The sequence below is a fragment of the Nomascus leucogenys genome, chromosome 16, assembly GCF_006542625.1.
Source record: "Nomascus leucogenys isolate Asia chromosome 16, Asia_NLE_v1, whole genome shotgun sequence".
Classification (NCBI taxonomy): Eukaryota; Metazoa; Chordata; class Mammalia; order Primates; family Hylobatidae; genus Nomascus; species Nomascus leucogenys.
Genome location: NC_044396.1, coordinates 43,240,635 through 43,304,033, shown reverse-complemented (window position 1 = coordinate 43,304,033; position 63,399 = coordinate 43,240,635). Strand labels below are relative to the sequence as shown.

The following is a 63,399-nucleotide window of genomic DNA, read 5'->3' as shown; positions in this document are numbered from 1 at the left end:
TCTCAGGGCAGGTCCTCTGCAAGTTGAGGAATTCAAGCCAGAAGGTAGATTGATGCCTTGCTTCCTTCGGGAAAGTTTTGCTTATTCGGCTGTACTAAACAATGTGATGAAATTTGTCATAATGTCCACTGACACTCTAACCAGAGCTCCACATCTTGTTGAGGCCAAGCAACAAGCAGTTTGCCAGCTCGCTGTCCATGAACCATACTCTGCGAAGCGCTGTGTGAGATGACATTGTAATAACCATCACAGGCACCATGATTATTGTTAGTATGGTCTGGGACAGATTCAGGTCTCCTCTTTCACCATCCAAATCTCTTTTTACTGCTCCATCAAAGACACGCCTATGCATGTGCTCCTGCTCACTTTCACCTGGTCAGTTTCATCCTGCTGAAAGTTCTTAGAATCTTTACGATATCATCCAAATGCACCAACTATCCCTTCTGGCTTTATGTTACCTGCACACCTGCTGAGCGTGTCTTCTGTGCCTTCACGGAGACGCTGATAGCAGTGTTCATTGAGAGAGAGCCAAGATCAGGTCTGCTTTCTTTAGGACAATCCTGTGGCTCCCCTCAGTGGCTGCTCACCTCGTCCTTACTGTGTTTGCCTCTCTTTCCTAAACCCTCACAAACCCAGACATTGACTTTTCACAGGAGGAAATGGAGAGGAAGCACTAGGAAATGACCCGCTTTGAAGGCTCCATCTTGTGGCACATGAGCGTCAATGCAGCTCGGGACTGCAGAGGTTAAGAGGCGAGCTTTGGGAGGACCGCACTCATGCAGAGGCGCTGAGGGGAGCATTAGCAGAGCTCCCTTGATCTGGAAGGCGAGTCTTTTTTTTTTTTTTTCCATAATGTTTCCAGGTAAAATCAGACTGGCCTTATTCACTTTGTTCATCACTGCGAATAAATAAAACACTACACCTGCCTCATTAATGGTCCAGAAAAAAACATTTTTTAAATGAGCTACATGGGTAAAGAGAATTTTTTAAAAGATTTTCTTCACCATTCATCACTCCAAATTTGAAATGAAAATTCCCTTTTCTTCCAGTAATAATCTGGAAATTATCTTTAAGAATTCCTTCCTTTTAAATGGGCAGCTAAAATGGAGGCAATGCTGGGCCGGCAAAGCAGCTTCCTCATCATCTTCAAGGACGGATACCGATGTCCTGTCACTCAGGCCTGCTTCTCCCACACCGGGATCTCACCTCCTTCAGGTGGGGCTATGTTGCCTTCTGCAGCTATGTAGATTTTTATTCCTTCTGGGATGCAAGACAGCTAGAGCCAAGGTGACATTTCTAGCACACAACCAGGCACAAGTCTTCAATGTGAGTTTAAATAGTCATGACTTAAAACTGAGTTGTGGTGCAGGAATCAGGCATGCAGATGTAGGGCTTGTTGGTGTTGAGGAAGGGAAGGGAGACAGCTGAAAGATGATGAAAATAAGGCAAGTGAGGAGCAGTAGTCACTCAGGATACTAACTTAGAACTCATGATCAGAAAGGGCAAGTGTAAGAAAAACAGTACGTTATTTATTTGGTCAACACACATGCATCAGTGACAGGTTCTAAGAATCAAGAAAACAGTGAGACCTGAATCCTGCCTGGCAGTGTGCTGTGAGGAGGGAGACAGATTTGGAAATGTGTCCTTAACACCCTTCTTGTGCAGTCTCTGAAAGAAGAGCAGGTGGAGGTGAGGTCTGGCAAGACTTCCCTGGGGTTGCTTCCTCTCAGGACAGAGGTCATTTTCTGTTCAATTCTCTTTACTATCAATTTATAAACTCCAAAATTGTAGCATCTCAATCCTCCAATGCCTCTGAAATTTTGATTTATGATTTTAATTTTTTCTTAACCTTGAAACAACCTTAGAGCTGATTTAATAGAGCACCTTAATTGTACAGACGAAAAAAACATTGGCAGATAAGATGGAGTGTCTTCATACACAGCCTTTCTACTTGTTACACCACTGGCTATGACACTCATGTCCAGGCTCATCTCAGGGTGAGACTGCTTTGAGGGCCAGAGTAATACAGAATTAAGTGTAGCAAACAACAGTTTACGGGTGAAAGACAGGCTGCTTCCTCCAGTCGGAGGTCTACTCTTTACTGGAGGAAAATAATTAAAGTAAAAAAAAAAAGTATACTCAGTATGTTATTAATTAGCGAAATACCAAGAAATTTAATCCCCTATACTTAAAAGTCACATTCAAATAAACTAAGGCTATAAAATAACCCCCCTGCATATATATATCAAAATACCTTGCCTTCTTGCTGTCATGTAGACAATAACCATTTACAACTCATAAAGTGGGAAAGAAGATAACGAAAATATCACTAAATTCTGTATTTTTAATTCAAGTAACTAAGGAGAGTGGAGTTCAAATTGGCCTTGACCTGAATCTCTCTTTTTTAAAGAAACAAAGGGAGACACTTTGCATTTTGGTCATGAACAGAATTTGAATCACATAAAACTTGTGCTCAGTCTTCTCCCAGCAACACAGCAGACTGAGCTGGCATCAGAGGGAGTGAATCAGGGAATGGGGAGGGACCCCGCCATCCAGAAACAAGCAAGTAGAATTGTAGGTCACTTTTTGTTGACATTGTACTTGACGGATGGAAATCTCTAGGTTCCAGCAATGAAAATGAGACTTAAAGCAATGTGCAGGAGCTGTTGCCATGTGGATCAACAGGGATTTCAGACTTGGCCTGATAACTGGGGTTTTAACGCACAGGGGAAGCCAGGAGATGAAGGAAGGAGGGAATTGGAATCGAGTCACTATCCGAATGTATTAAGGGCTAGCCAGACTGAAACATAAACTTCTAGTCTACAGGTGCTTTGTATTAAAAAGAAAAATAATTACTTGCAAGAAATCAAAACCTCAGAATACACCACGCAGATATGAGTTATAATGCCTATGGGTACCTGAGAATTAGACAGAAAGATTGATCCAGGGCAGTAGAATCCTGAAACCCTGGCAGAAGAAAACAAAAAACTTCCCTTAGTGCACAACCCAGGATGTATAGATCACCATAGAAGGCATAGCTCTTACTGACAATAAATCAGAATTCGAAATTATGTAATCAAAACTACACATGCAAGCACCATCAAAACTGCATGAGGAACCATCGTGACACAGAGATGGGCAAGAATTAACACAGGTAGAATTAGTGCTCAAGATGCCAGGCGCGGTGGCTCACGCCTGTAATCCCAGCATTTTGGGAGGCTGAGGCGGGTGGATTACGAGGTCAGGAGATCGGGACTATCCTCACTAACATGGTGAAACCCCGTCTCTACTAAAAATACAAAAAAAATTAGCCAGGCGTAGTGGCAGGTGCCTGTAGTCCCAGCTACTCGGGAGGCTGAGGCAGGAGAATGGCGTCAACCCGGGAGGCGGAGCTTACAGTGAGCGGAGATGGCGCCACTGCACTCCAGCCTGGGTGACAGAGCGAGACTCCGTCACAAAAAAAAAAAAAAAAAAGAATTAGTGCTCAAGAGTGAGAGGAGGCTGGGAGCGGTGGCTCACGCCTGTAATCCCAGCACTTTGGGAGGCCGAGGCGGGCGGATCACTTGAGTTCAGGAGTTCAAGACCAGCCTGGATCTCTACTAAAAATACAAAAATTAGCCAGGTGTGATGGCGGGCAGCTGTAATCCCAGCTATTTGGGAGGCTGACGCAGGAGAATCATTTGAACCTGAGAGGCAGAGGTTACAGTGAGCCCAGATCACGCCACTGCATTCCAGCCTGGGTGAGACAGGGAGACTCCATCTAAAAAAAAAAAAAAAAAAAAAGAATGAGAGGAAATAGAAAAATCTGAAAGCCACCATTAAAAAGATCGTTTAAGCTTATTTTACAGATAAAAGAAAAAATATAAACAATAATGAAAGGCAAGACAGTATTTTAAAGCTTGAGGATATTTGGGGAAGAAAAACGTGAAACACAGAAATTAAAAAAAAGATTTGGCCAGGCGCGGTGACTCACGCCTGTAATCCCAAAACTTTGGGAGGCTGAGGCAGGCGGATCACGAGGTCAGGAAATCAAGACTATCCTGGCTAACACGATGAAACCCCATCTCTACTAAAAATACAAAAATTAGCCAGGCTCAGTGACAGTTGTCTGTAATCCCAGCTACTCAGGAGGCTGAGGCAGGAGAATTTGAACCCAGGCGGCGGAGGTTGCAATGACCCAAGATCAAGCCACTGCACTCCATCCTGGGTGACAGAGCAAGACTCCATCTCAAAACAAAACAAAACAAAACCAAAACCGGATTCATTGGATTTCCAGATTCAGTGTGGAGGTATAGAGGGCTGGAAAGAGTGTCACACACACCCTTACAACAAGAAAAATGCTGGACAATAACAGATGAATAATTTATTATTTATTCTTTATTTTTAATTTTTATTTTAAGTGCAGGGGTATATGTGCAGGTTTGTTACATAGGTAAATATGTGTCATGGGGATTTGTTGTACAGATTATTTCATCACCCAGGTACTAATCCTAGTACCCATTAGTTATTTTTCCTCATCCTCTCTCTCCTCCCACCCTACACCCTCTGATAGGCTGCACTGTGTACTGTTCCCCTCCCTGTGTCCATGTGTTCTTCATTTAGCTCCCACTTATAAGTGAGAACATGTAGCATCTGGTTTTCTGTTCCTGCATTAGTTTGCTATGGATAATGGTCTCTAGCTCCATTCATGTTCCTGCAAAGGACATTATCTTGTTCCTTTTTATGGCTACATAGTATTCCATGGTGTATATGTACCACATTTTCTTTATCCAGTCTATCATCAACGGGCATTTAAGTTGATTTTATGTCTTTGCTATTGTGAATATTGCTTCAGTGAACATACACGTGCATGTGTCTTTATAATAGAATTATTTATATTCCTTTAGGTATATACCCACTAATGGGATTGTTGGGTCAAATGGTATTTCTGTCTTTATGTCTTTGAGTAATTGCTACAGTTTTCCACAGTGGTTAAACTAATTTACACTCCCACCAACCATATATAAGCATTCTTTTTTCTCCACAACCTCAACAGCATCTGTTATTTTTTGACTTTTTAATAATAGCCATATGAATGACTTTTCCATTGGAGAGCTGAGGTCACAAGAGCAAACAACTAACCAGAAAGCTTCAGAGAAGATTTGTCTGTGGGGAGAAACAGGACCCGAATTTTTGCTTACCTAGAGCAGATGTAGATGCCATCAGGTGCCATATAAGCCAATAAGAAGATTCAGCTAGAAATTTTTGGTGAATTGCTGAAGGCCCAGTGTGGAGACAAAACAAGAGTTGGAAGCCCCTGGGGCTGCAGACAGAGGAGGATTGCAGCAGTTCAACTCTACAACAAAGGCTGAGAAGATCTTCACTGAGGGAATATAATATAGGTCAGAAACTTGAATCTACACAAATAAATAAAGAGCATATACATATAAAATATAGAATTAAGATCGAATTTATTATTTTCTTACTGTAGTTACTTTTTATGTTTAAACAAAATAGTAACAATATAGTCTCTATTGATAGCTATGTAAAAGTAAAATAGATGACAGCAATAGCACAAAGAATGGTAGAGAGGAATTGAGGATACGCTATAATAAGTTCCTTATACAATATGTCAATGGTGTACTATTGAGAGGAGACTCAGATTGTTTTTCAATGCAAATGATTACTAAAATTTTTTTTAGAAAAAAATTTAAGAGGTATAAATAACATCAAATAAAGGTAAAATGAAATAATAAAAAATTTTCCAATAAACCCGGAGAAAGCATTTAAAAAGGAAAAAAATACAGAATAAATGGAACAAATAAAACAGATAGCAAGATGGTAAATAGTAAATTTTATTCTAACTCTATTAATAATCACTCTAAATGTGACTAATCTAAATAAGCCAGTTTAAAGAAAAGGATTTGTCGTACTGGGCCAGAAGAAAAAAATCAAGACCCAACCATATGTTGTCTACAAGAAACCAACTTTAAAATGAAGACATCGATAGAAGTACAAAGTATGGAGAAATATATATCACACAAACACTAACCAAAAGAAAGCTGGAGTAACTATACTAATTTCAGGCAAACCAGACTACAGCACAAGAAATATTATCAAAAATAAGCACGAAAGTATCTAATGATAAAGTTATCAATTTTCCAAGAAAGTTTTCCCAGAAGAAAAACAATCCTAAATATGTTTACAACATATTAACAACAACAGACCTTTAAAATAAAATAGACAAAACTTGATATATTTGAAGGTAGAATTAACAACAGAGCTTCAAAATAAAAGAGGCAAAACTTGATATATTTAAAAGCAGAATAAACAAATCCACAATTATACTTAGATAAGCCCAGACTTCTGTCTTAGTAATTGGTAAAACAAATATTAAGTGTATAGGTAACCTGAACAAACCTATCAACCCACCCAACCTAATGACATTTAGGAAACATGCAATCCAACAACAACATCAACAACAGAGTACATGTTCTTCACAGCAGCAGGACATGGAACAGTCACTGAGATGGACCATATTCTGAGCCATAAAAGAAACCCCGATAAATGTAAAAGAATAGAAATCATGTAAAGTATGTTCTCAGACCATAACAGAATTAAATTAAAAATCAATAACAGAAAGAAATGGGGGGAACCTCAAAATATGCGGAAATTAAACATACTTTTAAATAATACTGGGTCTAAGAGGAAGTCCCAAGCAAAATTGGAAAGCACTTTGAACTGAATGAAAATAAAAACAAAATTTGCGAGTGCAGCTAAAATAGTGCTCAAAGAGAATTTACAGCAATGAATGCTTATGTTAGGAAAGAACAAAGATCTAAAGTCAGTACCCTAAGTTTTTATCTTAAGGAATTGGAAAAAGAATAGTAAGTTAAACCCAAAGCAAGTAGAGAAATGAAATAATAAAGATGAGAACAGAAATCAGTGAAATTGAAAACAGGAAAACAATAGAGAAAACCAATGAAACCAAAAGCTGATTCTTTGAAAAACTCAATAAAATTGATAAGCCTCTAGTGAGTCTAAGAAGAAAAGAGAGCAGATATAAATAACAATACCAAGAATAAAAGAGTAGAACTTCATTTTTTGCCTCACTGACATCAAAGGAATAATAAGAGAATACAGTAAACAGCTGTATACCTTCCATAAATTCAACATCTTAGATGAAATAGGCCAAGTTTCTAAAGGACATAAACCACCAAAACTCACTGAGAAGAAATAGAGAACTTGAATAACACTATGTCTATTAAAGAAATTGAATTGTAACTGAAAACCTTCCCACACAGAAAACTCCAGGCACAGATGATTTCCTTGGTGAAATCTACCAATATTCAGGGAGGAAATAAGAACAAATCTATCAGTCTTCTCCAGCAAATAGAAGAAGAGAAAACACTCCAAGTCATTTTGTGAGGCCAGAACTAATCTAATTTGAAACAAAAGACAGTAAAAGAAAATTGCAAACCATTATTATATCAAACCATAGATACGAATTTCTTCAACAGATTGAGCCCAGCATTGTATTAATAGAAAAAGGATTACACATCCCAATCCAGCAGGATTCATCCCAGGAATGTGAGGCTGCTTCAATATTTGAAAATCAAGTAATATAATTCATGATATTAAGAAACTAAGGAAGAAAACTCTTGCAATCATCTCAATTGATTCTAAAGCCAGCATTTGACAAACTTTAGCATTACTTTATAGTAAAAAGTCTCAGCAAACTAGAATTAGAAAGGAATGTCCTTAATCTTATGAAAGACACTACATACTATATACATATATACATAAAACTATAAAACCTGCAACTAATCTCAATGGTAGAAAATGGAATGCTTTCTCCATAAGATGAGAACAAGGACAGGCTATCTTCTCTCACCACACTTGTTCGATGCCATACTGGAATTCCTGTCCTTTTCAGTAAGTAAAGGAAAAGAAATAAAAGTCACACAAAGAGAAAGGGAAGAAATAAAACTGCCCCATTCTCAATTGACATGATTGTTTAAAAAGACAATCCCAAGAATCTACAAAAACATCTCTCAGAACTAAAAAGTGAGTTTAACAAAGTCACAGGATACATGGCCAATATAGAAGAGCCAATTGTCTTCCTACCTACAGCAATGACCAACTGAAATTTAAAATGCGTAAAACAATACAACCAAATGTAATAGCACCAAAATTGAAATACTTAAATATGTACTTAAATACGGAAATACTTAAATCTAACAAAATACGTGCAGGGTCTGTATACTGAAAAGTACAAAACACTAATGAAAGAATTAAAGAAGATTTAAGTAAACAGAGAGATATGCTATATTTATGGACTGAAAGACTCAATATTGTTAAGGTATCTATTTTATCCAGTTGATGTGCAGATTTAGTACATCAAAATCAAAATTCCAGCAAGCTTCTTTGTAAATATAGACAAACTAATTCCAAAATGTATATGGAAAAGCAAAGGAACTAGAAAAGCCAAAACAATTTGGAAAAAGAACAAAGTTGGAGGACTCTACCTGATTTCAAAATTTATTATAAAGCTACAGTTATCTAACCATATGATATTGGCAAAAGGATAGATACATATAAAAATGAAACAGAATAAAAATCTTGGAAATAGACACAAATATAGTCAATTGATTTTTGGCAAAGGTACAAACTCAAGTCAATGAAGAAAGTTTTATCTTTTTGTTAAAACGGTTGGTCAGCCATGTGTAAAAAAACTCATGCCTTATACAAAAACTAACTCAAAACAGATCATTAACCTAATTCAAAATCTAAAACCTTAAAACTTCTAGAAGAGATGTAGGAGAAAAATCTGTGTTACCTTGGGTTTGGTAACAAGTTTTTAGATGTAAAACTAAAAGCATGACCCACAAAAGAAAAGTTTATAAATAGGATTTTTTAAAAACTCAAAACATTGCTCTGTCAAACACAGTGTTAAGAGAATGAAAAGATAAGCTACAGACTTGGAGAAGGATATTTATAAATCTCATATCTGATACAAGACTTGTGTTAAAATACATAAAGAAACTATCATCAGAGCCAACAGGCAACCTACAGAGTGGGAGAAAAATTTTGCAATCTCTCCATCTGACAAAGGTCTAATATCCAGAATCTACAAGGAACTTAAAGAACTTTATAAGAAAAAAACAACTCCATTAAAAAGTGGGCAAAGGACATGAACAAACATCCATGCAGACAACAAACATATGAAAAAAAGCTCAATGTTGCTGATCATTAGAAAAATGCAAACCAAAAACACAATGAGATACCTTCTTATGCCAGTTAGAATGGCAATTGTTAAAAAGTCAAGAAACAACAGATGCTGTTGAGGTTGTGAAGAAATGGGAATGCTTTTACGCTGTTGGTGGGAATGTAAATTAGTTCAACCATTGAGCAAGACGGTGTGGCAATCCTCAAAGATCTAGAACCAGAAATAATATTTCACCCAGCCATCCCATTACTGGGTATATACCCAAAAGATTACAGATCATTATGTTACAAAGATACACGAACGTGTATGTTCATTGCAGCACTATTCACAGTAGCAAAGACATGGAATCAACCAAAATGCCTATCAATGATAGACTGGATAAAGAAAATGTGGTATGTATACACAACGAAATACTATGCAGCCATAAAAAGGAACAAGATTATGTCCTTTGCAGGGACATGGGTGGAGCTGGAAGCCATGATCCTTAGCAAAGTGACTAAGGAACAAAAAACTAAATGCCATATCTTATCACTTATAAGTGGGAGCCTAACAATGAGAACACATGGGCACAGAGAAGGGAACAACACACACTGGAGCCTGTCAAGGGGGTGGGGTCAGGGGAGGAAGATCATTAGGAAAAACAGCTAATGCATGCAGGGCTTAACCCATTTATGCCAGAGGTTGCAAATTTTTTGTATGAAAAATCAGACCTCGGTGATGACCATGAGCAGTAGGATATAAACAACTCCAACAAGCTTGCATTCCAATAATGGAACACTAGGCATAAATGGCTTAATACTTAAGTGATGTGTTGATCGGTGCAGCGAACCACCATGGCACACATTTACCTATGAAACAAACCTGCCCATGTACACCGGAACTTAAAATTACAGTTAGAATATATATATACACATACACACACACACACACACACACACACATATAGATCAAAATGATAAGATCAAGATGGAAACATATTAGTAAAGTGCGGGGGATTTTTCCCATTAAGAAGCTTCATCTGATGATAATATATATACAAAGAACTCTTAAAGCTGAGCAATTAGAAATAATCCACACTTTTTAAATGAAAACATACTTCTCCAAAGATAAACAGATGATAAATTTTAGAAAAAAAAATCCAACATCAGTAGTCACTAAGAAAAGTAAAATACAACCACAAAGAGTTACCACCACATATCTAGAATGGCTAAAATTTTTTTAAAAAACTAACAATGCCAAGACTGGGGAGAATGCAGAGCGATGGGAACCCCTGCTTTTTGCGGGTGGGAATGCAGATTGTATGGCCATTTAGGAAAACAATTTAACAGTGGCTTATAAAATTAAACATACACTTGCCATATGACCCAGAAACACAATTTTTAGGTATTTACCCAAGTGAAATGCAAACATATGTTTGCCTAAAAACCTCTATGCAAAAGTTTAATAACAACTTTATTCATAATATCCCCAAACTGGAAACAACCTAGATGTGCTTCAAAAGGTGACTGGATCAACAATCTGTGGCATGTCCACACAATAGAATGCTACTCAGCAATAAAAAGGAAAACAGTATTGATTCAGGCAACAACATGGTTAAATCTTAAATGCATTTTTCTTTTTTTAGCTTTTATTTTAAGTTCAGGGGTACACGTGCAGGTTTGTTATATAGGTAAACTTGGGTCTGTTGCACAGATTATTTCATCACCCAGGTATTAATCCTAGTTATTTTTCCTTATCCTGTCCCTCCTCTCACCCTTCACCCTCCAATAGGCCCCACTGTGTGTTCCCCTCTACATGTCCATGTGTCTCATCTAAAGTGCTTTTTTCTAGGTGAAAGAAGCCAGACCCAGGAGATGTCATATTGTGTGACTCCATTTATATCGTGTTCTGGAAGAGGCAAAACTATACAGACAGATCAGTGGCCGGACACGGTGGCTCACGCTTGTAATCCCAACACTTTGGGAGGCTGAGTTGGGAGGATCACTTGAGTTCAGGAGTTTGAGACCAGACTGGGCAACCCAGTAAGACCCCTGTCTCTACAGAAAAATTTAAAAATTAGCCACATGTGGCGGTGTGCTCCTGTAGCCCCAGCTACCCAGGAGGCTGAGGCAAGAGAATCACTTGAACCCAGGAGGCAGAGATTGCAGTGAGCTGAGATCACACCATTGCACTCCAGCCTGGACAACAGAGTGAGACTTCATCTCCCTCCCCGCACTCCCCCACAAAAAAAGGAAAATTGAGTCAAAAGAAAATTCAACAAGTATTTTTAAAATTATATATTGACATTATCTGATCAAAATGCAATAAAATTAAAAATCAATGATAGAAATATTTCCAATAACTTTCCCAAACATGCACACATATACTTTAGAAACTATAAAAGATTCTTCTAAATAACTCATGGATCAAAGAAGAAATCTAAGAAAAATTATATTTAGACTTAAAGATGAAAGATACATAAACACACACAGAGATGATGGAAAATAAGAGAGAAAGGCGAAGAGATGCAGAGGATAAATTCAGGAGGTCCAACATCTCATCCTACTTTTTCCATAAACACCTAAAGGAGAAAGAAAAGCGAGAGTATTATCATAGAATTACAGAAATTTCCCTACTCTACAACAGTATGAGTTTCCAAATTGGATGGGCTTATGAAGTTCCCAGGACAATAAAGGAAAAGGACCCACACGAAAGCACATTATGACAAATCTCCAGAATAATACAGATGAGTAAAAACACCAAAATATTCCAGAAATGTTTAAGAATTACATAAAGTGATCCAAAATATTATGCACCCATTCTCAGAAAGCTACTGCAGAATGTGCTCCACCAAAATAACAGCATTAACAAGGGGGGAGGTGCAGGCTTCAAAAAATCAGTGACATGAACCCTGAAGAAAGGCAGATGGGCTGGGTGCAGTGGCTCACACCTGTAATCCCAGCACTTTGGGAGGCCAAGACGGGCGGGTCACAAGGTCAGGAGTTCGAGACCAACCTGGCCAACATGGTGAAACCCTATCTCTACTAAAAATACAAAAATTAGCAGGGCGTGGTGGCAGGCACCTGTAGTCCCAGCTACTTGGGAGGCTGAGGTGGAAGAATCGCTTGAACCCAGGAGGTGGAGGTTGCAGTGAGCTCCAGCCTGGGCAACAGAGTGAGACTCTGTCTCAAAAAAAAAAAAAAAAAAAAAAAAAAAGGCAGATGGACTCCCAAGCACGACAGTGAAGGGAAAGCCCAGGACGGGAGCTGCACAGTAGGCATAAAGCACAAGTCCAGATTGGAAGGATCAGACAGAGGATGCTAGGAGGTTTACCTCTGGGAAAGAGATACAAGCAATCAAATACCCAATGTGTATGACCATAGTGGGAGAAGATTTGAATTATAGAGGTGGCCTTAGGGATGAAAGAGTGATAAGAAAATAGAAAACTAAAAAAAAACAAACCAAAAAAAAACCCATTGTTAACCTTTAGAAGGAAAAAGGTGGCAAAACAGGAAATGTAATCACAGTATACTACATAGCTCTTCTGTGAATTATACCTATATATCTATATAATAATGCAAATTCTGAATATTGATTTACTACAAAATGGAGACAAGGCTCTATTAACAAATGGAGGAAGGGGAAAGCTGTAGGGGCAAATCTCATCTTCCATAGTAGGAAGTCAGTAGATCACATTTAAATTCCAATATCAAGAAATGAAAATAGCTCATGTGGTGGAGAAATAAATAAATAAATAAATAAATAAATAGAAATGAAACTATATCATGTTAATTAGAAATAAAGCAGTAGGCTCCAAAAGAAATAGCTAAAAATGTTTTAAAAATAGTTGTCTCTGTGGAGTAAGATTAGGGATAAGGATGTTAAGAAGGGAAGTGACTCTTTTATTTAAATCCTCGGTGACTCTTTAAACTAAACATGTAGTACTCCATGGGATGCCACAAAATCAGTATTCAAAGGGAATGTATATGCTTAAGTGTATGCATTAGGAAGAAATGGAAATTAATGAGCTAAGCATATGACTCTAGGATTTAGTAAAACAGCATGGTTAACCCAAAGAAAGTAAAAGGAAATAACGAAAAATGATGAAATTAAGAAGAAATTAGAGAAATGAAAGCAAAAGCTAAATCCTTGAAATTAACAGAGCCGGCCGCTGTGGCTCACACCTGTAATTCCAACACTTTGGGAGGCCGAGGCGGGTGGATCACAAGGTCAGGAGATCTAGACCATCCTGGCCACCATGGTGAAACCCCGGCTCTACTAAAAATACAAAAATTAGCTGGACGTGGTGGCATATGCCTGCAATCCTAGCTACTTGGGAGGCTGAGGCAGGAGAATCGCGTGAACCAGGGAGTCAGAGGTTGCAGTGAGCCAGGATCACGCCACTGCACTCCAGCCTGGTGACAGAGAGAGACTCTGTCTCAAAAATAAATAAATAAATAAATAAATAAATAAATAAAAAGAAATAAACTAACAGATTTTACTTTTTCTGTGAGATAATTTGTCATAACAGGTATAGTAAAGCTTTAAGTCATCAAAAAAGATAATATGAACAATTTTATGCCAATAAACTTGACAACTAGAAAACACGAATTACCAAAATTAACTCCAAAAGACATTTTAAAATATGAATGGACATAAAGCATTAAATAATTAAATCAGTCATCAATGTCAGAAAATTTCCAGGCTTAACCAGTTACAAATGTGAGTTTTGCAAATTTTTAAAAAACAGATTATTCCTATTTTTACATTAACACACTTTAAAGAATAGAAAGAGAATGAAAACTAAAGAACTCATTTTATGAAGCTTGCAAAATCTTAATATCAAAAGTGGATAGATGGGTACAAAAAAATAGTTAAAAAGAATGAGAAAGGCCTAGTATTTGCTAGCACAACAGGGTGACTATAGTAAAAATAATTTAATTGCACACTTTAAATAACTAAAAGAGTATAATAGATTGTTTGTAACACAAAGGATAAATGCTGGAGGGGATGGATACCCCATTTTCCATGATGTGATTACTACGCATTGCCTGCCTGTATCAAAATACTTCATGTACCCCATAAATGTATATACCTACTATGTGCTTGTTAGCCAATGTCATTTTTTTTTTTTTTTTTTTTCTGTGAGATGGAGTCTTGCTCTGTCGCCAGGCTAGAATAAAGTGGTGCGATCTCGGCTCACTGCAACCTCTGCCTTCTGGGTTCAAGTGATTCCCCTGCCTCAGCCTCCCATGTAGCTGGGATTACAGGCGTGTGCCACCACACCCAACTAATTTTTTGTATTTCAGTAGAGACGGGGTTTCACCATGTTGGCCAGGATGGTCTCGATCTCCTGACCTTGTGATCCACCCGCCTCGGCCTCCCAAAGCCACTGCCATTCTTATGTAGCAGTACTAGCAGTAGTAGTAGTGATTGATAAGATCTGTTGAGCCCTTTATATATGTCAGACACAGTTTTAAGGGTTTTGTAAATATTAACTTACTTAGTCATCAAAACAGCCTGATCAAGAAGGTTCTATTATTATCTCTATTTTATAAATTAGGATACTAAGTCATAATTAGTTAAATAATGTGCCCAGGACCTAGGCCATCTTCCAGAGTTCTGTAATAGTCAGGCTACTGCAGACTATAAACAGAGAAAACACCTGGTTCCTACTGGTCATTTGAAAACACAGAGCTGATTTGTTGCAAGTACACAGCTGCATCAAGATAAAAACACTGGCCAACACAATTGAACAAGAAAAAGAAATAACACTTTGAAGAGCAGACAAAATTATATGTTTTCATAGATGATATAATTACCTACATTAAAAATCCAAGAGTATCTATAGACAAATCATTAAAACTAATAAGTTCTTTAGCAAGATTGCTAGATAAAAGTTAGTGGTTTACTATATACCTGCAAAAATCTGTTAGGAATGATGCCTTTTTAAAATCTCATTCAAAGTGCAACCAAACTACAAGGTACCTAGGAATAAATAGAACAAGGGATATACAAGATCTGCATTGAGAAAAATTATAACTGCTTTTTAAAAGGATAAAGGAGAAAAATACTATGATTTATAGATGGAAAAACCCAATGTCATATAACAATGATAATTTTCCCCCAGAAGACATGTAAATCCAGTGCTATTCTAATAGTGAAACTAACCACATTTTTCAAAGAAGTTGACAAGTCTTATAACTCATTTGGGGAAAGTAAGATACAATTCTGAAGAAGAATAAGGTGGGAGAAGGGAGAAGGAGCATTCCTTTCCAAATAGACTTAGCATCAAGCTATAATAGTTTGTTAAAGTATGGACTTTCTTAAAGAATACACAGACTTGGAAAAGAATAGCCTAGAAACAGACCATTATCTATGAGAACTTGATATATAACAGAAGCTATACTATGAATCAAAGCAAAAGTTCTATTTAATAAGTTTGGAGAATTTTTATTCAATTCCTATCACATCTTTTACTCAAAAAATAATTGTAATAGATTAAAAATCTACATGGGAGGCTAGGCATGCTGGCTCATACCTGTAATCCCAGCACTTCGAGAGGCCAAGGCGGGTGGATTGCTTGAGCCCAGGAGTTTGAGACCAGCCTGGGCAACATGGGAAAACCCTGTCTCTACTGAAAACACAAAAAAAATTAGCTGGGTGTGGTAGCGCATGCCTGTAGTGCCCCCTACTCGGGAGGCTGAGGTGGGAGGATCACCTGAGCCTGGGAAGTTGAGGCTACAACGAGCCATGATCACGCCACTGCACTCCAGCATGGGTGATGGAAGTAAGAACCTGTCTCAAAAAAACAAACAAACAAAAAATCTGCATGGGAAAGGCAAAACTATAAAACGTTTAAAAGATAACATGTAAGAATATTTATCTGATATCAGGATAGGGAAAGATGCCTAAAAGAAAATGGAACCCATAAACCATATAAGGAAAGCTTAGTAAAACTGAAAAAGTTTAAATAAAATGTTCTGTATGACAAAAGACACATAAACATTGTTTAAAAACAGAGTGGAGAAAAATATTTGAATTGTGTACAATGAACAAATTAAAGTCAGTCCTCACTATTTGTAGATTCCTTACTTGTGAATTCAGCTACTCGCTAAAATTTATTTGTAACTTCCAAATCAATACTGATGGTACTTTCACAGTCATTCACAGCCATGCACAGAGCAGTGAAAAATTTGAGCTACCTGAAACGCACATTCCCAGCTAAGGCCAAACAAGGCAGCATTCTGCCTTCTTGTTTCAGCTCTTATACTGTAAACAAACGTCCTATTCAAGGTGTATTTAGTGCCACATTTTTGTGTTTTTGTGCTTGTTGGTAGTGACTTCCCTGTTTAAAATGGCCCCAAAGCATATCATTGAAGTGCTGTCTAATGTTCCTAAGCACAAGAGGTTGTGATTGCCTTGTAGAGAAAATACATATGTCGCTTACCTATGGAACAAACCTGCACATCCTGCACATGTACCCAGAACTTAAAATTAAAATTAAAAAAAGAAAATACTTGTGTTACAGAAGCTTTATTCAGGTAGGAGTTACAATGCTGTTGGCCATGAACTCAATGCTAATGAATCAACAATATATATTAAACATGTGACTTTAAGTAGAAACATACATAAAACAAGTTTATGTATGGATCAGGTGATGAAAATGTAGTGAAGGAAGGCTCCCTGGAACCTAGCCCTGTATTTCCCCTGGGAGCAACGGTTCAGTATTCACTAATTCAGTGTTCTTTGTGACTTTATAGAATGTAACTACTGAGAATGAGAATCAACTGTACATTCATGAGTCTATGAAGATCTACAAATAAAAAGGAAAAGGCAAACAACCTGATAGAAAAATAGCAAAGTACACAAACAGACAAGACTCAGGAGAAGAAATCTGAAGAGCCAATAAATATAAAAAGTTGCTCACCTTATTTGTTCATCAGGAAAATGCAAACTAAAACTATAGTATGTCTTTTCACACCTGTCAAATTGGCAAAGACTCAATTGTAAATGTTGACAAGGAGACAGAGAAGACAGAACACTTATACATGCACTGTTGTTGAAACTGTAACTTTGACTACTTTGGATAGCAATATGGCAATCCCTATTATGGTTGAAAATGCTCAGTTTGTATGACCCAGCAAATCCACTTCTAGGTAACACCTTACGGAGCCCAGTAAAATATGTATAGGATAAACATTGGTATTGAAAAAAATAATAAAATGGCCAGGTGCAGTGTAATCCCAGCACTTTGGGAGGTGGAGGCGGGTGGATCACGAGGTCAGGAGCTCAAGACCAGCCTGGCCAATGTAGTGAAACACCGTGTCTACTAAAAATACAAAAACTAGCCAGGCATGGTGGTGTGTGCCTGTTGTCCCACCCACTCGGGAGGCTGAGGCAGGAGAATCGCTTGAACCCAGGAGGCAGAGGTTGCAGTGAGCTGAGATTGCACCATTGCACTCCAGCTTGGGCAATAGAGTGAGACTTTGTCTCTGTTTTTAAAAAATGAAGTGTCTAAATGTCATTAATATTGCAATGAGTAAGTAAACTCCAAGTTATATATCAGTAAAAATCAGTAAGCTAGATAAACATATATCAAACAAATATCAAAAACATTTTGCAGACTGAAAACACATTATAGAAGAATATGTGTAATCGCAACTATAGAGATGATGATGGCTCATGCCTGTAATCCCAGCTGTTTGGGAGGCTGAGGCAGGCAGATTGCGAGGTCAAGAGATCAAGACCATCCTGGCCAACATGGTGAAACCCCGTCCCTACTAAAAATACAAAAATTAGCTGGGTGTGGTGGTGCACGCCTGTAGTCCCAGCTACTCGGGAGGCTGAGGCAGGAGAATCGCTTGAACCCAGGAGGCAGAGATTGCAGTGAGCCGAGATGGTGCCACTGCACTCCAGCCTGGTGACAGAACAAGACTTCGTCTCAAAAAAAAAAAAAAATGAATTAGCAACTATATAAATTTTTAAAGCATGTACATAATTTTGTTATGGTAGCACAAAAACCCATACAAGAATGGTGCAATGATGCATATAACTTTAAAGAGGAAGGAAATAGTATTGGAGATGGGACAACAATAACAAATTATATTAATACTAAAAAACCTTTACCTATTGTATAAAATTATTCACTTAATCCTCAAAATAGCCCTATGAAGTAGGTACCATTATTCTTACTTTTCAGGTGAGAAAACTGGGGCACAATTAAGTAATATACTAGGAAATCCTTTTAATAGTAATATTGAGAAGGGGAAATATAATCATCAGTGTCTTCCTCAGGTTTTGGAGTTGGTAAAATTTACATTCTGAACAGTCTGGGGAGAGCTGGGCCTTTGAGTCCTTGACTTCTCTCTAAGAACAACTATAGGATGCCACGTTTGGGCTCATAGGCTGTCAGAAAATTGGCTCTATGTTTATTCTGATTAATTCAAAATAGTGTAAGGAGGTATTAATGAGACATTATTTTATACTCTTTCATACCCTCAAACATTGGAACAGTGGGGCTACCCTAGTAAAACTGGTCAAGGCATCCTTTCCTTTCATTCCAGGTATCACTTTCCAAATTTCAAATATTTTATTCACTCAACACATTTTGGGTTTTAATATATTAGTGTGACTTTTTAAAAGTCAGATTGGCAAATGCAGAATCATGTTGCAAGTTACTTCTTACAGTTCAGTGTTGTGTGAAATTTAATTTATATGGAATCAGAAACACAGAACTGGAAGAGACACTGGAGACTACTTCTGTCCCCTCATTTTACCAAGTAGCTTATGCAACATCCCATACAGATCAAAACTAGGATGCTATCCCATTGCCCAAGAAATATTAACTCCAGGAAAAGCAAAACAAGTCTTAGAATATTTACAGCTTCTAGCAGTAAAAACTGTTCAGAACTTGTGTCCAATCTGATTTCCTCAAACCTCCTCCATGTGGATATTCCTGAATGAAGAAAAACAACAACAGGATGCCACTGGGACCAGGCTCTAGGCTCAGACAGAGCCCCAGCCCTCCTTTGGGTTGATTATTTGGTGACCATCCTGTGTCATTACAAACAGAAAAGTCTCCCTTGCTATAAATTAACTCATTGAAATCTAAGATACATTTGTTCTATTTTTTCTTTTTCTAAGATAAAGCATGTTAAATTCCTTATCACTAACAACAGGCTTATCTGTAGCAAAAAAAAAAAAAAAAAGTTGTGAGGATGAGTGCACTGTTTCATGAACATTTCCTTACTTACCGTGACACTTTTATTCTCTGACTAACCCTTACAAACAATCAAACAAAGCTCTAAAACTCAAACCCCCCAAAAGGGAAAAAACAACTCTAAGACATATTTAATTACCTTTAGCATATTTTAGCTGACTTAGTGGTGGCACTCCAATATTGTGCATTAGAGAGTTTGACAGCACATATGACTTTTTAAAATCCTGATAATCCATGGGTATTTACTTTAAGCACTTCAAATATGTCATAAACAAGCATGGACATTGCATTGGCTCTCATGAAAATCTCATTCTAAAACCTATCAAGATGGTTTTCACTTTTCTTCCTAGAAGAGAGTGGTAAAGACAGATTCTAAATACTAAACATAAATGATAAGTATTTCCATTTAATAATTTCTTAGTAAATTACATTTACATATTTATATTGAACATAAAGTTTGAAGATCAATGGGTCTTATGAACAGAGAAGTAAACTTCAAAACCTAGTTTAGTGAAATTATAAGAAAAAATTGAATTCTGACTTAAATTCTAATATTTTGTGCTTAAGATAAAAATAGTCACTAATAGTCACTAATAGTTTATGAACTAATAGTTTATAAACTAATAGTTTATGAACTAATAGTTTATAAACTAATAGTTTATGAACTAATAGTTTATAAACTAATAGTTTATGAACTAATAGTTTATAAACTAATAGTTTATGAACTAATAGTTTATAAACTAATAGTTTATGAACCTGGGCAGCTCATATAATGAAAACAAAATAGGAGGGGCAGAGGGTTTTTTTTCTCCCTTTTGTTTGTTCCTCTTGGCTCAAACCTGTCATAAAAATTCACACCCCCGGCCCCATCAGATGTTAACATTGCCTTTCGAAGAAACTAGGAACTATCACTAGGAGGCCCTTCATCTTCCATCCACCAAAGAACAATCCACTTGCTTCTTTTCCCATACTGTGCACCCCATTCTACTGCTAGCAATGAAATGTCCTATCAAAGGCCTTATGCTTTTTCACTTCAGAATTCCATTTACAATCTATATCATCTATTTCTCCTTCTGTCTTGTTTCAAATATGCTCTAGAATTTCCCATCTTTAAAAAGAAAAAAATTCCTTTTTCCTCTAGATCCAGCTTCAGCTATCACCCCATAGGCATGTGTATCATATGGAGAAGAAGGAATTGGTGCAGCCATCTTTGAAGAGGATCTACCATAATAGCTACTTCACAATCCTTTCTTTACTTGACTTCATAGCAGCAAAGACATACTAACACCCATTCCCTTTCTTGAAAGACTTTTTTTTGCATTCCATGACACCCCATGTATTCATCTGTTTTCACACAGTGGAAACTAAAAACATACCTGAGACTGGGAAGAAAAAGAGGTTTAATTGACTCACAGTTCCACATGGCTGGGCAGGTCTCACAAACACGGCAGAAGATGAAGGAAGGGCAAAGGGACTTCTTACATGACAGCAGGCAAGAGAGACAGCTTGTGCAGAGAAACTCCCCTTTATAAAACCATCAGATCTCATGAGACTTATTCACTATCACAAGATCAGCACAGGAAAGACCCACCCCCATGATTCAATTACCTCCCACCAGTTCCTCCTACGACATGTGGGAATTGTGGGAATTACAACTCAAGATGAGATTTGGGTGGGGACACAGCCAAACCATATCACCCCACCTGCGTTATCCACCTCCCTGCTTAGACCCTCCATCCCAGTCAGCTTTGGTACACTTCCTTTGAGATGTCCCACATCTCTTGGGGGCCTTGCTCTTTTCATGGCCACTAAACATTGACTAGATGACCTCATCTTGCCCCATGGTTTTCAATACCTGCTATGTGCCAAGAAGTCCTGAATCTGGACTCCAGCTCACATCCCACCCCTTACCAATCATTGTGCATCTCAAACTGCCTACTAGAAACTCCAAAGCTAGCTTGACCTCTTTTCAATCAAGCCTTTAGTCAAATATTATCTTTAGCACTTCCCTGAGTATTATGTAAAAAATAGCACTTTCACACCATCACTCTCTATCCCACTAATTATTTCTTTTTCTTAGCACATATCATCAACTGATATACAATAAATTTATTTCACTACTTCATCATATCTCTTCCAACTTGATCTGTTTTGTTGGCTATGTGTCCCCAGCCTCTCGGTGCCAAATGTATTTCTGGTTCCTTATCTGCTGCTTCTCTTGAGGGTTAACACAGTATCCCAAGGATTTTGAAATGGCCACATTTAATATTCACCTTCTCTCCTCCTCTTAATTTGCCAGTAAAATTGCTAAATTCTCAGTGCTATGAACACTGCCCATTATCCTTCTAGCTCCTAATCTGCCTCATAACTTGAGGATGGGGGGGAAATGGTTTTCTGAAGCCTTTGCTGTCTAAGCCTAGCTCTTATACTGACACTTCCGGTATTAGCATCATCCAAAGTGTAACAAAAAGCAGCCAATAACTGTTCTGGTCAGGTACATAGATCAAAAGCCAAGGTCTTTCCTAGAGTTTACTTCTCTGTTGATTTATGTATGTCTTTATGATACTTTAAATTTTAAAAAATAACAAATGCATGTGGATACAAGAGAACTTCAAAGACATAGTCCTGAGACCTCCAATATTTAGAAGTGTGGAGATTGCAAACTGACTGAGAAAGAGCAAGAGAGGAGGTCCCAGAAGCCAGAGAGCATTTCAAGGGGGAAGTGATGAACTGAGCCAAGAGTTGTTGCTGCTCTGGACAGAAGGAGGATGTGCAGGGAAGGCCATGGTGGTCTGGAGAGCTGCTCCAGTGGAGAGAAAGGGGTCAAATCAGTGAGCAATGGTTCTGTGCATGATAACCAGCAGGTCCAAGTGGACCAAACACAAGTGATAACACCAAGGGCTTTACATTGCAGTTCTGGCTCCAACCCCACAGGGTCACTGGGTCTCAGAGCAAATCACTTAAACTACTGCTCTTTGGTATCAATTGCAAATTGATGAGTGTAACATACAGCATCTACCCACCCCACAGAATCCTTGGGTTCAAGGGTACAAGGACTGAATGTCTGTGTCCCCCCCAAAATCCATATGCTGAAACTGTAAGCCCAATGTGATGATGTTTGGAGGTGGGACGTGTGGGAGGTGATAAAGTCATGAGGCTGGGACCCTCGTGACTGAGATTAGTGCCCCTATGAAAAGAAGCCAAAAAGATTGCTGGCTGTCTTTCTGCCACGTGAGGATACACATGAAGTCAGCACTCTGCAACTTGGAAGAGGCCCTCACCAGAACTCAACCATGCTGGCATCCTGATTGTGGACTTCCAGCCTCCAGAACTATGAGAAATAAATTCCTGTTTGTAAGTCACTGGGTCCATGGGACTTGGTTACAGCAATCTGAGCTGGAAGACAAAGAGTGAGCATGTACATGAAGGAACTTTTAAGTTAGGAAAGCTCCGTGTACATGTTGGGTCCTATTTCAGACACTTCTAGGAGCCAAACAACCATATCATGGGCTCAAACTCAAGATTTATGGACTCCTTCCTTCTCAATATAGAGAGATGTTTTCATAAAGTTCACAAAATCTTATTAAACTAGAATTTTTTAGTAGAAAATTTAGAACTTTTGTGAGTAGAAAACTGATTTAAAAAGGAATAGAAAGCTGATTTATAAAAAATTAATCATTATTGTACTGAATCTTCGACTTTCAATGATGAGGAATTTTATTTTAGTCAATTATTATACATCAAATGTAGGTTTAAAAAATGTAATACAGGTAGTCACACAATTATACTATGATACTTGCTAGTACTGAAATGCTGTGCTAGAAATATTTTAAGATTAAATCACAAAATTTAAGATTATTTATCAATAACCAATAATTTATCCAATTAAATTATCATAAGCAGATTGAGCACAACAGCTCATCCAGGAAACTTTTTTCAATATGGAGATAGAGTTTAAATTCAGGATGAACCACAGAGCATAAGAGTTCAGGTTCTGGGGCTGGAGGCTGAGGTATAATCCAGGCTCTCCTGTTCTCTAAGCTATTGACACCAGGGCAAACTATTCAACTTCTCCACCCTGTGTTACTCTCCCCAATCTCATTTCTCTCTCCCCTACAAAGAACCAATATCCTGAATTTGGTTTTCAACATTCCCGTGCATGCACTTGATTCTTTTTAAAGTAAGAATGTATGCCAATGTAAATAAAATATAGTCTTGTTTTGTATTTTTTACATTTTAAATAAACAGGATACACTGAATACAGCTTCTGTAATTTACCATTTTTTTCAATGTCACCTTTGATATTTATCTATGTTAATACCTAAAGCTCTAATTTATTTATATTCATAAAAATACATAAATTCCATTATGTTAAAAGGAATGCAATTTATTTAGCCATTCTCTTACTGATAGACCTTTAGGGCATTTACAATTTTTCACTTTTGGAAATAATGCTGCAGCAATCATCTCTGCACGTAAACAACTTACCTACAAATGGAATTACGGTGTCACAGGTTATTAGGCATTTTAACTTTTAATACTGCCAAATTGCTCACAAAATCATAGTACTAATTTGTAACCCTACCAGCAGCATGAGTTTCCTCTTCCTTGCCATTGCAGCAACATTTCATTGTATCAGACTTGTAAATTTTTGCCTATCTGGTAAGTAAGAAACAGCTCCAGCTGCCATTTGCCGGATCACTGTGGAGGTTGAACATCTTGTAGTATTATGTATATTGGCTATTTCTGTTTCCTCTTCTGTAGCTTTCTTATTGATATCATTTGTCTATTTTTTCTTGGGTTGTTCAACTTTCTATAACTGATTTTTAGGAGTTTATTGCATATTATTTATGCTAAAGCTTTGTCAATCATATGCTATGCAAATATCTTCATTCAGTCTTTGTCTTTTAACTTTCCTGATGGTGCTTTTTAATTTACTTGAATGTATCAATTATGATTTGTGCTTTTTGTTTTTCTTTTTTCTAGAAATCACTTCTTGCCCTGATATTATAAAATATTGTTCTGTGTTTTCAAAAATTTTCAAAATATGATTTTTCAAATAAAATTCTGAAGAACCCTCTAGCACGTGTGTGTGCAGTAGTGTAAGACAGCTATTACTTTCTTTCACATCCATTCATTTATTTTACCTTTTCGTCAATTTACTCTATTCATAGAGTAGATACTATCAGAATTGAAGGTAAAATAAAAACCTGAAAATATATTTCATAGACACAAGGCCACAGAGCTTGTCAGTAATCAAGAAAATCAAAGTGAGCATCTCCATCTAAATGAGCCCCAGGCATTTCCATCATATCAACATGTAAATCTGAAGTCTTATCTTCCCTCCTCAGGCCACCTACCCGCCCACACTGCTCCTCTTCCTGTGTTCAGGTGTAGTCCTGGGTTTTATCAGCCAGGCTGCCCCATCAGCCACGGAGATGGCTGCACACTGCACTTCCCGAAAGCTGGGTGGACACCCTCCCCAACCCCCAAGCAGAGATTAGAATATAATCAGTCTGGGTGAGGCCAGGCACTGATAGCTCCTAAAGCTCCCCAGATGATTTTAACTTGAAGCCAGAGTGGTTAGCCTCTAGATCAGTGCCTCACCCCCACTCCCACCCCTGCATATTTGGTAATACCTGGAGAAGTTTTTTGTTGTTTGTCTCCTCAGCACTCCCCAGGAGTGCTACTGTCATCTCATGGACAGAGGTCAGTGATGCTGTCCAACCACCTACCATGCTCACAATGCCAAGCCCCATAATCATTAAAGAAAGAAAGCATCGACAGCCAAGGTTGAGAATTGGACCTAGAGTATGCTACCTCCACCTTTGTGACATAAAATGCTACTCAGCACCAATGGCATGGCATGTACATCACCAGAGAACTTGTTAGCCATGTGGAATCTCTGGGTCCTCCCCAGGCCTTCTAGTCAGAATCTACACTCCAACAGGAGCCCCAGGTAGCTCAGGGGCAGGTTACAGTTCAAGAGGCCTTGCACTAGGCAGCTTCCTCCCTCTCCCCTTCCCCCTGCAGATCTAATCAGATAACACATCCTGTCAGCACCGTATCTTTATTCTCTCTGAAATTGTCCTGGCCCATCCATCCCGAGGACAACTTTATTGGCCCAAGGCTTCATTCATTATTAGTCATCTGAAGTATTGCAATAACCTTCCAATCTGATCACTCTCTTCTGTCCTAGTTGAGCTTCTCACCCTTTCTGAGAGTTATGACACATTTTAAGATGGAAGAACATAAGCAAATCTTCCCAGGGGAAAATGCACACATCACACACACCTACCCACCCTCACGTATTCCTAACATATTGCACACAATTTCAACAGGTTTGCATATCTTCTAACGTGCTCCTCAGACCCCTCCAGGCAAAAATCTCCACCTTAGTCTCTGAGTAAACAGATGTGAACTTTTGGGTCCCCTGATGAAAGCCTCAGCTCTTTGGTGTGGGTACCCAGGCCCCCCACAATTCCTCTCCACCACCAACAGCACAGCCTACACCAGCCAATCATATTCATGGCAGCTGCCTGTGTGCAAGTGCTCTGCCCTACCCCAGAGTTTAGCAGATGCTGTTCCTCCTGCCTGCTGCACCCTTCCTTCCGGGGTTGCCTGGCTTAACCCTGCTCCCACTTTGGGTTAGATTCCCTTTACTCCTGATCTCTTAGTTCCCAGAGCTTCTGTCTGCCACAGCACTTCCTGAAGTATAGTATAGGGTGCGTGTGTGTGTGTGTGTGTGTGTGTGTGTGTGTGTGTGTCTTACAAGTCTCTCATCACTTCTGAGTCAGGAAAGGGTATCTGTCATCATTTACATTACGCCTGTAATCTCAGCACTTCGGAAGGCCGAGGCGAGTGGATCACGTGAGGTCAGGAGTTCGAGAACAGCCTGGCCAACATGGCGAAACCCTGTCTCTACTAAAAATACAAAAATTAGCTGGGTGTGGTGGTGGGCACTTGTAATTTCAGAGTTTCATCTCTGCAACTTCAGTTCCTGACACAAACAGAAGCTCATTAAAGGTTACTAATAAATGTAAAGGAACAATAAAGCTAGCATTATTTCTACTCTATCATATTTCTTTCCAATGTATGCTTTGGTAGCTTGGCATTTTCTCCTTATTAATAAGGTATAATGCCTTATTTCTTAGTCAGGCATTATACTTAGTAAGTGTGAGTGTTCATGCTTTTAAAACATACATTTTCTTATATTCCTGAAACATAAGTAAAAAAGATTAAAGGTATGATCATGATAAATGAGTGAGTGCCTAGGAGTCCCCTGGGTTCTGAGGAAACGTACCCCAAGATCTATGCTCCCATAATATTGCTTCCAGAAGCTCAGCCCTGACTTCTGCAGGTCTTCCTCTGGGAATTCACAGCCATTCTCAGCTGATTATGGGAGATGAGAATCTAGAAACATTTTCCATGTTTGAATGTCCAGTTGAAAGAGTTCATTAAAGACATAGATATTGAATTCCGATAAGAGATAAAAGTTTTAAAGCTAGAAATGTTTATCACTAAAAACATTTTAATATACCTGCAGAGATTACAAACTAGTGCATTATGTTTATTTTAAAGGGATAAGAGTCTCCCTAACACCAGGTCACCGGTTTTCAGGTAAAACCAGAATTTACAAACTCACCATCCTCATTGAGAGAAATGTTGGGAAAGTTGCTTAATAAGAATAGAACATATTCATTAAAGAAAAGCCTTTTACAAACAAATAACATTAAAATATTTTACAGCCATGTTGTTTTATATCTTCTACTCTTTTGCAATTACAACTTATTTCTCTCTGCCTTCCAAAACAAACAAACATGAAATATCGTTTGCTTTTAAGGTGTCACCTCTTCTTTGCTTTGATTTAGTGCTCTTTGGCCACAAGCCCACTGGCCCCAAGCCACATCATCAGGCTCCTCTGCATTGCCTTGGAAGGGAAGGATTTGGCACTGCAGTGCAGGAAGCCTGCTCCAGCCAGAGTTCCTACAAAGTGCCCTCTGCGTGGCAGCTGCCATCTGTTCGGCTTTCTCTCCTTACACGGGGCAGGTCCTCAGGATGCCCTGTTCCCCTTTTCCCAAGACGACCCCCTTCCCCAAAGACAAAGGCTCTGTCCACACCCCCCAGGGAAACAGGGTAGAAGGGCAGATCCTTCTCAGGGACCAACATAAAGGAAACAGCAAACAGCCTACATATTTGAAAGTGTTGACAAGGTCCTGTCTGAGGAAAACAACAACTAACAAAACAAAACAAAGCAAAGCAAAACAATTCTCTTCTCTTCCAAACACCCTTAAGTCCTCAATCCTAGAATCATTTCCTCCCTGTCCACATGAGTTAGAGCTGCACTGAATTTGTCACTGCAGACAGGCAAGATAACAGAGAAAAACAAGTCAACAGACACCAACCAGTAAGCTTTTGAGGTCTTACATAAAGAGAGTGTTCTGCCAGTGTCGGGGGTTGGTACACCTGGTTTGAGATGGGTTCTTCTACTTACTGGCTCTATCTCAAACAAATCACAGAATCTCTTTGAGCATTCATTTCCTCCCCTGTAAGATCAGAATGGAGATAAAAATTAAACCTATCTCACAACAGCTTCCCTCATACTCCTCTTTAATTCAAGAAATTTTGCTTGAATTATCAGAGTAAGAATTTACAATGTCCAGCCAGGCGCGGTGGCTCAAGCGTGTAATCCCAGCACTTTGGGAGGCCGAGATGGGTGGATCACCTGAGGTCGGGAGTTCTAGACTAGCCTGACCAACATGGAAAAATCCCGTCTCTACTAAAAATACAAAATTAGCCGGGCGTGGTGGCACATGCCTGTAATCCCAGCTACTCGGGAGGCTGAGGTAAGAGAATCGCTTGAACCGGGGAGGCGGAGGTTGCAGTGAGCCGAGATCGCGCTGTCGCACTTCAGCCTAGGCGACAGAGAAAGACTCTGTCTCAAAAAAAGAAAGAATCCATGGTGTACAATTCAGATGTGGTCAATAAAGCATCAATACAACACTTTACAGACGCAAAAACTTCTGCATCCAAGGCCTCTCTATTCATGTCTCAGGCTCTGAGGTCAACTATTCCCTTCCATTAAACAACTTCCTGTTTTGCTCTGTAGTATCCTTTATCACACCGGACTCTTTGCACTATTTTTGTTCTGCTTTTTTTCTACCCGCAAAATCATTGCACCTGAACAAGAAACTGATTTGTTTTTAAATCAGATTTTCTCACAGAATCAGTGACATAAGAGGATTAATTGTTTGTTTTCAATCTTTTTTCTCCTCCTAGATCTATTTTTAAAACAAATTTTATTTTGGGATGTCCTGACTGGGATGATACTAAATTGAAAAGCCTGGTGCAAATTTTATTGACCTCCATTTCCTACTATAAAGAATGTCCCCGACTAATCTGTCATCTACAGGGCAGACAAAGGCCAGAGGCCAGGGAAGCCAAAACAGATGGTGTGTGCAAGAAGCCCAGGGCCAGACTCTTTACATTTTGTTGATTGGCTTTAAAATAGTCAACTAGAAGAAAAAGGAAAAAACACATGGGCATTTTTCTTCTTATTCCAAGCTGTGCCAAACTAAATGTTACTCGCAATGTGCATGGCAAACACAATGCCTACAAATAGATTTTTAATCAATGTTTCTTGGGTATGATAGAATGAATGGATGGAATGATGGATGGATGGTTGGATAGATGGGTAGATAAATAAATGAATGAGTGAATATTATTGAAGGTTTTCTATTTAAACCATGCCCAGAACACAAAAAGACAGAAGTTATCACTTAGAAAACTCTATGAATTACAGGCCAGTCGTTCCGCCCGCTGGTCCTCACGCCCTCTCCCTTGCCGGTGTCCCACTCGCCATCCCCGCCATGCTGTTTCTAGACTTTTCGGATGATGTGCAGCAGATGAACAAGCGGCGGCTCTATTATCAAGTCCTAGATTTAGGAATGATTGTCTCATCGGCACTCATGATCTGGAAGGGGTTAATGGTAATAACTGGAAGTGAAAGTCCAATTGTAGTGCTGCTCAGTGGCAGCATGGAACCTGCATTTCATAGAGGATATCTTCTCTTTCTAACAAATCGAGCTGAAGATCCCATACGAGTGGGAGAAATTGCTGTTTTAAAGATAGAAGGAAGAAAGATTCCTATAGTTCACCGAGTCTTGAAGATTCATGAAAAGCAAAATGGGCATATCAAGTTTTTGACCAAAGGAAAGAAGTCGTGGGGAGAGCCAGGGGATTTGTTCCTTATATTGGAATTGGGATGATCCTCATGAATGACTATCCTAAATTTAAGTATGAAGTGCTTTTTTTGCTGGGTTTATTTGTGCTGGTCCATCGTGAGTAAGAAGTCTGCCTTGCTGTTCCCGGGAAGATGCCACACTTTTCGTTACTGGATGTTTGGAGTAGATATTGGCCTGTGATTGGTAGAATGGAGAACACACGTGTTGGGGCTTCTTGACAGCACTGGTTTGCATTAGTTTTTGTTTCCACGCCAGAGTTTGTGTGGGTGGCCGCATGTGCACCACAGAGTGCATTTGAGGGGACTTTCATTCACAGGATTTCATAGTTGTCATTGTCACACTTTCACATTTTTGTACACTAGTGAATTTTTTATATTAAAAGGTTGAGCCAAAAAAAAAAAAGACAATTCTATGAACTACAAAGTGAATGCCTCCATACTTTTTAGAGATTAACAATGTAAAGTTTTATCCATATCCGTCCCTATTTTGTCATAGTTTAATACTTTTATTGTTTTATATTATTTATCTATTTATTTATATATCATTAATTTTTTCCCGAATTACAATCACCATTGTCCATAGTGATCTACATCTCATTTTTTTCACTTATACATCAAGAATATTTGTTCATGTCAGTGTATAGAGATCCACATTGTTCTTTTTTAATGACTACGTGATATTCTGTCGTATAGCCATACTGTAAGTGATTTAGTCAGACTCCTATTGAAAATTAAATTGTGTTCAATTTTATGCCATTGCCACAATACTGCAATGGACTGCCTCGTATATATATTACTTATGTCACTGATCATCTGTATTTTTTAAAATTATTAATACGCTTTGTTATTTTCTGTATTGGTTTCTTTTTCAATTTTTTTTTTTTTTTTTTTTTTTGAGACAGGATCTTACTCTGTCACCCAGACTGGAGTGCAGTGGCACAATCACAGCTCCCTGCAATGTCAACTTTTCAGGCTTCAGTGATCCTCCCACTTCTGCCCCACTGAGTAGCTGGAACTACAGGCACACATCACCATGCCTGACCGATTTTTTTTATTTCTTATAGAGACAAAGGTCTCACCATGTTGTCCAGGCTGGTCTCAAACTCTTGAGCTCAAGCAATCTTCCTGCCTCGGCCTCCCAAAGTGCTGGGATTACAGGTGTAAGCCACCACACCTGGCCTATTTTTTCTTTATAGAAACTGCATATTCAAAATTTTAACATTTGTCATTCGTATGTGTGGCAAATATATTCTCTCAATCTGTTGCTTGCCTTTTAACTTTGTTTTTGGCATCCTTCACTGTTTAATTCTTTTAAGCTTTTCTATTGTTTAGTTTAGTTTTTCCTTTATTACTTTTTCTTTTCTAAATAATACTAAGGAGCTTCCTCAACCCCAAGTTTATAAAAAGGTATATCTATTCTTGATAATTATACCTTTTATGATAGGGACATTTAATGCTGACTTAATATCCATGTATGTTACCACATTCCAACCTTTTTCAGAATCAAGTTACATGGATGTGACTCATTCTAGCCAATGAGATGTTGGCAGAGGTGACATAGGCAGTTCTATATCATTTTTACCCCTGATCATGAAGACCCCTGTGTGAACCTTCATATCTCTCTTCCACTTCAGCAGTACACCTTGAAACCAAATGGTTCAAATTTTGTGGGAACAAAATGGAAGCAGCCTTGATCCCTGAGTCACCACATGGAAGGAAGCTTCCTTCGAAGAGTCTCCAGGCTCGCTTCAGACTTCACATAATCAAGAAACTTTCCTGGCTGGGTGTGGTGGCTCACGCCTGTAATCCCAACACTTTGGGAGGCCGAAGCAGGCAGATCACCGGAGGTCAGGAGTTCAAGACCAGCCTGGCCAACATGGCAAAACCCTGTCTCTACTAAAAATACAATAATTAGCTGAGCGTGGTGGCATGCCTGTAATCCCAGCTACACAGGAGGCTGAGGCAGGAGAATTGCTTGAACCCAGGAGGCGGAGGTTGCAGTGAGCAGAGATCATGCCACTGCACTCCAGCCTAGGTGACAGAGTGAGACTCAGTCTCAAAAAAAAGAAAAAAAAAGAAACTTTCCTATGTTAAGCTACTGTGATCTTAAGATATTTTTGCTATTGCAGCATAGTTAACCTAGCAATGTTTATTTCTCTACATTTAGAAGTTTAATTCATCTATAATTTATATTTATATCCTGCAATGTGAGAGTAAGTTTGTTTGTTTTTTCAAAATACTGCCATTATCATAATATTAAACTGTTTTAACTTAGAATCTTTTTTTTTTTGGATGGAGACCACTCCTTCAATGATTAGATGAGGTATAAGATGGAAATAAACATTTGATGACTTACAGGTTCAGGGGGTACACACCATGCCTGGAGGCCACACACACACGCATTGCATACACACACACACACTGCATACACACACACACACACACACACACACACAGAGAGAGGTCAGGGAGTGTGTTGAGAGAGGGATCCGTGGGCCAGTCCCTTTACTGGAGTCCAGGACATTATTCAAACAGATTTCCCAAGAAGAGTTTTAGTTAGCGGGTTCAAAGCAGCAGGCACAAATTCCAGGTCACACTGTGACTGAGAGGTGGTCACTGTAGCACATCTGCACAGACCATGTAGGATATGGGGGTCAGCAGGGCCAGTCAGGTAGGTTGTATCCAGCTGTCCCATAGGGAGGGGGTTACCAGGAGGCAGTTGTATAAGGCAGATAGCTGGATCAAAAACACTGAGCAACTGGGTGTGGGAGTGGGGGGAGCATAAAACTGGAAACTGTGTCAAGACAAACTCCGCTACTGATAAGAGAAAGTTAAATGTTCAAAATGAATGTTCAGGCAACATAAAATTATAAGATTCACTACATAAACCCACATATATCAATGTGTCTGTTTCTACATTCTCTTACGTACCACTGATCTATTTATCTATCTCTATACCATTACCCAACCATTTTTATCTAAGTAATTATGTGTTATCTTAGGCAGCAAATTTCTCCTTCTGATTCTTCTTTTCAAATGCTAACTTCATTGTTACAAATAAATTTTAAAACCAACTTGTCTATTTCCCAAAACAATTCACTGGGATCCTAATCAGATTTGCATTATCTTTGTAAATTTACTTGGGAAGGAACAGCATCTGTATTTTATTTAGTCTTCCTCCCGTGAGGAATTATTACTATGTCTCATTGGTTTTAGTCCTATTTTAGGTCCTTTAATAAAAAATATATATAGTGCTCTTATTAAGTTATTCTTGGATGTTTTACAAACTAATTTGACAATATCTTGAATGTGATTTTTCCCATTTTAATTTCTAATTGTTCAATGCTAGTAAAAGAAAGTAATACTTATTTCTGTATTCCATCTTATATAAAGCCATTTTTAAAAATTTAATAGCCTAACAGTCTGTAAATTTTTTGTTGTTGTTGTTGTTGTTGTTGAGACAGAGTCCCTCTCTGTCGCCCAGGCTGGAGTGCAGTGGCATGATCTCAGCTTACAACAATCTGCACCTCCCGGGTTCAAGTGATTCTCCTGCCTCAGCCTCCCGAGTAGCTGGGACTACAGGCACTTGTCATCACACCCGGCTAATTTTTGTATTTTTAGTAGAGACACGGTTTTGCCACATTGGCCAGGCTGGTCTCAAACTTCTCGGCTTAAGTGACCTGCCTGACTCGGCCTCCCAAAGTGCTGGGATTACAGACGTGAGGTACCTCGCCTGTCCTGTTGAATTTATTAGATTTTTAGGTATATTGTAATATCATCTACAACTGATAAATGTGTTTCTTTTCTTCCAAGGTCATTTTCTTGTACTCCTAGTTTACTTAAAGCTTTTTAAAAAGGGATTTAGGGGCCAGGCCCAGTACACTTGACTTAATCTGTTCAGGCTGCTAACAGAATACCATAGATGGCATGGGTTATAAACAGCAGAAATTTATTTCTGGAGGCTGGAAAGTCCAAGATCAAGGCTTTAGTAGGTTCAGTGTCTGGTGGGGACCTGCTTCATACACTGGTGTCTTTTCGTTTGCCTTCTCTCTGTGTCCTGACAAAAAGGGGAAAGAGATTTCCCTGGGGCCTCTTTTATAAGGGCACTAATCCCTTTCATGAGGACCTCACTCTCATGATGTAATCACCTTTCAAAGCCCTACCTCTAAATATCATCACATTAGGGATCAGGTTTCAACATATGGATTTGGGAGGATACAAATATTAACTCTTTAATAGCAATATCTAATTCTGAGTTTCAATTTTAAATAGGATCTAAGAAGCTTGGTTGTAAAATCTCGTGTAAAAGCTGCAGGTGACCAGATACTGAGGCTCAGCGTATGCTAAAGTTGCCTAAATGCCTTCGGCAGAAATCAGGATTGGTCTTGGAGACTGGAGCAGGGCAGAGACTTATAAGGAGGCCATGAAGGCTGGGAATCCAGCAGGACTTGAGAACAAGGAGTGGGCTGCATGCAAAAGAGTCCTGTGTGTTTAAAGCATCATTGAAGTGAGAGTACCATGATGGTTAAAAAACTCTCATGACAGCTTGTGGTTGCCTATGTGTAATTCCACATTTAGAAATTGTGAGAAGGTCTATATGTCATACAATTTTATTGTTATCCATAAAATAGCTCATGATACTTACAACCAATCAAATTTAAAAAGTTTTAAACACTTTACATCTAAATAGAATCACAAACATGAAAAAAAACACAGACCACATGTTGAAGGCTGTTAATTTGGAGATTGCTCACCCTGAGTGTTAACCTTAAAGCTCATAGGGGGAGTGATTATTACGATCTAAGATTACTCTACTGAAACTTTTCTTCTATGTCAAGAAGCCACTCTGCTTCCTTGGTACTGGCTGCCTAGAATGTGTTCGAGAAGGATTCTGAGGTCAAGACCATGTGCGCAAAGAAAGGGACGTGATAAATCGATGGTGGACAAGAGATAAGAGGATGGAAGCATTTGTGCCAAACTGAGACCACTTCCTCATCCTCACAGCAGCAGGCTCTGCACGTTCCTCCCAGATCAGAAATAGCAACACCTCCTCAATGCCTCATTCTCGCCAGTTTTTGAGATAGGAATAGCACTGGGTGGTCGCAGGAGGATGGAAAAACCCAAACAACAGCAAAAACAGGAACTAGGCAAAGAAATCACAAGATAACAGAAAACCCAAAATAAGGGAGAAAATGGCCAAAACCCCAGTCAGGGTGATATGTTCATGACTCTTCCAGACAAACCCAAACAAGGGAGAAAGGGGATGATAACCGGGTAGCTCCCTGCAATCCCCTCCTTTTCCAGAATACCTAATAATTATTCCACCCATTAGTTAAACACCCATAAATTAGAAACTCAAACTCCATCGTGCACAAGTCATTCTCACGAGCACACACACACTTCTTCTGTGTGTGCTTTCCTTAGCAATGGAGGCTTCTTGCCCTGCACTTCATTCTGGCTCGTCCCTGAATTCTTTCTCACATCAGCTAGGGGTGGGGTCTCACTGCCATCAGGAGACCCACCTGAGCCCTCTAGCAACAGTTTTGTTAATATCCATCTATCACATTGCACCGGAGATTACATATGTACTAGATTGTCAGCCATTTGAAGGCAAAGAACATATTTTAATTATCTCTGTATTCCATCAGCTACTTCAGTAACTGGCATTTAATAAATATTTGTTGGCCAAATTAATATCTTTGATGAGAAAAAAAATAGATAAGATTCCTAAAAAATTCTCCTTGCCATTCTGAGTATCTAGCCCATTTCTGTTCCTAGTTCCCAAAGAAACACATCTACATATTTTGATTTGGGTAACCACCACCACAATAAAGAGACATAATAAGTACATCAATGCAGAGATTTTCACCACACTACCCCGTTTAGTTACGTCCACATTCCACCCCACTCCACCACCCCTAACTCCTGGCAACTATGAATCTGTTTTCCATGTCTATGGTTTTGTCATTTCCATAATGATATATAAATACAATCACACAGTTTGTGATCTGTAGAGACTAGCTCTATTCAGTCAGCATAATGTCCTTGAGATCCATCCAACTTGATTCATGCATCAATAGTTCATTCTTTTTATTCCTGGGTAGTTATAATGTGGTATGGATACACCAGTTTTTTTAACAATTTACCTTTCATTTGTTTGTTTGTTTGTTTGTTTGTTTAGAGATGAGGTCTCCCCCAGGCTGGTCTTGAACTACTGGGCTCAAGCTATCCTCTCGCCTTATCCTCCCACAGTGCTGGGATTATAGGATTGAGCCATCATACCTAGTCCCATTTACCTAATGAGGGATATTTTGGTGGATTCTAGTTTTTGGCTATTACCAGCAAAGCCACTATCAATAATTGCATACAGGTTTTTGTGTGAACACACATTTTCATTTCTCTGGGATAGATACCCAGCCATGGAATTGCTGGGTCATGAGGTAGTGTATGTCTAGCTTAAAAATAATAATAATACCAATACTACCATGTTATTTTCCAGCCGTTAGTAGCATTTTTCACTCCCACCAGCCATGTATGAGAGACAAGTTTTTATACACCTTTGCCGGGATTTGGTAATTTCACTATTTTTTTAAATTTTAGGCATTCTAATAGATGTGTAGTAATATCTCATCCTTGATAGCTAGTAATGCTGAACACCATTTGCTTATTTGCCATCGCTATATATCTTTGATGAAATGTCTCATGATCTGTGGCCCATTTTCTAATTAGATTGTTTTTTACTGTTGAATTTTGAGGTTTATTTGTAAAATCCAGTTATGAGTCCTTTATCTTATACGTGGTGTGAAATATTTTCTCCCAGCCTGTAGGTTGTTCCTTATCCTCTTAACAGGGTCTTTTGCAGAGCTAAGGTTTTTAACTTTAATAAAATCCAACTTATTGATTTTTCTTTTATGAATTATGCCTTCAGCATCATGTCCAAGAACTCTTCACAAGCATTAGATCCCAAAGATGTTCTCTTATGTTAACTTGTCAGTTTTATACCTTTACATTTTATCCATATTTGATTCATAGATTTTACATTAAATCCATAATTCATTTTTAGCTTATTTTGTTTAAGGAATGAAGTTGAAATTGAGGTTCTTTTTTTTTTTTTTTTTTTTTTGCCTATGGATAACCAATTACACAAGCAGCATTTATTGAAGAGATGTTCTTTCCTTCATTGAATGGCTTTTGCACCTCTGTCATAAATTGGATGGGTGTATTTCTATTGAGAATGATCTACTGATCATTCTGTCTATCCCTCTGCCAACACCACACACAGTCTTGTTGTCAAATTTATGTATGCAGAGGTATTCATAGCCTTGATTTGTTAACTCTGTTAATGTCTGCAGGGTTGACAGTGCTATCTCCTGTCTCATTCCTGATATTAGTAAGTTGTGTCTTCTCTTTGTCATGATAGATTTTTCCCAGTATTATTGATCTTTGCAAAGGACTAACTTTTTTTTCCATTGCCTTTCTCCATTAATTTTCTGTTTTCAATTTTAGTTTTATTAATTTTCTATTTAACCTTTATTGCTTCATGCCTTCTCCTTACTTTGGGTTTGTACTCTTCTTTTTCTAGGTTTTTGAGACAGGAGCTTAGATTATTGATTTGAGATTTTTCTGGTTTTCTAATGTAAGTGTTTAGTGCTATAAAGTTATTTCCTAGTATTGCTTTAGTTGTGTCCCACAGATTTTTATATGTTGTATTTTCATTTTAATTCAGTTTAATAAATTTGTTAAATTTCCCTTGAAACTTTCTCTTTGACCTATGAATTATTTACAAGTGTTTTGTTCAGTTTCCAAGTGTTTGGAGATTTTCTCCTATTATATTTCCAATACTGATTTCTAGTTTGAAACTTTTGTAAGTCAGAGAATATACTCTGAATAATTTCCATTTTTTGAAATTTATTGAAGCTTATTTTATCCCCAGAGTACGGTCTATACTGGTAAATATCCCATGGGCAGTTGAAAAAAGGATGGGTATTTTGCTCTTATTGTGTGGAATAATTTGTAAAAGTCCACTAAATTCTGTTGGATGATAATGTTACTAAGTTCTTCTGTATCCTTGCTGATTTTCTATCAAGTGTTCTATCAATTATTTGCTTTCTTTTGATTAATGTTTACATAGTATATATTAATATTTTCCCACTTATATTAGTCAGAGTTCTCCAGAGAAACACAACTAATAGGAGGTATATCTATATATCTAGGAGATAGATCTATTTAGATATAGAAGATATAGATATATAGATATAGATATATAGATATAGATATGGATATAGAAAGATTTGCAATAATGGAGGCTAAGGAGTTCTACATTGTCCTGAAAGATCTTCAGCTAGCAAGTTGAAGACCCAGGAGAGCTGATATGTACTTCCAGTCCAAGTCTACAGGCCTGAAAACCAGGAGAGCTAAGGGTGTAAGCTCCAGTCTGAAAGCCATCAGGCTTGAGACCCAATGTTTCAACCTGAAGATAAAGGCCAGAAGGACCAATGTCCCAGCTCAGTCAGGGAGAAGGCATTCCCTCTTACTCAGACTTTTTGTTCTATTGGGGTCTTTAAATGATTGGATAAGGCCCACCCACATTAGGGAAGGTAGAGTAAATCTGTTTTACTCAGTCTACTGATTCAAAGGTGAATCTCATCCAGAAACACCCTCACAGACACACCCAGAATATTGATTGGCCAAATATCCAGACACCATCTGACCCAGCCAAGCTGACCTACAAAATGAAATGTCATACCATCCTTTTATGTTCAACCTCCTTTTATTATTATATTTGAAATTAGTTTCTTGTGGACAGTTCCTTGCAAATACTGATATGTTAAGGCTGAAATATGCTATTTCATTTTCTGTTTCCTGTTTATTTTTCAATTTATATCTTCTTCTTGTTATCCTGTGTATTATTTGAAGATTTTAAAGAATTCTGACTTGATTTCTCTATGTGTTTGGGGCGTATTGCTTTGTATAGCTTTTTAAGTGGTTACTCTATGTATTCCATTATATGTATACAATACAATGGGTGTTGACAATTTAGCAGTTCAGATGAAGGCAGAAACTTTACCTCCTGCTACATTTTTTACTGTCTTCCATTTATAATATAATTTTCTTAAATATTCCCTATGCATACATTGAGAACCACTTAGATGGTGTTATATTTTTCTTCAGCTGTCAAACATAATTTAGAAAAGTCAAGAGAAGGAAAACCTATTGCGTGTACCTCTATTTTTGCTTACCATGTTCTTTCTTTATACCCAGTGTTCCAAGATTCTTTTTTTAATGTAATTTCTTTTCTATTTCGAGAATCTCTTTAACGATTTCTTTAAGGCATGTCTGCTAGTAACGTACCTCTCTTAGTTTTTCTTTATCTGAGTATATTAGTTTCCTGTTGTTACTGTAAGAAATTACCACAAACTAAGTAGCTTAAAACAAGACAAATGTATTATCTTACCATTATATAGGTCAGAAGTCCAACATGAGTCTCACTGGACTAAAGTTAAGGTGTCAGCAGTTCTAGTTCCTTCTGGAGGTTCTAGGGAGGATCTGTTTCTTTCCTTTTCTACATTCTTTGTGTTGTGGCCCTTTCTTCTTCAAAGCCAACAGGTAGCATCTTCAAATCTGTCACAAACTCTCTCTCCCCTCTCTACCTCCCTTCTGTTTCTATCATCGTTTTCTTTTCTCTGACACTGACCTTCCTGCCTTCCTCTATTTTTTTTTTTTGAGACAGAATCTCACTCTTCTGCCCAGGCGGGAGTGCAGTGGCGCTATCTCGGCTCACTGCAAGCTCCGCCTACGGGGGTTACGCCATTTTCCTGCCTCAGCCTCCCGAGTAGCTGGGACTACAGGCGCCCGCCACTGCGCCCGGCTAATTTTTTTGTATTTTTTTAGTAGAGACGGAGTTTCACCGTGTTAGCCAGGATGGTCTCAATCTCCTGACCTCGTGATCCGTCCACCTCGGCCTCCCAAAGTGCTGGGATTACAGGCATGAGCCACCACACCCGGCCCCTGCCTTCCTCTTATAATGACCCTGTGATTACATTGGACCCACCCAGATAGTCCAGAATAACTTCACCACCTCAAGATCTTGAACCGAATCACATCTGAAAAGTCCTTTTGCCGTGGAAGGTGATATGTTCTCAAATTCTATGGATTAGGGCACGAGCATTTGGAGGGGAGTAACTATTCAGCCTGACTCACTAAGAAGATCTTGATTTTCCCTTCATTCCTGGAAGATATTTTCTCTGAATATAGAATTCTGGGTTAATTGTTCTTTTCTTTTTAGGCACTTGAAGAATGTGCCACTTTGTCTTCAGCCTCCACTGTCTCTGATGAAAACTCCACTATCACTTGAGTTGTTACAAGTAATCTCTCGCTTGCTGCTTTCAAGGTTTTTTTCTTGGTCTTTGGTTTTTAGAAGTTTGGTTATGAAGTGTCTTGACACAGAAATATTTGAGTTTATCCTATTTATGGTTTGCGCAGCACCTTGAAACTACAGGTTTACGTCTCTTGCCAAATTTGGGAGATTGTCAGCTTCTGTGATATTTTGATGGAATAGAGCAGATATTATCTAAAAGTTGTCTCATTAGACTGGTGTCTTAGTCTGTTTGTCCTGCTATAACAAAATATCACAGGCCAGGTAATTTATAAACAATAGATATTTATTTATTTTGGTTATGGAAGCTGGGAAGTCCAAGATTAAGGCACTGGTATTTAGTGTCTGGTAAGGGCTGCTCTCTCCTTCCAAGATAGCATCTTGTAGCTGCATTCTCTGGAGGAGAGAAACACCGTGTCTTCACATGCTGGAAGGGACAGAAAGGGCAAGAGAGCACTTCTTTCAACCTACAACCCTTTGATAAGGGTGCTAATCTCATTCATGAGGGAAAAGCCTTCATGACTTAATCACCTCCCAAAGACCATACCTCTTAATATTGTTGAACTGAAAATTAAGTTGCAGTATAAATTTTGCAGGAGATGCCATCATTTAAACCATAGCAAGTACACTTTTCTTGGTCATTTGGGAAACAGATTCACCTTTGGGCTTTTTTAGTCTAAATCCTTTGGCATTTCCACATTACGTTTCTCGAATACCCAATCTAGAATACCTGAGGCAACACAAAAGCCCGGGTCCCATGATCCCTAACCAGTCCTTTTAGTTTCTCATCTTTTAAAGTCTTCTGATATTTACTTTTTATGTAATGCCCACAGTTTTTAGCTGTAGTTAGCAAGAGGAATAGAGAAAAGTATATCTATTGCATATTCCTGCAGGCAGGAGCCAAGACAGCTTGTTTTCTACAATTTATTGTTGTTGTTCTTGTTGTTTTTGAGACGAAGTCTCACTCGGTCGCCTAGGCTGAAGTGTAATGGTGCGATCTCGGTTCACTGTAACCTCTGACTCCTGAGTTCAAGTGATTCTCCTGCCTCAGCCTCCTGAGTAGCTGGGATTACAGGCACGTGCCACCACGCCCAGCTAATTTTTGTTTTTTGGAGAGATGGGGTTTCACCATGTTGCCAGGTTGGTCTCGAACTCCTGACCTCAAGTGATCCACCCACCTCGGCCTCCCAAAGTGCTGGGATTACAGGCGTGAGCCACCATGCCTGGCCCGTTTTTTACAATTTTTAAATGGCTTTACTCTTACACTCTGTTGTCTTAATTGCCTCATGTAAAATTTCATTCCTTAATAAATATAAATATAATTAGTCCACATCTTCAACAGCATGTCATCTTTTGTGTGTTTCTTCTCTTTTCACACATTTTACCATCAAAAATAAATGCTTAAGAATGTAGAAAAGTATGTGTAACTTGGGTACCCACTGTGGCTTTTTAAAAATAGTTAAAACAGAAAATTATTTAAATGTCTATCAACACAGAATATGTATTTTACTTTCATACAAGGGGATACTATGCAGCCACTGAAAAAATGAGATATACATGTAAAAAACTCTAGGCTATATTGCCATAGAGTAAGAACAATTAAATTGCATATCATTTTTTTAAATTGTGATTTTCTTAAATTTTGAATTTTAAGTGATGCTGAGCCAAATAAATAAGAAACGTTTCAGTTTTCAATAGCTATGGTCTGGAAGCTATTTCATATGACTTATTTCATTTGATATTCACAATGTATGTACTCAGGGCAAGTATTACTCCCATTAACTTCGGCCCAACACAGTTTCTGGATAACACTCAATTTCCTATACATTTCTTGAGGTCCAGATGCAAAGGTCCAATCATGTTTTTCTCTTTAGTACCATCTCTCCAAAAACATTTGAAAAGGTAGGATAAATAAATGTGACATTGTACAGAAAACCAAAACTTGAAAGCTCTGCTCCCAAATTCCTCAGAATTCATTTTCAACAAACAAATGTTTCTCCTTCTCCATCTACTCTACATACATATCAGAAAAACAGCCTTAAAGTTTTTAATTACAAAGAGGTCTATGACATATGACTTTTCTACTTCAAAGGACTCTAATAATAGCGCATGCATAGGAATATAGCACTCCGAGCAGAGTAAACAAACACTTCTCTCTCCTGAGAGAGATCAGATGAACCCGCTGATGTCAGATCTCTCCCAGAATTCCATTGTTGTCTCTCCAAACAGCTTTTAAGGAAAATCACCAAATCTGGGATGGGGAGCTTTTCTCAAACGTGTTTCCTTTCAAAACATAGGGAAACAGGATTTTTGGCCACAGGAGATCAAGGTCAGCAATCTAACAGAATTGGTCCTTTTGAACTTCCTTTCTAAGAAACACATTATGTTATCTGATGAAGGCTGTTACGTTGAAAATCTTGTTGATACTCAGGCCATGATCAATTTTGTTCATCACCCAGTGATCTCAGGAAGCACACCTATAAAATCCACAAATCAGTCTGATATCAAAATGCATATTTTCAAGATAATGTGAGCAGTGTAAATTCTGTGAGGACTGGGACAGTGTTTTATCATTTTTTATGCACCATACAAAGAACTGTATAGTGCTTGCACATTAGTAAATAATAATTATTTGTTTAATTAGTAGTTATATTTTAACAGTAAAAGAAAACAAAATTTATGAAAAAACACAGACTCAAGAATGCAAAGATATACACATATAACACTCAAACCGAGCTCCTCTCAGACACTGTATTGCTTTCAGAGACCTGGATTTATATGGAGTTATTTGTAAATATGGGCATTCTTACCAAATAAAATAAAGTCCATTTTTAACTAGTATTGTTTTAGCACCACCGTCTTAGATTTGTACAATTTTTTTTGAACATTTAAAAAATTTTCCAGCAAATTCTGACATTTTAGTATTACAGAAATTTCTGTGGAGAAATTGAGATTTATCTAAAGGCACCCAATAACTAAACAACAAAGCTTGACTCTTCTCTAACCTTTGGCTTTCATCGTTGCAAAGGAAGGCAGCTCCTGATGCTCCCCTCTCAGTAAGAAGGGCTCAGTTTAGTTCTATGCACACAGGTCTACTCCCTAATCACTTTCAGTAATCATCTGATCGGCTTTCTCCTGATACTTAGATGTGACTGAGCTTTGGTTTAGTTTCTAAGTTAGAAATACCAGGAAAGCACCAAAATGGCATATGTATACATATGTAACAAACCTGCACGTTGTGCACATGTACCCTAGAACTTAAATAATAACAATAATAATAAACAGAAAATGCAACACAGAAGAGGGAAAAAAGAAAAAATGAATGGGATTAGAGCCCCTACAAGTGGCCGAAGCAACCAGAGTGTTCCTTTTCCATGTGAGGACATAACAAGAAGGTCCCACCCAGGAGCCATAAGCAAGCCCTCACCAGACACTCAATCTGCCTTCACTGGGGACTTCAAGGTCTGTGGGAACTGTGAGAAATAAATTTCTGCTGTATATTAAAAAAAAAAAAAGAAAAGAAATACTAGGGAAGAAGGAAACACACCAAGAAGGGGAGGTAGATATTTTGTCACACCATCAGCTTTTCCTCCCATCTGATGGCCAGGTCTTCTGTGAACACTGCCCACTTCCTGCCCAGAAGGAGAATGTTCAAGGAAAATGTCTGAGGCACATTTAATCTTGCTTTCAACCGAATCATGAGAGCCCATAAAGATTTCTCACTCTTCACCAGAAAGTGAGAATTCCTGGATATTGTTGCAGTTCTAAATTAGGAAATAAGAATCATTAAAAGACAGAGTAGTTTGCTTACATGATGTCCCCCCATATCGTTATTCATCACTTGGCCTAAAACCTAAGTTGGTCTATTTCCATTTACTATAAGAAAGCCCTGGTTTCTCTTTTTAAAGACTCATTTCACTAAGAATCCATCTGGGAGATGTCCATTTGTTTTTTGGTTTTTCTTTTTTAAAAAAGAGCGCAACATCTGCCACCAATAAACCTCTGGAAACTGTAATGATAAGTAATAATTGACTAGTATGATTCCCCGAAATAAATTTTCTTTTTAATGCCTGAAACACCCAGAAGACCCAATGCTGAACCATAGTTTGTCTTGTGGTATGTTAATTATGAACTAGTTAAAATTGTTTTTGAGAAAGGAGCAAAATGTCTAGCCAGTTATCATACCAAGTGGACACAAACGCTAAACGCGGTTAGCATCATGGCAGTAAAACAGACGTCTGTTTGGTGATGAACACCAAGAAGCCAGTGCGGCAGTCACATGCACCCTACCCTACAATATTGGAGGCAAATGTTTTTGGCCCAATATACAAGGCTGTCCCCCAGCCAAGCACAGCGGGCAGCTTCACAGGAAGGGCTGCTCTCTTTGAGGGCTCTCACTTCCTCTTTTGCCCCAGATACTCAGTTTCCACAAACAACAGCAGGAGTTTGAGTCTCAAGGAAATGTAGACTCACCTTAAATGTACTGCTACTCTGGATAATGTGTAATCTTTGTTAGTAGCCATAAAAATAATATAAGTCTACACCTTCCACAACAGTATCTTGCACAGAATAACAACTCGATTAAAGCACATCCAACTGAATAAACAGAGTTCTATTGGGCAGTATTCTACTAGCTTTCTGTTAGAATTTCTGATAATCCTATGTCTGAAAAGTGGTCTTGACATTTTGCTTTGATAAACACCTGTGTTCTCTTAAAGCAGAAGTTATTTTTTACTTCAAAAGAAAAACTTGAATTCTGGAACTGTACAACTTTAAGGGACTAAAAGTTTCATGTTGTCCAGTAATTCCTAAAATGTTGTCAGAGACCACTGCCTAGCCAACTGATAATCATCTTGAGGGCTTGTTAAAAATGTAGATTCTGTCCCTGCCACCTGGAGAAGCTAAGTGCAGATATTGTGACCAACAGCTCAGACACTCGAAAGTGGATGCCTTCATCATGCCTATAATCCCAGCACTTTGGGAGGTTGAGGTGGGTGGATCACTTGAGGTCAGGAGTTCAAGACCAGCCTGACCTACCTGGTGAAAAACCATCTCTACTAAAAATACAAAAAAATTAGCCAGGCATGGTGGTGCACGCCTGTAATCTTAGCTACCTGGGAGGCTGAGGCAGCAGAAATGCTTGAACCTGGGAGGTGGAGGTTGCAGTGGGCCAAGATCGTGCCATTGCACTCCAGCCTGGACAACAAGAACAAAACTCCATCTAAAAAAACAAAAACAAAAACAAAACAAAACAAAATAAACAGAAAGAAAGTAAGAAAGAAAGAAAGTAAGTGGATACCTTCAGAATGACTCCAGCCTCAGTCTTCTGCTACTGCCCTACATGATAGACCCAGAGCAGGCCCTGCCTCGCTGGGCCCCATCAACCCCTAGAACTGTGACAGGCAATAATGGTAATAATAATGAATGATTATTTTATGCCACTCATATGCAGGTGCGCACACACACACACACATACACATATATATATATTCCAGGTTTTATTCAGCAGCTTGGGTCCTGGAGTGGAGACAGTGTGGGGTGTGACTCAAGCATCTGTATTTTTCACAACCTCTTTGGGTACTTTAAATGAGCAGCCACATCTGGAATCAGCTAATAATCTCTTAATCCCTTGTTTTTAAAATGAGTTTAGATGCTTTTTCTCTTTCTGGCACAGCCAGTGAATGGTGGAGCATGGTTAAATCCCAGCAGATATGACTCCCGGCCTGGATCCTGTTACCCAGAAGCATCACATCTGAGAGCAGGAATGAAGCTCAGAACTGCTGACCTCCACACTCACCCTCTTATCCCATCCACTTTGCCTCTGTCAGGCCTCAGGCTTGGGGGGCTCAGACTTGGTGGACCACTGCTCAAGTGTGAGTTGAGGATTCAGAAGCAGAAAGGCAGGTGACTTGGACAATGAACCTATTTTGGAAATTTTCTGCAAAGCTCACTCATCGTCAATAAAATTTGGCAAGCAGCAGCTTTCCAAAATTTTTTTTAATCTAATTGTCTCCTATAACCAAACAGCCCATTTAAAGAAATACCCACTGTCAACTAAGTGAATATAAGGATGTTCACCTAGAAGAGGCCTGGCTCCTGCCAAGAACAGGCATGGAGGGCTCCTCTCTCCACCTGCTTCCCCCTGGACAGCAGAGGCAGGGCGGCGGAGCTTCTGGTCATCAACAGCAGAACTTTCTATTTGAAGTCCTGGTTGTGGAAAGAAGGCAGTTACTGTGTCCATTTCTAGTAATTGCAAACTAGTTAAGAGGGAAATAGCAATTCTACTTGAAGGCAACAGAGTGCTAAAATAGTGAAGAATTTCCAAGACAGAAACCAAGAAAGTTGGAGGACCAGGGAATTGAGTCCTGCACTGGGACATTTCTGCCCTAGGGAATGTTGCCAATTCCAGAAAGAAAGACTGAGAAGCTGAAGAGCTGAGCTGCAGTTTTGAAGGACTCATGGGTCTAGAGGGAAAAGTTTTAGAATCCAGGTCCCATCAGGCCTTAGTGAATGCCGTTAACTCCTACTGCACACTGAGTTTGAATTTAAAGGAATCACCTCTGGAATGAGGGTAAACTGGAAGGCCTATAGACAATGAATGAACTTAGGTTCAAATTATCTCAATGCCTGAAGTTGGACCAGCCTGGGCAACATAGGGAGGATCCTGTCTCAAGAAAAAAAAAAAAGTAATAAAAACTACTGAAAACATTCTCTAGATTGGAGACTTTAAAATCACTATGCTAATTATTTGAAAATAAGAAACAAGATAGAAAATGTTATCAGATAATTAGAAACTATTTTAAAAGTATCAAGCAAAAATTCTAGGACTTAAAAATGCAGTAACTGAAATTAAGAACTCATCATACAGATTAACAGTAGATTGAAGCAGGCTGAAAATAAAAATAACAATTTCACACAATCCTTTTGAGATAATAGAAAAAGAAGCTAACAACCTTGTTTTATGAAGCTAACAACCTTGATTCTAAATCTGACAAGGACATTATAAAAAAGGAAAGTGCAGACCAATCTACTCCTGAACACGGATGAAAAATCCTAAGCAAGATATTAGCAAACAGAATCTATCAATATATACATCATAAACCAATTGGTTATTTTTTTAACTTTATCAATTTTGGTTTAATTTAACATGGCTTTTACAGCATTCTAGGACTATATTGGAAGAGTTTGGTAAAACAAACAAACAAACAAACAAAAAGTCTTATTCTGAATTCTTTGCTAGGACTCTTACCCCTTACAGGAAGGGCTGGTACATAGCTCTGGGACATTTCAGGACAGCATGGCATTAAAATACACCCCAACTTTTCTCTCAACTTTCAATGCTATCCCTCTTATTTTAACATCTTATCAAGTTTGTAACTAATAAAAATATACTTTAGTATTCCTACTTCCTGATGGAGAACTTTTAAGACTTTTTTTTTAAGTATGTTGCTTTTCTTTCTTTCTTTCTTGTTTTGCTTTTTTTGAGACAGAATCTCACTCTTGTTGTCCAGGCTGGAGTGCAATGGCGCAATCTCAGCTCACTGCAACCTCCACCTCCGGGGTTCAAGCAGTTCTCCTGCCTCAACCTCCCAAGTAGCTGGGATTACAGGCACCTGCCACCATGCCTGACTAATTTTTGTATTTTTAGTAGAGACGGGGTTTCACCATGATGGCCAGGCTGGTCTCGAACTCCTGACCTCAGGTGATCCGCCAGCCTCAGCTTCCCAAAATGCTGGGATTACATTTTCTTTCCTTTTTTTTTTTTCAAACTATGTATATGCTTTTCTTTTCTTTTTTTCTTTTCTTTTTCTTTGATTTTATTTTACTTTAAGTTCCGGGACACATGTGCAGGACGTGTAGGTTTGTTACACAGGTCTTTGTGTGTCATGGTGGTTTGCTGCACCTATTGACCTGTCCTCTAAGTTCCCTCCCCTCGCCCCCAACCCCCCACAGTCCCAGTGTGTGTTGTTGCCCTCCCTGTGTCCATGTGGTCTCATCGTTCAGCTCCCACTTATGAGTGAGAACATGTGGTGTTTGGTTTTCTGTTCCTATGTTAGTTTGCTGAGGATGATGGTTTCCAGCAGCATCCAAGACCCTGTAAAGGACATGACTCATTCCCTTTTATGGCTGCATAGTACTCCATGGTGTATATGTACTACATTTTCTTTATCCAGTCTATCATTGATGGGCATTTGGGTTGGGTTCATGACTTTACTGTTGTAAATAGTGCTCCAATAAACATACATATGCATGTGTCTTCATAGCAGAATGATTTATATTCCTTTGAGTATATATCCAGTAATGGGATTGCTGGGTCAAGTGATATTTCTGGTTCTAGATCCTTGAGGAATCACCATGCTGTCTTCCACAATGGTTGAACTAATTTATATTCACACCAACTGTGTAAAAGCGTTCCTATTTCTCCACGACCTCACCTGCATCTGTTGTTTCTTGACTTTTTAATAATCACCATTCTGACTGACGTGAGATGGTATCTCACTGTAGACAAACCAATTAGATTTATCCCAGGAAAGCAAAGTTAATTTACCATCTGAAAATCAATCAATATAATTAACTACATTTACAGGACAAAAGGTGAAAAAATGCAAATCATTTCAAAAGATTCAGAAAAAGATCCCAATAAAATTTAATATCAATCTAATCAACAAATCACATAATTTAAAATTTAAAATATCTAATATTTACAAATTTACATTTATAATTATTTAAAATCTTAAACAATTTTAAAATTAAAATAAAAACTATAGAATGAAACTAACTTAATATGAGAAAGGTATTTATATAAACAACAATTCTACAGAAAGCACCAGACTTCTAGGTCAAATGCTGAAGACTTTCCCTTTGAGATTGGGAACAAGACACTGTTATCAACAATGTGAAAGAAATAAAAGACATGAGGATTAGAGAGGAAAATATAAAACTGTCATTACTCACAGATGACATGATTGTGGAACAAAAATATCCAAAAGAAAATTCAAACAATGAAAAGACAAACTGCACACACAAAACACTGGATGCTAAGATAACTGTTAAATTTCTTGTGTCTATGCAAATTTATATACATATATATGCATATACATATACATACACATACATAAGTGATTTTTAATTAACAATACAAACAATTGTATATAACAAGTATAAAATACTTTACTTTTTTCATTTAATACAGAATTTTCCATATCAGCACATGACTTTTAATAGTTGTACAATAATCTATTGTATTGTATTCTAATGATATCTATATAAATTATTTAAAGGTCTTTTTGCTATTACAAGCAATGCAACAAAAACTCTTACAAGAATGTACTAGTGGCTGAGCATGGTGGTTCACGCCTGTGAATTCCAGTACGTTGGGAGGCTGAGGCAGGAGGATGACTTGAGCCCAAGATTTTGAGGTTGCAGTGAGTTACAATCATGACACTGCACTCCAGCCTGGGCACACAGTGAGACCCTGTCTCTGGGGAAAAAAAAAGAATGTACTAGTATGGCTATAAGTGACAAGAAAGAGGACTCAGGGAATCCAACAGCTTCTCTAAGTTCTCCATCCTGTCCCATGTCCTTGAGTCCACAGAGACCAAGGCAGCAAGAATTCACAGGACAGAGGACAAAAGAAGAGAGAGCTGCCAGTGACATGGTCCATCTGGATTTTTCAGTAGAATGCATATCAACGGATTCATCTAAGAAAAATAGTTGAGGTTATGGAAAGATTCACCCAAAAGTATCTGAAGGAACAGCACGCTCACATAGGATGAGGAAAAGTGTGTGTTCCCACTAGCCAGAGTAAAAAAAAATCATAATTCACAGAGTATTGAGTAGAGGTCTTACCTTGGATACACAAGGGTAAACTGAATATTGCATTGGACTGACCTAACACATCATAAAAGTAAGACCCAAAAGGATCAAACTGTTTTTAAGGAACATAACCACATCACAGAGCAAAGTTCAAGCTGTATAGGAATACGAAAACACCCAGCACCAACAAGGCAAAATTTACAAGTCTGGCATTCAATAAAAGATTACCAGGCATTCAAAGAGGCAAGAAAATATGACCCAAATTAAGACATTAATCAGTCAAAACCAATTCAGAACTGATAAAATTAGAATTAACAAAGTAGATGTTAAAGCCATTATTAGAATTGTTTTCCATGTTGTTTAACCTCTGAAGTTAAGTAGAAACATTGAGGAAATATATATATATTATTTGTTTATAAATATATAATTAGATATTACAGATATCTAATTATATATTAGAGATAGTGTCTCACTTTGTCGCCCAGGCTGGAGTGCAGTGGCCTGATCATAGCTCACTGTTACCTCAAACTCCTGGGCTCAAGTGACTCTTCCCTGTTAGCCTCCGGAGTAGCTAATACTACAGACACATACCACTATGCCCAGCTAGTTTTTAAAAATTTTTGTAGAGACAGGGTCGTGCTATGTTTTTCAGGCTGATCTTGAACTCCTGACCTCAAGCGATCCTCCCACTTCAGCCTCACAAAATGCTGAGATTACAGGCATGAGCCACTGTGCCTGGCCCAAGAATATTACAAAGATGAAAATTAAAATTAAACTTCTTTTTTTTTTTTTTTTTGAGACAGAGTTTCACTCTTGTCATCCAAGGCTGGAGTGCAATGGTGAGATCTCGGCTCACTGCAACCTCCGCCTCTCAGGTTCAAGCGATTCTCCTGCCTCAGCCTCCCGTGTAGCCGGGCTTACAGGCGCCTGCCACCACGTCCGATCAATTTTTGTATTTTTAGTAGAGACACGGTTTTGCCATGTTGGCCAGGCTGGTATCAAACTCCTGGCCTCAGGTGATCCGCCTGCCTCGGCCTCCCAAAGTGCTGGGATTACAGGCGTGAGCCACCACAGCTTAGCCTAAACTTCTAGATATGAAAACTATAATGTCCGAGGTGAAAAATAGACTGGAGGAAGAAAAAGGCAGATTGGACATTGTAGAAAAAGGCGAGATTAGTGAAATTAAAAGTGTGGCAATGAAAACTACCCAAAATAAAACACACAGAAAATAAAATTCCAAAAAATGAAAAAGCATAAGTGATCTGTGGGATAGTTTCAGTGGCCAAATAAATGAGTAACTGGAGTCCCTGAAGAAGAAAGACTGAAAAATATATTTTTAGAAATAATGGCTGAAAAATTTCCAAACTTAGTGAAGCTATAAACCTACAGATCTAAGCTCAATGAACACCAAGAAAAAGAAACATGAAAATAGCTACACCAAATTACAGCATAAATTACTAAAAAACAATGACAAAGAGAAAAATATGACAATCAGCCAGAAAATATACTCATATTACATCCAGAGAAACAAAGATAAGGCTGACATCAGATTTTTCACCAAAGATTGCAGGCAAGCAAGAGACATTGGAGCAGTATCATTAAAGTACTGGAGGGTAGGTGACTGTCACTCAGTATTCAGTACCCAACAAGAAATATTTTTTGTAAATGAAAGTGAAGTGGAGACATTTTTAGAGATACAAAAGCTAGAATAATTTACCACCACCAGAAGAAATGTCTGCACTACAAGAAATGCCAAATAACATCCTTGGGCAGAAGAAAAATGACACCAGATGGAAATCTGGATCTACACAAAGGAATGAAGACCACCAAAAACAATATCTACATGGGTAAATATATAAGAATTTTTTCTTATTACTTAAGTCTCCTTAAAAGATATGTGCTTGTTTAAATAGAAATAACAGTGTATTATTGGGTTTATAACACATAAAAGTAAAGTACATGACAACAATAGCATAAAGACCAAGTGCAGAGAAATGAAACTATACTATACACGAAGTGATATATCACTTGAAGGTAGTTTGTGATAATTAAAGATGTATACCATAAACAATAAAGCAACCATTACATACTAGAACAATGAGTTATAACTAAGAACCCACAAGGAGAAAAAACCGAATCATAGAAACAAATTAACTAAAACAAAAAAGACAGGAAAAAAGGAGAAAGGAAAAGAACAATAAATAAAGCAAATTGAAAACAAATAAGAAGATGTTACAGCCATACCCAACCTTACCATAATCACATTAAATGTAAATCATCTAAATACACTAATTAAAACACAGAGGTTGTCAGATTGAATATGAAAGCCAGGCCCAACTATATGCTGCCTACAGAAAACACATTTTAAATATAAAGTCACAAACAGGTTAAAAAATGAAAAGATGGAAATATAGATATCATGCTAACAATAATAAAAATAAATCTGAAAAGGCTTATATGAATATCAGAAAAAGTAGATTTCAGAGGAAAAAATATTATGAGAGCTGAAGAATGTCCTTTCATAATAATAAAGAATTTATTCATCAAGGGTTCATAAAAATTCTAAGTGAATATGCATCTATTAACAGATTGCTTCAAAAATAGATGATATATACAGGCTGGGCAAGGTAGCTCACACCTGTAATCCCAGTACTTTGGGAGGCCAAGGTGGGCAGATTCCTTGAGTCCATGAATTTGACACCAGCCTAGGCAACATGGTGAAAGCTTGTCTCTACAAAAAATTAGCCAAGCATGGTGGTGCACACCTGAAATCCCAGGTACACAGGAGGCTGAGGCAGGAGAACTGCTTGAGCCCAGGAGGCAGAGGTTGCAGTGAGCCAAGATCATGCCACTGCACTCTGGCCTGGGTGACAGAGTGAGACCTCGTCTCAAAACAAACAAACAAACAAACAAATGCAACCAATCTGATAGACAGTAGTTCCTCTTTATCCGTGGAGAATACATTCTAAGACCCCTAGTGGATGCCTAACACTACAGATAGTACCAAACTCCATATGTAGTATGATTTTTCCTGTGTATATATATATCTATGATAAAGTTTAATTTGTTAATGAAGCACAGTAAGAGATTAACAATAGCTAATAATAAAATAGAACAATTATAACAACCTACTGTAATAAGAGTTTTGTGAATATAGCCTCTCTCTCTGTCTCTCTCTCTGTCTTTCTCAAAATCTTTGTACTGTATGGATAAATGAAATCACAGAAAGTAAAACCATGGATTAGCAGGCACTACAGTAACATCAAGGAGAAATAGATAAATCCACAGTTGTAGTCAGAGATTTGAATACCCCTCTGTCAATAACAGAAAGACCTTTGGAATATTCTCCAAATATTTGGAAATTATATAATACATTTCTAAATATCCCATGAACCAAAAAAATCAAAACAAAAATTTATGAGTATTTTAACTAAATAAAAATAACAATATATTATATCAGAATTTGTCAAAAGACCATTAAATCAGTACTTAGAAGAAAATTTATGGCACTAAATGCTCAAAACAAAAATTTATGAGTATTTTAACTGAATAAAAATATATCCCATCAGAATTTGTCAAAAGACCATTAAATCAGTACTTAGAAGAAAATTTATGCTTATATTAGAAAAGAAGACAGTTCCCAACACAATTTTAGCTTTTACCTTAAGAAACTAGAAAGAGAAGAGAAAATGAAACCTAAAGTAAGCTCATGAAAATAAATAACAAAAAATAAGTAAAAAGCAGTAAAATATAAAAATAGAAAAACAATAGAAAAAAACAATGAAATCAAAAGCTGGTTCTTTGAGATCAATATAATTCATAAACATCTAGCCAAACTGATTAGGAAGAAAAAGAAGACACAAATTACCAATACCAGAAATGAGAGGGGTGATACTACAGGTTCTACTAAAAAGATAATAAAACATTAGAAACACCTTTATGCTGATACGTTTGACAATTTAGATAAAATTGATAAATTTCTTGAAAGACACAAATTAGCAAAGCTCACTCAAGAAGAAATAAATTGCCTACAAAGCCCTAAATGTTTAATAGAAATTGAAATTTTACTTTTAAAACCTTCCCACAAAAAACTACAGAAACAAATAGCTTCACTGGTGAATTCTACCAAAAAAATTAAGGAGGAATTACACAAATTCCTCCAAAAACGAAAGAAGAGTGAATTTTTCATTACTTATTATATGAAACTAGTATTATCCTGATACCAAAATCAGAAAAAGATTTTACACAAAAATAAAACTACAGACCAGTATCCCCTATGAACATGAATGCAAATATTCCAAACAAAATTTTAGCAAATTGAATTTAACAACATATTAAATGACATCATGACCAAGTGAGGTTTAGCCTAGTTAGACAAGGCTGGCTTAACATTTGAAAATCAATTAATGTTGATTTGCAAATCAATTAATTCATAATATTATCAAACTTTAAAAAACTGACCATCTCAACAGATACTGAAAATTTAAAACTTTGACAAAAGTTGTCATCCATTCCTGATATAAATTCTCTGCAAACTGGGGTTACAAGGGAACATTTTTAACCTTTTATAAAGGGCATTTACAAAAAGATCTGCAACTACCCATCACCACATGGAACATTCTCCAAGAAAGACCATATGATAAGGTGCAAAACAAATTTCAGTAAATTTAAGAAAATCGAAATTATATTGAGTATTCTCTCAGACCATAGTGGAATAAAAGTGGAAATTAACTCCAAAAGGAGTCCTCAAAACCATGCAAATACATGGAAATTAAATAACCTGCTCCTGAATGATTGTTGGGTCAACAATGAAATCAAGGTGAAAATTTAAAAATTCTTTGGACTGACTGATAATAGTGACACAACCTATCAAAACCTCTGGGATTCAGCAAAAGCAGTGCTAAGAGGAAAGTTCATAGCATTAAATACCTACGTCAAAAAGTCTGAAAGAGCACAAATAAACAATCTAAGGTCACACCTCACAGAACTGAACAAAGAAGAAAAATCCAAACCCAAACCTAGAAGAAGAAAAATAAATAAAAAAGATCAGAGCAGAATTAAATGAAACTGAAACTGAAAAAATTACAAAAGATAAGTGAAACAAAAGGTTGGTTCTTTGAAAAATAAATAAAATTGATAGAACATTAGTGAGATTAAGCAAGAAAAGAAGAAAGAATATCTAAATAAGCTCAATTAGAAATGAAATAAGAACTATTACTACTGATACCACAGAAGTACAAAAGATTATTCAAGGCTACTATGGACACCTTTCCCCACATAAACTAGAAAACCTAGAGGAGATGGATAAATTCCTGGAAATATACAACCCTCCTAGATTAAACCAGGAAGATATAGAAACTCTGAACAGACCAATAACAAGCAATACGACTGAAACGGTAATTTAAAAATTGCCAACAAAAAAAGAATCCAGGACCAGACGAATTCACAGCTGAATTCTATCAGACATTCAAAGAAGAATTGTTACAAATCCTATTGACACTATTCCACGGAATAAAGAGGGACTCCTCCCTAAATCATTCTATGAAGCTAATATCACCCTAATACCAAAACCAAGGAAAGACATAATCAAAAAATAAAACTACAGACCAATATCCTTGTAGAACATAGATGCAAAAATCCTCAACAAAATACTAGCTAACGAAATCCAACAAGATATCAAGAAGGTAGTCTGCCATGATCAAGTGGGTTTCATATGTGGGATGCAGGGATGGTTTAACATCTGCAAGTCAAAAAATGTGATACACAACATAAACAGATTAAAAACAAAACCACACAGTCATCTCAACAGATGAAGAAAAAGCATTCGACAAAATCCAGCATCCCTAAAACTCTCAGCAAAATCGGCATACAAGAGACATACCTCATGTAATAAAAGCCATCTATGACAAACCCACAGCCAACGTTATACTGAAAGGGGAAAAGTTGAAAGCATTCCCCCTGAGAACTGGAATAAGACAAGGATGCCCACTCTCACCACTTCTGTCTAACATAGTAATGGAAGTCCTAGCCAGAGCAATGAGACAAGAGAAAAAAATCAAGGGCATCCAAATTGGTAAAGGGGAAGTCAGACTGTTGTTGTTTACTGATGATATGATCGTATACCTAGAAAACCCTAAAGACTCATCCAAAAAGCTCCCAGAACTGGTAAATGAATTCAGCAAAGTTTCAGGATACAAAATTAATGTACACAAATCAGTAGCCCTGCTATACACCAACAGCAACCAAGCTGAGAATAAAATCAAGAACTCAATCCCTTTTAGAATAATAATTTAAATACTTAGGAATATACCTAACCAAGGAGGTGAAAGACCTCTACAGGGAAACTACAACACACTGCTGAAAGAAATCATAGATGACACAAACAAATGGAAACACATCCCACACTAATGGATGGGTAGAATCAATATTGTGAAAATGACCATACTGCCAAAAGCAATCTACAAATTCAATGCAATCTCCATCAAAATACTACCAACATTCTTCACAGAATTAGAAAAAACAATTCTAAAATTTATATGGAACCAAAAAAGACCCCACATAGCCAAAGCAAGACTAAGCAAAAAGAACAATTCTGGAGGCATCACACTACTCAACTTCAAACTATACTATAAGGCCTTAGTCACCAAAACAGCATGGTACTGGTATAAAAAATAGGCACCTAGACCAGTGGAACAGAAAAGAGAACACAGAAATAAACCCAAATACTTGCAGCCAACTGATCTTCGACAAAGCAAACAAAAACATAAAGTGGGGGAAAGGACATCCCATTCAACAAATGGTGCTGGGATAATTGGCTAGCCACATGAAGGAGAATGAAGCTGGATCCTCATCTCTCATCTTAAACAAAAATCAACTCAAGATGATCAAAGACTTAAATCTAAGACCTGAAACTATAACAATTCTAGAAGATAACATTGGAAAAACCCTCTAGACATTGGCTTAGGCAAGGATTTCATGACCAAGAACCCAAAAGCAAATGCAATAAAAACAAAGATAAATAGTTGGGACTTCATTAAACTAAAGAACTTTTGCATGGCAAAAGGAACAGTCAGCAGAATAAACAGACAACCCACAGAGTGGGAGAAAAATCTTCACAATTTATACATCTGACAAAGGACTAATATCCAGAATCTACAATGAACTCAAACAAACCAGTAAGAAAAAGAAAACAAACAATCCCATCAAAAAGTGGGCTAAGGACATGAATAGAAAATTCTCAAAAGAAGATATACAAATGGCCAACAAGCACATGGAAAAATGCTCAACATCATGAATGATCAGGGAAACGCAAATCAAAACCACAATGCAATACCACCTTACTCCTGCAAGAATGGCCATAATCAAAAAATCAAAAAACAGATGTTGGCATGGATGCGGCTGTCAGGGAACACTTCTACACTGCTGGTGGGAATGTAAGCTAGTACAGCCATTATGGAAAACAGTGTGGAGATTCCTTAAAGGACTAAAAGTAGAACTACGATTGGATCCAGCAGTCCCACTATTGGGTATCTACCTAGAGGAAAAGAAGTCATCGCACACGCATGTTTATAGCAGCACAATTCGCAACTGCAAAATCATGGAACCAACCTAAATGCCCATCAATCAACGAGTGGATAAAGAAATTGTGATATATATATGATGTATATCTATGATGGAATACTACTCAGCCATAAAAAGAAATGAACTAATGGCATTTCCAGCGACCTGGATGAGATTGGAGACTATTATTCTTTTTTCTTTTTTTTTTTTTGAGACATAGTCTCACTAGGTTGCCCAGGCTGGAGTACAGTGGTACAATTTTAGCTCTCTGCAACCTCTGCCTCCTAGGCTCAAGTGATTCTCCTGCCTCAGCTTCCCGAGTAGCTGGGATTACAGACATGTACCACCATGCCCAGCTAATGTTTTTTGTTGTTGTTGTTGTTTGGGGGCTTTTTTGTTTTTTGTTTTTTGTTTTGTATTTTTAGTAGAGATGGGATTTCACCATGTTGGCCAGACTGGTCTTGAACTCCAAGGTGATCCACCCACCTCGACCTTCCAAAATGCTGGGATTACAGGCGTGAGCCATCGTGCCCAGCCTGGAGACTATTATTCTAGGTGAAGTAACTCAGGAATGGAAAACCAAACATCGTATATTCTCACTGATATGTGGGAGCTAAGCTATGAGGACTCAAAGACATAAGAATGACACAATGGACTTTGGGGACTTGGGGGGAAGGATGAGAGGGGACAAAAGATAAAAGACTACAAATAGGGTGCAGTGTATACTGACTGTTCTGGTGATGGGTGCACCAAAATCTCACAAAGGACCGCTAAAGAACTCAGTCGTGTAACCAAATACCACCTGTACCCCAACAACCTATGGAAAAAAAATAATCCCACGCTCTAGTGATACCATGCAGTATATAACCACCACCAGTACTCCTGTCACCAAGCCCCACAAAATAGCTATACAGGGGCATGAGATTTGGGCCCTGCATGAGGAAAATGGCATGTCACATTGGCCTCTTGATTCTTTCAGCACCTATTATGTGCTAGGAGCTATGCTTTTGATTTGACTAAAGAGGCACAAAAAACCATGATCCTAGCCTTACAAGCAGTAAGTGTTATGATAGCTGTATAAACACTGGAGCAACATAAAGCCAGGGACCTTGAACTATGCCCAGGAGATATCTGTGCTGAATAACAGAGAACGAATGGGAGTTCTCAAAGTCTAGAGGTAGTGGATGGGGAGAGTCAGAAACATGGGCAAAACATGGAGACCTTACCTTCCTATTAAGTCTCCAAGCATCTTGTTTTCTGCCTCTGTTGTGATTTATTACAGTGTAGTAGCAACTGCATGCCTGCATGTCTCTCTGTCTGAAACGTAAGCTCTTAGAGGGCAGTCCTTTTATTACCCCAGCTCCGAGGACAGTGGCTGGCACATAGGAGATGTAAAACATTTTCAGTTAATGTTGTGGTTGAAAGAGTAAGTTCAGGACAGCAAGTAATTTACTATGAATAAAGTAAAACATGTATATAGTATTATTTTTCCAGACAAGGAATATCTAAGGAAGGCAGACTTGGGAATAGAAGGAAGAAGATAATTAGTCTGGTTTGGCATGCAGAAGATCAATAGTATGTGGGTGGCCTGTGGATCCCAGAAAAGAGGGTGAGGGAAAGAGAATTTGGAGTCATCATCTGAGGTTGCACCATACTCAACCTCCTCCAAACAACCTGAATAAAAACCAGCTGAAAGCCAGGAGTGGTGGCTCACACCTATAATACCAGCACTTTGGGAGGCCAAGGAGGGAGGCTCACTTGAGCCCAGGAGTTTGAGACCAGCCTGGGCAACATCTCTACAAATAATATAAAAAGTTAGCTGGGCATAGTGGCACACCTGTGGTCCTAGCTACTCAGGAGGATGAGCTTGGGAGTTGAAGTTGTAGTGAGCCTTGATGGTGCCACTGCACTCCAGCCTGGGTGACAGAGTGAGATCTTATCTCAATAAAATAAAATAACAATAAAATAGTAAAATGAAATAAAACTAAAGTAAACTGAAATAAAATAGTAAAAACAGCAACTAACCAAACCCCTCTGTTGATGCATTCATGTATTAATTTAACACATTGAGGACCTACTATAGCTGTACAATATCAGAAAATAAACAAATAATACACAATATATCAGCTAGCGTACAAGACTATAAAGACCTATGAAAGGAGACTGCAAGCATAGTGCAGCAGTTCTGCTGAGTTCAGGAAACAGAGGTTGGAGTTTGGGAGACTGAGGCAACTAGAATTTGTGAGCAGAGTGGCAGAAAGGATGATGTGAGAGAAAGAGCTCCAGAAATTGCATACAGTGTCCCTTCGAGTCTGTGGCTGCATATTAGTCTGCACCTGTGTAGGAATAAAATCCATGAGCCAGTCAAAGAACAATTTGATGTGTAATTTGAAGAACAAAAACTACCAGGCAGCTGTCAGGGGAATTGTTTCCAGTGCTCCAAGATCCATGCAGGTTCTCACTGATCATAAGTACATTCAGCAGAGACAATACAATATGCGGTGCATTTGCCTTCTACACATGCAAGTTTGCTTTTCTTGCAGCAACTCACAGCTTGCACCTCTGCACTCAACTGTGCTTCTGTGAAAGCTTGACCCTGTCACAGGGACAGGCCCCTCTTGGTTTGACCCAGTCTGTACCCCGGCTGCCACTTCCATCCTTTTAATAGTTCCCAGCCTTCTGCAATCTTCTGGAACCCACCGTTCCTTTCCAGCTCACATCAGTTCTCTGGAATTTAGGATAAGTTGACAAGTAGGAATTTCTGTGGTGTTTCAAAAGCAATGATGAGGAGAGAAAGGAAATGAGAGTCTGAAGACAGAAAGTCAAGGCAACTCTTTTCTTTATAGCTGGCCATGAAGAGGACAGAAATTGTTCATTCACTTAAAAGGAAGGTCAGCCTAAGAAATGGGTTTGCTTTAGGTCAGAGAAGACAGCAGAGTGGAAAGGATTAGAGAAACCGTTGCTGAGGTGGAATTGCTAGAGGAGCACTCATTTTTCTCATCTATAAACTGGCATGGCCTTACCTTACAGACTTGTTACTACAGGAAAGCTTCAGATATACTAATGCTCAAGAATGTTTACTTTTGCCCTCTCTTCCTCTTGAAATAACTACTGACATTCAAGTATATTAAGGAGTAAGATAGAGGGGTATTCTGAATAAATTTTTAGTCACAGAGGATAAAATATATAGTTTTTTATAAAGTTAAATTTTTTTGTTGTTTTAGAGATAAGATCTCGATATGCTGCCCAGGCTGGACTCAAACTCCTGGGCTCAAGTGATCCTCTCACCTTGGCCTCCTAAATAGCTGGGACTATAGGCGGACACTACTATGCCCGGTTTAAAATCAATTATTATGCCATGACCATGACAGACTCTCTGAGCAGGCTCCCTGGGGTTGCAAGGAGACCCAAAGCAAGAAGAATAGAGTCTTACAGAGGATTGTTCATCAGAGCTCAGGTGCATGCCTCCTGCACAAGACTGCACCAGGTGATGCCAAGCTTGGCCCAATACAGCACTTTGCTAAAGAGTTATCTAAGTCATGAGCCCTCTCTGCACTGCCACATCTCTGAGAACCCCTCCTAGTTCAGTTAATCTCTCTAGCAACCCACATTTCAAAACAAACAAGAAAAGCATTATCAAGAGAAAGGAACCAGTTGCTACAGCCCTCAGACCAAATGCAAGGAGGACCGCCCCTCAAGGGTCTCATCTGATGACCTTAGAATTTTTTCTATTGTTCAGGTGTGGGGCATCTTGTAATCTACAGAAACTACCGATTAGCACTGTCAAATTCCCAAAGAGAACTGTTGACTTAGCATCAAGACTTCTGCTTAGTTCTTTATCATTTTGAAGCCAAAGACTCCTTTGAAAATCTAAGGAAATATTTGGATCTTCTTCCATAGAAAACCTTACATACACAAAAACCTGGCATACAACTTGAAAGATTTTAGTTGTTGAAAGCACCTCAATGTTCAGCAACGCAGAGATTATATAAATCCCAAAATCCAAGCTCTATAAATTTATACCTGAGATTTTTTTCAAGTAGACTATAAAATGCTTTCAGATAAGAAAGAATAAACACAATCAGAGAGAACAAAAGGAAAGGGAATACAAACTAAGCTATGTGCGCACTTTAGTTTGCCCAGTTCCATTTAAGCATCTCTGTTTCTCCGCCTTCCTAATCAAAGGCTTACTTTGTGAGTATCTGAATGCAGCTGCCAAAGCAGTCCTAAAATCCACGGGAAATGATGAAGACCAGGCTTTCGTTGTTCTATCCTACCACACAGAAACAGAGCAGTCTTATGATGTATAGGCCTTGCTCCGGAGACTACTCCTACCTGGACAGGATTTTTAATGATGCAACCTTCAATACTGGCCTCTCTTAATGTTAGCCTGGTTAGAAGAGAGCAAAGCAGATAAAATTATTCATAGCTTGTCAAGTGGAATATAGCTTAATGTTAAGACATCATTTTAATTAGGTTCAATCAATAGAAGAAAAACAGTTTAGCATCTTTCCCCAATGGTTTGTTTTGCACATCAGGGTCTCTTATCAGCCAACCATTTCTAAAGAGCTCCAAATATGGTAGCTTTGACAACTTTACAAAGAAAACGTCTTCTCCTCCACATATAAATCATTAAAATTCTTTCAGCTCAGTATTCTTTCTTGTCTAGCACTATTCATATCAGAGCACTTGACAATGAAGTCTCTTAAAACCAGGCTACCAGGGGATCCTGCTGCCATTTTATATTTTGTTGATTCTTCCCTGATCTAACACAGTGTTCCCCAAACATACTTGACTTGTACTAGGCTGGCTACAGTAAAATTCCCTACGGCCAGGTGCAATGGCTCACGCCTATAATCTCAGCACTTTGGGAGGCCAAGGCTGGCAGATCACTTGAGGTCAGGAGTTTGAGGCCAGCCTGGCCAACATGGTGAAACCCCGTCTCTAATAAAAATACAAAAATTAGCCGGGCGTGGCAGCGCATGCCTGTAATGCCAGCTGTTCGGGAGGCTGAGGCAGGATAATCACCTGAACCTGGGAGCTGGAGGTTGCAGTGAGCCAAGCTTCAGCCAGTGCACTCCAGCCTGGGCAACGGAGTGAGGCTCCATCTCAAAAAAAAAAAAAAAAAAAAAAAAAAAAAAAAACCCTGGAAGCTTATCACCAACCCCAGAGATTCTGCCTCAGGAGGCCCGGTGTATCTTTGTTAAGTACCCCCAGGGTGATTTACCCGGAGTCTGGAACCACTGCCATAGCACCTCCTTCCTTCTTCCTGTTCAGAACTAACACCACAAAGCTTGAGCTTCACGAATACCCTCATCACCATCTCAGCATATCAAATCCCAGACATAACACTCACAACCCCCTGATCCAACCTGAGATGTTGGGAGAATATGTATATTTCCCCCCTCCTTTCCACCAATGCTCCTAAACTCTACTAGTTATGTCCTTTGTAAGATCATCCTGTGATGGTCATTACAGCATTTTATTATATATGATTTCAGGAAACAAGAGCTGTTAGATATAATAGAAATAAGTTAAAATTTGGACCACTTAAAAAAATACATGTCCTCCACCGCACCCTTTCCCACCCTGCCCCATTTCCCAGTGTTTGTTCTCCCTAACATCTCAGCAGGAGCCTCTGAGTCAATGGAGGGTCCAATTCTTGGTTTCTCCATCTCTCACAGTACTCTTTCAAGTTTAAAACACAGAGAACAGTCTTGAAAGCCATGGATTCAGAGAAACTTAAGAAAGAAAATGTTTTGTAACTGTTGCCATTTGCTGTGTGTATTAGAATTCCAGATATTTGCCTGTGACCAGCAAGAGCAAAGCCTAGGAGACTCAAGCACAGAACAAATATGCTTTACAGAGTTAGAGAGGGCGCAGAAAGGAATGCAGCTCTTTTTTTAAGCAATAGGTGATTTTTTTTTTTTTAATCTAACCAGCTAGAGAAAGGAGAAGGTTTTCAATACTTATGATCAAAGCTTACTCCTTGGCCC

At 38.3% G+C, this 63,399-nt stretch overlaps 1 pseudogene; it reads left to right on the top strand.

The window, feature by feature from the left end:
- The first annotated feature begins 29,278 nt into the window (after nt 1-29,278).
- Nucleotides 29,279-29,807, top strand: LOC101179269 (annotated as a pseudogene).
- The last annotated feature ends 33,592 nt before the right edge of the window (nt 29,808-63,399 follow it).